At 46.9% G+C, this 72089-nt stretch overlaps 2 protein-coding genes across 3 annotated transcripts; both read right to left on the reverse strand.

Moving 5' to 3' along the window:
- Nucleotides 1-24457: 24457 nt before the first annotated feature.
- On the reverse strand, nt 24458-31022 carry LOC136466725 (chaperone protein ClpB3, mitochondrial). The gene is made up of 10 exons (XM_066465233.1): nt 30081-31022; nt 28699-28917; nt 28358-28595; nt 27956-28151; nt 27802-27856; nt 27159-27309; nt 26574-26882; nt 26213-26478; nt 25181-26110; nt 24458-25040 (listed from the first exon to the last, which is right to left on the reverse strand). The coding sequence occupies exons 1-10, from the start codon at nt 30381-30383 to the stop codon at nt 24735-24737; spliced, it is 2973 nt and encodes a 990-aa protein (XP_066321330.1). The 5' UTR covers nt 30384-31022; the 3' UTR covers nt 24458-24734.
- A 128-nt stretch (nt 31023-31150) lies between these two features.
- On the reverse strand, nt 31151-35594 carry LOC136466726 (two-component response regulator ORR24-like). Of its 2 annotated transcripts, XM_066465235.1 has the most exons (7): nt 35120-35594; nt 34311-34463; nt 33429-33824; nt 33241-33317; nt 32308-32683; nt 31601-32193; nt 31151-31506 (listed from the first exon to the last, which is right to left on the reverse strand). In XM_066465235.1, the coding sequence occupies exons 1-7, from the start codon at nt 35274-35276 to the stop codon at nt 31453-31455; spliced, it is 1806 nt and encodes a 601-aa protein (XP_066321332.1). In that variant the 5' UTR covers nt 35277-35594; the 3' UTR covers nt 31151-31452. The 2 variants fall into 2 exon arrangements, with proteins under 2 accessions (XP_066321332.1, XP_066321331.1); XM_066465234.1 differs by having other exon boundaries at nt 31601-32683; nt 35120-35593.
- Between the last annotated feature and the right edge of the window lie 36495 nt (nt 35595-72089).

Genomic DNA, 72089 nt, shown 5'->3' on the forward strand with positions numbered 1-72089 from the left:
TATATATTTTGTCATTGGATACAACGAACACAGACACATGGAGAGAGGAATACATCTTCGAACACAGACATGTAGAGAGAGGAATACATCTTCATCACTCTAAAAGAAAGCAATACAGAGAAGGGAATACATAAGCTTCAGTACTAGCAATCCATAAGCTTAACCGCTATACTTACATAGTTTTCCTTCTGAAGCAATTAACTAGGACGACCAACTCATACTTGCCTCGGCCGCGTCAAGAGATCCACAGCAGCAAGGGCCTTCTCCGCGTTGGTGATCCCAGTATGAGTTTTCAAATCACCACTTTCATTGTTGTCAAACCATATTACCTCTCTGTCCCATCTCCATAAGAGGTCGGATATTTTTACTCAATAGTTCACATATGGTGAGGTATTTCTCCGTCTCTCATCGCTCCCCACTAAATTGTTCATGAAACACTCGGAATCTTAAGGCTTCAGGAAGAGACACTCATAGTCCTTAGTCCCTAAGTAAAGATGGCCTTTACATTCAGTTTTGGAAAGGTGGCCGCTAATGCTGTTGTACGTACGACGCGGAATATTTCCGCATGCGTACGGGTAGTCAGGTCGAACTTTTCGGTCGTAACCACAAATCTATATCAGTTTTCTCTAACATCCCAACGGTGATATTTTGCACAGAACTAACATTATATGTCTAGCATACTAACGATGATATTTAGCATACCCCAAACTGAACAATATGAAACAAGCAAAGGCGCGAGATCACAAGCGTATACTACAACATATTTAAGCTCTGGGCTGGCTGTGGGTGAATCGTATGTGATGCACCATGCAGACCTTGTTGTCACTAGTTTTTTTCTTAGAGCATCGTGACCAATTAGTTTTGTCACGGTGACTTCGTGCTATTAGGACCATGCCGCACCAACGCAAACGGTGTGAGCATTCTCTCACGCATTTAGGGACACGACCGACAGTCAGCTAATCGAAACCGTGTGAGTCAAGACTCGAGTGCCCCTATCATCGAGTTGAAGTCCTGTGCATGGAATTGTAAAAAATTAGGTCATCGCCGAGCTGGTCAGATGGCCTTTTATTTTTTTTCTTTTCCTCCATGACACCCAATCCGTAGCTCCAGAGTCGTCAAACAGAGTCACATTGTCATAGCAGCTAACTTGCATAGTTATACATGTATGCTACTTATGGCGAAATGTATGTTTGACTTGACACTTGCAATGGCCATGAGTTATCAAAAGAACCCGAACTCTCCCACGTGTTTATTTGCCAACTCTGATATTGCTATAGAACTCTTGGATAGTGTATACGCTAGCTATCCCCTATGTAGCGAAACTTTAAAAAATTCTGGTCCATATCCAAGAATCACAATTTGATGTACTTGAGGTAGGTACCGGACTAGGCACTACTACCTGTAACAGAACCGACCAAATCATAAGAACGTAAGTACAAAAACAATCACCGAAGTGATCAAATTCCTGTACTTAAGCTCCCATAATCCCGATAGTCCGGAAATCACGAAGGATTTCAACCAACTCTCGACATACAAACCAAGACCGTAGTGATTCAACACAACACATCATTCGTTACAACATTTCACAAGTAGCATTCGGATTACATTCATCAGAGTTCGAATAAAAATATTACAAACCAAGTTCAAGTTCGCGGAAGCAACAAGTTTAGTACATAACTTCATAGTTTCAAATACATTGCCAAATCTGAGTCATGTCCCACAAAAGCGTCATCAGGTATGAGAACTACGAGAGACTGCGTCCAACGGTCTAGTCTTCATCCCCAGCTAGGAGAAGGCAGTACTTGCAGCAACCAAAGTAGAACTGGTCATCTACAACAGGTGGGAGATAAACCCTGAGTACGAGAAGGTACTTAGCTAGACTTACCCGTCAAAACCAAAAATAAAGACACCAAGGGTTATGCAAGGCTTATGAGGTGGGCTAGCTTGATACAGTTGCATAAAAGAGCTTATGATTATAGTAATCAATTTAAATTTAGCATCAAGCTTATCATCATTTACCTGTCCACTAGATTAGCACCTGTCCTAGAGCACTCACTTATTAGGAGCAAACAATATTAACCATAGCAGGTATAATAAGACTGTCATCATCATATCATCATTTCCGAACCATTATGTTATTTAGTTTATCTACATTGGAGATAAGCTCGTCAAGTTCTCACTAACCGGGAGAGACGGCGACTCAAATCGAATTACAACTCAGCTGAGGGGGTATTCCTAACTCTCACCCTGGCATACTTTGCAAGGGTAGCCGTGGGTCACCTTTGGGACAACTCAAGAACCAAATTCACGGGTTCGATCAGCGCCAGCACTCTCAGGGATTACCCTTCTGTCAGGACGATCAGGACTTTTAAATCACCTGCCCTTGGACTCACGCCTACGGCTCCCTTCCAAGGCGTACTTTATACTTATCGACTCCCGGCCTGAGTTGAGCTACTCGGCTTCGCGGTCGGTCTTTGGACATGGCCAACTAAGAGAGAGGCATGCGTTCAACATGAACAGGAAAGGCTCCAAGATCCAGTCCTTAAGCGACACAGACGGAGTCACTGCAAACCAGCAAGCCTCCGCCCGGTCTTCATTTCAAATTAAGACTGGTTCTTTTCCACGATAGCAAATATAGCCAACCGTGCCATATGTATCTTCCTATATCTCGCAAGTGACAGGGAATCACCTGACTTCTACCATGTTTAAGCAGAGCTAAGCACTACATGAGCCTAAGCTACATAGGATTCAGGGTATCAATATCTGGACAAGGATTGGATAATCAATGCAGCAAGTGTTTGCATCCAACACCTAAACTTAATGCAACAATATATATATATATATATATGTAACAATAATACTTTAACTGCATTTCAGAAATTAGGAGGCTTAATATGCTCCGGGGCTTGCCTTTCACAAAGTTGCATGGACGGTGATCCGGGCACTCAACGGCAACCTCGTCTGGCACCTCTCCTAAAGGCTGCACCTCCTAAACCTCCGGTGTCGGCTGCTGCTGCTCGCTCGGTTCCTCGAATTCTAGCAGGGTCACTCCTTCTGGTACACCTATTGCATGCCGATGCACAAGATAAATATCATGGATGCATAAGGAATGACATGATGCTCATAATGAATGAATCACAGTAAGTGTTTAACGAAAACATCACTGGACACTCGTTTACCGATTAAAAATAGCTCTATTCAAATCACTTTAAAGCGTGTGTCTAACTTAACTTGAAGAACGAGATCAACTTACCTAACTTGCATAACCTAAGATAAAGATGCTCATCTTCAGTTAAAGGCCTAACACCTAGGAACATTACCACAAACTTAGAAATAGTAAAGGCATACTTAAAACAACAGTTAAAGTTTCATATGCACACGGATAGTTCCTTAATTCAATCATAACCAGAGTTCTATAAATTCAAATGACTTGCAAGAGGACATTCTGGAAAGCTTATGAAATTCTCTACAAATCATTTGTAAACATCAAAGCATGATTCTTATGTTAACCAAATCGAATTCCAGTAAACCTAGAATCTGTCCAGAAATGACAGGTCTACTAATTTAAATATTTAGCGATGATGCAAAAGCATAATTGGACCAAACCAAGTTTACCAACTTATTGCACATATCAGAGAAACATCAGAAAGTATAGTGCCAACTTCTAAATAATTTATTTAATGCCTTTTCTAATCTATTTAGTTAATTAGGTGATTAAAGCAATATATAGTAAAACTATTCAGAAAAATCTACAAAAATTACAGTAGCTATCTCATGCTTCACATAGACTACCATAAAAATTTCAAAGCCATAGGGTAAGCAGAACTTGTTGTATCCAAAATAACAGATGGCATGTCTATTTTGAGCATAATTAGGAAACCCTATTGAAAAGTGTCAAGCAACAGATTTCTTATTTTTTCTAGTATCATTCTAGCATAAGAATAGCACTCACCAATTTTTACCCTAACTGGATCTATAGAAAAATTATGAAAATTCACACAAGATCCATCCATGCAAACAAGATAATTTTCTATCTCCTACATACAGTGTCCAAAATATATAAAAATTTAACTACAAGCTATTCATGATATGAGTAGTACACCATAAAAATTTCATGCCATTTGAAGCTACATAGAAAAAGATATAATTACCCCTATTTCTTTCATGATTAAAAGGGATAATTAGTAACTCTATTTTTCATAACAAAACCTAGCATAAATTATATTTTTAATAAAAACTAGACATTATCATGAACTCAGCAAAATTGGAACCACATCATTTGAATCTACCAACTAGGAGATACATATTTTTGAATATATACACAAATCTGTGAAAAGAATAAAACCAAAACAATTTTGAAACCCTAGTCTACTGCTGGGCCGGCCCGGTCAGACTCGGTGGCCCACAGTGCTTGCGCAAACGAACGCCAGCGTAGCCCAGAATGGCATGGCCTAGGCTGGCTCCCGCCTCTGCAGCAGCGACTGACAAAGGGGACCCGCGTGACAGTGACACAGGCAGGGGAAGGGAGGAAGACGACGGCGTAGCTCGTTGCCGATGGCCTCTCCGGCGAGTCCAGCGGTACTACGATGTTCTCCTCGCCCATGCGCATCTAGCGGTGCCCTCAATTGAAGCTATTGCTGCAGTTAAAGGGGGTGGTGACGACCATGGCGGCGCACGGCCACGGCATGGTCGGCTCTGGCGAGACGACGGCGTCTCGGCCCTAGTGGTCTACTCAACGAGCTTTAGCATCACACATAGTAGCTAGCGCAAGGGAGAGAAGAGATGGAAAGGTCGCGGTGGCAGTTGGCCGAGTGGAGCGCCAACTCCGGCGAGGTCCCGCCATGGCGGCGGTGAAACAAACGGCGATTACGCCCTTACCAAGGCTCAAATGGACCGATTGAAAGGTGGAGGTGGTAGAGGGGATCACGGCGAAGCTGTTGACGAACTAGGCAATGCGTTTTTGTAGTGGTGAGCGCGCACGACGACGGTGACACTCGATCGGAAATGGGGAAGCTGCTGCGGCTCGGCGCTGCGCACGGTGGAGGCGAGAGAGAGGCAAATGGAGCAGGCGAGTGCGTCGGGCAGGCGCTGGCCTTCTTCTGGAGCTCGGATGCGTGACGTGGAGACTTCGGCCGAGCATGCACGCCACGCGGCGAGCAGCTCCTGCGCCGGTCGGCCACGGCGAGCTCTGACCGTTTTCTGAAAATTGCGATTCAGTGTTCACGATGATGACTGACAGCGCGACTTCAACGTCTGAGTACGGCTAAACCGTTGATCCATTGCAAAAATAGTGTACATGAAAATTGTAGGTCTACCATCCATCTACAATTTCTTTTCAAGGACCGTCATCTAATTCGCCATGGATCCAAAGTTACATCAAGCCAAAGTGGGCTTGATCCAACTAAAAATGCAGTTATGACTTAGAATATTTTTCAGTGTTGAATCCACCATCAAGAATGACTTGTGGGCCATGTTTGAGGCTGTTCCACACATTTTCATGAGTTGATCATAAAACAACTTTTGTTCCTTGATAAATTAGCTACAACTTTGGTAAAGAGTGCATAGCCATGCAAAGTCTCTAAGTTGGTCTTTTGAATCAGTCAAATAGTGGCACTCTAAGGGTCAATCCAAGTCAAACCTCCACTTGAGGGCATTTTTGTCATTTTGATCTACATGAACAATGTTCCAACAATTACCCTAAGTGTAGTTAAGGTGTATTAGACCATAATCAACCACTTTACACAAATGCTATACCAATTTCTAATGATCACATGTGATGAAAGCCACAAAACAAGCAATTCACTCAAATGTTGCAATTTCATGTTTCACATGTTTCATGGCCTTGTTGTTATTTTATACTTGTCATATTACTACCATGTTGCCATGTTTCAAGGTATGAGAAACTCATATTGCATTCACATGTTTTACTACTACCATTCATAAGCAATCCAGTATGAAACAATCAGAATTTGCGAATGTTGCATATGTATGTTTCAGTGACAATGGCATGATGACATAGATGATGCATATGTTTATGAAATGAAATACACTTTTGTAGAAGCCAAACACCTAGGGTGTTACACTACCTAAAGGATTTGTATGGAGGTTTATGTTTGTCTCTACACATAAATGATTTGTAGTGATCGAATCCAGGGAGTGCCCTTAGAAACCGTTTTTCTAGAAATTACAAACCGGGCCCCGAAAATTGCTCGAAATCTAAGAGGCGCCCATAGAATTCATGCGATTTTTCGCTTGAAATCCAGCAGCCCCCCAAATCATTTTTTTTCAAAAATAAAAAATCGAGCCAATAGCAAAAGCATATTTTTTTTCATGTTCACATGCAGGCAGGCAAGATTCGAACCTACAATCTTACGTTCTTTTTGTATTCACTTTACTAGATTTTAAAATAAATATTTGGAACTTTAACCGAATTCAAATAAAATATATTTCAACTGGAAAGTTATAGATATCACCGAGTACAACAACTTTAGTTTTGGTTGTCTCTCCATCTTAGGTCGTTTAAAAATTTTGAATTTCAAAATATGAGAAATTCAAATAGAATTTATCTTGGATAAATGGTTTTAAATGAACAAGTTATCAACTATAAAGTTGTATAACTCTTCGTGATCTACAACTTTGTTTTTGTCATTTCTCCATTTGAAATCTTTTGCAAAATTTGAATTTTAAAATGTGAGGACTTCAAACTAAATTTTAAAATCATAGATTATTTCAAATGAAAAAGTTATCAACAACAATATTTAGATCTTTCGAGATCTATTACTTTGGTTTTGGTTATTTCTCCATCCGAGATCGTTTTAAAATTCAAAAAAAATTGAATTTCAAAATGTGAGAACTTCAAGCAAAATTTGCAGGATCTAAATGATTTCAAATGTTGTGAACCGTAAAGTTGTAGATATCTTCAAGATATATAACTTTGGTATAAAGTTTGTCTTCATGCAACTTTCTTTAAAAAAAGTTAAGAATTTTACTACGATGTTCCTATTTTAAGAGACGGCTTCAGGTTCAGTCGCCTCTACGAATCTATTTTTAGAGAAGTAGCTCTAGATCCAACCACTTCTAAAGATAAGACATTTTTAGAGGTCGCTAAAAATAACATCCGCCTCTAAAAATAGATTTATAGAGAAAGCTCCCTTCATAAACGATTTTTAAATGTGGATTTTGATTAAGCCGCGTCTGCCATAAATGCCTCCCTTGCTAAAAAAAGTTTTTGTAACAGTGGTGGCAGATATAGAGTCAGTACTTTTGTGCTTCTAAAATTTTTACATCCACACAGATTTTGAAATTTGAACTAAAAATCATGCATTTGACAAATGCAATCTTTAGAATTATACGCTGCACAACATTAACTTATGTATTTGGGTTACCCAAAATTTAATCCTTTTTTTTTGAAACGGTCAGCAGGAGCTCTGCCGAACTTGTATTGATATAGAAGGGAAGCAAGATTTAATCCTAGTAAAGTGACTGCAGCATCGAGCTACAATTTAAAACTAGCCAATCAACATTAGATCAAATTAAAGCAAGTTATTATACAAAACCGTCTGGAAATAAAAAAAGTTTATATGAACCCATATATGGCATCTCGACATGCATACTTTTCATGTCCCAAATTCTCCAAGAGAAACAGAATTAATCGTCATATATTGACGTGCTAATAAAAGTACCGTCATGATCATTATTCCTACATCTTCCTCTCTGTTTTTTTTTTTGAACATCTCGTGGCAGGTCTTTCATCGGAGTTTCACAAACATACAAAAGATTATGTTCAGTAATCAAGCAGCACGCGACCACCATCCCGGCGATCAACTGAACACCCCACACCCACTTCTTGGGCGACTATATAAGCAAATCTGAGCAGACTAACGGACCTACGCAGGTCACGTTTTCAGCCATGGAACAGTACTTTTCTTTCACAATATTTCAGCATAAGCATCAGCATAAACTAAATTTCAGTATAAACAAACAGGGTGGAGTACCCGGTCTGGAGGGAAGTGCTATCTTCGGTCGACACCAGATCGGAGAGCACAACCGGCTGCCTAGAAATCCCTTGACACGCTATGATTTCTGTCTTTCAAGATCAGCCAAGAGACGAGGATCACAATAGAATCAAAGTTTTTTTTTTACTCCCATTGAAGTTGCACTGTGCCCGCAAGCGTCCAATCCACAAGCACATTGTTGCCGTTGGGCACCAGCCTGGTAGAGAACCCTGAACCATACACCTCACGAGTGAACACCCTACGTTTTCTCTTCACAGATCATATCCCCGTGACCGTGAGAGAAAGCAGCATTTGTGAAACACGCTGCATTGTCTAGATTTTGACTGATCGCCCGCCAGACTGTATTTAGGGGCAAGTTTTTCGCCCGTCAGACTGTCTAGCATTCGTAAATGTAAGAAGAGCATGACTACTCGCCCGTCAGACTGTATTTAAGGTAAGCCTGTCGTTGAGGAGGGCATGAACAAACCCGTTCTTACCCATGCCCAAATTCATTTCTAAAATACCCGTTTTATACCCTCCCCATAATTCCCCATACCCAATGGATAATCGGATTCAACTACTCATGAGTATGTGCTTTGCACAGTCCAAGCCGCTCCTCGTCTACCTTCTTCGCTATGACCCGGAGGTGTCAGAAGTTGCACCTTGCTTTGGTTGCGGTCTTCCTCTGAGTAGTTCGTGATCATGCCGCTCGTCGTCATTCTCGCTCTTGGAATTGACCACGCACGTCGGCATCACCCACGCGACCACGCATCCAGTGCAACAAAGCCGTTTCCTGCATGCTCAATCCATGGTCGCTCATCGCGTCGCTCGTCGTCTTCTTCTCGCTCCTGCCGCTGGCCGCGCACATCAGCATCATCCGTGCCTTCGTCAACGTCGATGTCCTTGGTGGAACAGGTGACACGGGTTCTCCTGGCCATCGCCGCCGATACCCATCCGCTTCTTTTTTCATCCGAAACCGTGTTTTTCTCCCACAAATTTCTCCAGCATTCCTCCAAACCATCCAAATTCCTCCATAATTCCTCGAAGCGGACAGACCCAGAGTTCCCGCTGCCGCAAGGCGCAAACACACACACACACACATGTGGATGTCGCCACAATTGCAGCACGCCTCGTCGGCGCCGCCGCCGTCGCCGGCCAGCGCAGCTCCCACGGCTGACAGACATAGCGACAGTACACCTATATATAGCAGGCCCTCCCCGCCTTGCAAGCTCGTGCTTTCTATATGATACAGTATCTTAGAAACAGCCATGGAGAAAGAGCGCAAGGTGGGAGATGAGGTTACGGATAGAAACGGGGATACCCGTACCCTACCCTTAATCTAACGGGTAGCAAGCTACTTACCCATATCCTACCCAAAGCACACGGGTGTGGATTTGGGGAATGGATTAGAAATTTAGAATATCCAACAACCGGTGTAATTTAAGGGGCGCCTGTGCCCCGTGGCCGTGTTGTACATTCTTCGCTTTGGTCATGACAATTTTGTTTCCCAACAAAGTAACGTGAGTCTGTGCGATCGCATATTGGGTTCATGCTAGTTTGTGCCATGTCCTACGAGGTGGAAGTGGGAACAGACCGGAACAGTATGGGGCTGTTAAATGCAAGTACTGTGACCCATATCATATCGACGTATTACATCTATCTCGAGCAACTCCAATAGGCCCTACTCAAGTCTCCATAGGTAAACATGGGTGCCCAGACAAAAAAAAACAGCTCCAGTAGGACTCCTACTTCGAGCCCTCAATTTGGGGTGTGCACCCAAATCCACTCTTCAGACAAACCCGTTCCTACGGGAGAATCCCCATCCCTATACTTGGCCATCGGGCTGGCCCGGCTCGGCACGACACGAGCCCGTGCCAGGCACGGCCCGGAGGATGTCGGGCCGGCACGGCACGCGGGCCTCCCGGGCCGTGCCTAGGCGGGCGTCGTGCCTGACCAAGGGCCCAGGCACGGCCTGCTGGGCCATTTTTCGGGCCGGGCCGCCCCGAGAAGGCACGGCCTACCAAGCGTGCCAGGCTGGCCCGAGGCCCACAGAGAGAGGGAAGGGGAGTGCAGGAGGCAAGGGCAGCCACGGGGAGCAACAGCCGCCGTCGACGCGCTCGCCTAGGTGGGGAGGGGGCTGCGCGGGCGGAGGGGAGGCAGCCAGGGCGCTTGACGCCGGATCCGTCGGGGTGAGCGGAGAAGGGAGCAGGGCGGAGCTTGGGGTCAGCGTTCCACGGCCCGCTCACTGGAGGTCGCCCGCTTGCTGGATCCGGTAGTTGCTCACCAGATCCGGCTGCCACCTCGCCAGATCTGGCCAGTCTCCACCGTCGTCTCGTGCGGGCGTCGCCGGATGGAGGAGAGGAGAGAGGGCGCCACCGGAGACCTCCCCGTGCCCGCCATAGCTGGATGCCTGGATCCGGCCTCTCCGCACAGCGACGTCGCCGGATCTGGCGTCCTCGCGCCTTTCTGGCACCGTAGGGAGGAGAAAGGGCGCACGCCGCCGAAGGGAGAGAGGCAGAGAGAGGGCGCACGTGGGCCGGCTGGGGCCAGCGCCGCCGTGCTCCTGGGACCACCACGCCGCTGGAGGGTGAAGGCCGGGCGCCACATCTCGGAGACGGAGAGGGAGAGGGCCCGAGAGCGAGAGGGTCGGGCGCCGCATCTCAGAGACCGAGAGGGAGAGGAGGGGTGCGGGTGCGGAGGGGGGGAGGAGGGGTGCGGGTGCGGGTGCGGGTGCGCGACGGCATGGGGCGGTGGGGGAGAGGACTGAGGAGGGGTGCGGACCGTGCGGTGCGGGTACGGTGTGGGGGAGAGCCGGAGAGGAGGGGTTTGGGGAAGGTGCGGGTGCGGCGTGGGGGAGTGCGCGAGTGCCGCGGGGAGAGGAAGTGGAGTGAGGACTGAGCAGGGTTGCCTGGAGGGGAAGGGAGGGGGTGGCCGGCCGGGCCATTGCCGGGCCGTCCGTTGAAGGCCGGACCGTGCCGTGCCAACCCACGGGCCTGAACAGCGGCCCAGGCACGGCCTGCTCCCTCGAGCCGGGCCAGCCCAAGCCCGCATGTCACCGGGCGGGGCCGTGCTCGTGTCGGGCTAAAAAAATAGACTTCGTGCCGCGCCCTTGTGCCTCGGCGGCCAACTATACCCATCCCACCGTTGGCGCAGTTTTCCCCGGCGTGCTCGCACGGAAGGGCTCAACCGCACTGTGCCCGCCACTGGCATCTGGAAGCTCCGGCGTCGCCCTCCATGCCTGAGCGCGTGGCCGGGGATGGAGGAGCCTCGACTGGATCCGGCGACTCCAGCCGCACAGCCCCTCCTCCGAGGACTAGGCGAGGTCACGACGGAGAGGGCGAGATCCGACGGCCGTGACCCCTTCCTCCGGCAGCCGTGACCCCTCATCCTCCGACATCACATCTTCCTCCGGCGGCCCCTCCCCTCGCCTTCCTCCGACAGGTGCCACGGCGGCGGATCTCCCTCCACAGCCTCCTCCGCGTATTCGGCGCGGTCTCCCTGGCGGGTGCGGCCCCAGCCGTGCGTCGGCCGCAGCTTCTCCCGCTGGCCCCACAGCAGCTCCTCCCCGCGGCGGCGCGAGCTCGTTTGGAGTCGCGGGGGCGAGAGATCCAGCAAGGCCGCTCCCGGTGGTGGCGCCCGCGCGGCTGCTCTGTCTGGAGGTGGCCGCGGTGCTGCTCTGTCTGGAGGGACTCGATGGAGAAGAGGAAGGAATAAAGAGGATGACGAGCGGGTCCCACATGTCAGTGTCTATCTAAAGTGTTTTGGGGCTCTGATTTGAGGGCTTCTACCGGGGTGGATGTAAAAAAAAAATGGCCCTAAAAAATAAGGGGAAGCCCAAATTAAAAGTAAAAAATAAGGGGAAGCCCAAATTAAAAGTAGGTGCCCTGAATTAGAAGCTATTGTTGAAGATGCTCGTAGGCCCTGGATTTTAAAAATATAGGGTCTCGTTCGCTGGTCTGAAACTTGGCTGAAATTGGCTGAAAAACACTGTTCCGGCTAAATTGTTGTAAGAGAAAAATATTGTTCCGGCTAAAAAAAGAAGCCGAACAAATCATTTTTAAGACAAGCGAACGGGGCCATAATAGATAAAAAAAATCTGATGTGTTTTATTGGATTCTGTGTCTGTGTTTTAGTAACATCTAGTAGAATCTAGTCCGTTTGAATGAAATTCTAGGATTATAAGATTTTTTATCTAGATTCTTAAAGATAATGTATTATCAGTATTTCCAGTGACAGACATGATCAGGGAGAAGCGCTTATTAACCTTATTCTGTGCGAGGGCCTTCTTTGGGTGGGTTAGTGGTGTCTGTTTCTCCTGAACTGTTACCCTTGTGTAAGCCACACCGGAGCAATTGATGTATATAGGTCTTGTTCGGCTTACTCCATATTTGACTTGTTTTTTCAGTCGGAACAGTATTTTTCTCTCACAAAAATTCAGCTAGAATAGTGTTTTTCAGCCAGTTTCAGCCAAGTTGGAAACCAGCGAACGGGGCCATAAAGCTATTCTTGTCCGCTAATGGATTTCTGCCAAGCTTGCATGTACATATTATCTCCTTAATTATACTAGTATAAACATGCTGTGTTACAATGATACATATAGCTTGTGCAATCACACGTGGATGGCGGACCACTTGTGGTTTGGAGCTTTATGCAACAATTGCATCATATGTTTTAATGTCTTTAAACCGGACTCCATACGGTGGTTAGATGCCCACAGTTGGAAACTTGGTCTTGTGTTAGGATTTGGATTATTCTGGATTTTGGTTGGAAACACTCTGTTCTAATGTCTTTGAACCATACTCCGTACCGTGTTTAGACATGCTATTGGAAACTTGGGTTTGTGTGGATTTGGATTGTTTTAGATTTCAATTGGAAGCACGTGGACTGAGGGTGTGAGGTGCGGTAGACGCGTGCTGTTGAATACTCGGTCTTGTGTGGATTTGATTTACCAGCCAATTCGGCTGATGCTGATATGATCGTGGATTATTACTGTTGGTTGGTTTGATGTGAGAAAAAAATTATTCTGATTGAAAATTTACGATCGTTTACGATTAAGCGAACATGCTGTATATTGTTTTAGATTTCGATTGGAAACACGTGTGACTGGGAGAGTGAGGTGAGGTGCAGTGGGATGATGGGTGTCAGACAAAGTTAGAAGAGATCTTAATATTGAATTTTACTACAGCACGGACGTGCAGTATTTGTGGGATCCGAATACACATTCAATATTTGGAAGCACATTAATTAGGTTTCCGTTTTTGAAAAAACGCGCGGGGGGCGCTTTTGGGTGCAAATGGCGCGCCAGTCTAACTCCCGTCGCTCGCTAGCTTTGGGCCCACAGCTTTTAGAAGCAATTGCCTTCTTCCTAGGGATGAAAACGGATCGAATACAGACGGATATCACCGATATTACATTTGTTTTCATATTTCTGTTCGGATTCGGATTCGAATACGGATAGTGTCAACTATGTCGGATAGGATACGATTGGATATCGACATCATAAATATGCGATTTGAGTATTCGGATACGGATACGGTATCGGATGTTGGATATCCGGACTCGGATACGGACAGATCTCAACCCCTCTAAATAGATTCGGTTTCGAATATGATCCAAAAATATCCGTACTGTTTTCATCCCTACTTCTTCCACACACAAAAGGCAAAACAGCACACGCAAAAGGCAAAACAGCACGTACCAGATCCAATCTCCCAAACAGGCAAACACACAGAATTTACACACAAGCCTAGTTCTCAGATGCACTCAAGTATAAGTAGGGATGAAAACGGTACGGATATTTTCCGACCGTATTCGAAACCGAATCCGTTTAGATGGGTTGAGATCTATCCGTATTCGAGTCCGGATATCCAACATCCAATACCGTATTCGTATCCGAATACTCAAATCACATATTTATAATGTCGATATCCAATCGTATCATATCCAACATAGTTGACACTATCCGTATTCGAATCTGAATCCGGACAGAAATATGAAAACAAATGTAATATCGGTGATATCCGTCCGTATCCGATCCGTTTTCATCCTTAAGTATAAGCAACCGAATCAACACCATTTGGTAAGGTAATTTTACATCAGATGGGTAGCAACGGGATTCTGGAACTTTTTCCCCCTTCTTATCTCCCTCTCGGTTCATCTTTACATGATGTTGTTATGTGAAAAACGAAATTACCAAATGTTTGTGAACGTAGTTCTGTCTCCTTACTACTGTCACCTGATTACTGCTGCATTCAGTTGGAATGAAGTTACGGATTGTTCCTATCTGAGCTGAGCTGTAATTAGGTACCATTTATCAACAAATTACTAATTGGCGGAGGGTGAATGGGGGAGGCGGCGAACAAGTGCTGAAGTGCAGCTATCATGTTGTTACGTGGTATGCATGATGTCCCTTCACTAGGCAGCTTACACACTTTAACACTCATGATCACTCGTACATCATCATTCAACCGCCTTTCTCATGCCCTTCTCGTTTCGTTCAATCGCTTGCTTAGTTACCATAATTTAGGCTCACACACTGGCAACACCCTTTCGTTTCTTTTAACCACGCACCTTGCATCTGTCCCTTTATATCCCTTGCATTCGGGCGTCGGCCGGAGCATAGGCAGGCGGCGCAAGTCTTCTTCTCGAGATGATAGGTGTGGTAACCAACAAATTCTCCGTCAAGAGGGCTGAGAAATCGTGCTCTAGCAGGAAGAGCAACCAGCCCACCATGAAGGATGCCATGACCCGTGAGAACCACTTGTGGAGATGTTCCTTATTCCAGCGCCGCACGGCAGCAGGCACCACCATCCTCCTCGTCATGGTATGGATGCTGGCGCTTGCTACCCTCATCCAATCTCGTTACCTGTGTGACGAGTTTACGACTAAAGAGTTCTAACATGACTACCGTACGCATGCGGAAATATTCCGCATCGTACGTGCAACAGCATTAGCGGTTGCCTTTCCAAAACTAGAATGCAAATGTAATCTTTACTTAGGGAAGGCCATCTTTAATTACTTAGGGACTACGGGCACAAGCGTCTTGAGAAAAAAAAAGGTGATGCCTCGCCGCCGGAGGTGAATAAGGGTCAGGGTACCACTAGGGAAGAAGTCGGAGTTGAAAGCTGTGCGAACGCTTGCCCGGTAGAGACAAAGTACTACTATATAAAAACTCTGAAATTAGGACAGCCATGGTTCAAAACATGATAATGTTTCCTGAAGCCTTAAGATTCCGAGTGACCCGTGAACAATTCAGTAGGGAGTGATGGGAGACGAAGATGGTCTAACAACAATGAAAGTGGTGATCTGAAAACTGATAATGCGATCGCCAACGTGGAGCAGGCCCTTGTTGTTGTGGATCTCTTGAGGCGGCCGAGGCAAGTACGAGTTGGTCGTCCTAGTTAGTTGCTTCAGAAGGAAAACTACGTAAGTATAGCAGTTAAGCTTATAAACTGCTAGTACTGAGGCTTATGTATTCCTTTCTCTTAAGTTCCATGGAGTGTGCGTGCAGTTATAACCATGTATTCCTTTCTTTTAGAGTGATGAGGATGTATTCCTCTCTCTAAGTGTCTGTGTTCGAAGATGTATTTCTCTCTAGGTGTCTGTATTCGTGAATCTACAAATGGTATCCTCTCGGTTCATCCGGTTCTCATTTTAGTTGGTATATATATATATGTCTTGTTGAATCTAAGAGATTGGATCAGTTTGCTCTAACATCTAAATGGTATCGAAAGAGTACTGCAATGTTTGTGTGTCTTTGACTGCTTATTAATGCATTGGAGTACATGAGCACACAAAAAAACAGTATCGTTGCTCTCACTCCATTTCAGAAAACAGCGCGACCGTCAGACTGTATGTATTTATGGGCAGCCCATGTCCCATGGCTACGCTTGGTTCTGGTCATGGCAACTTTGTTTCCGCAACACAAGTATTGTGACGATCGGTATTCGCCTCATGCTAGTTTTCGAGACGTCCTACCTCAGTCTACACGGAAAGGAACGAACTGGAATGATATGGGTGGGGCTGTTAACAAACGCAAATGCTGTGAGTGGCCGTGGTAAATGCAAGCACATCGGCAAAGAACTAATTGCCTCATGTTTGGTTCATCACACTCTCACCAGGATGTGAAAAACAGCAGTAGTGTTCTCCATTGTCCCATGAATGATGAATCCATGTTCGTTTGGTTGTGGCTTGTCGTAAACGATCGTAAATTTTCAGCCGGAACCGTATTTTTCTCTCACACAAACCAGCCAGCAGTACTTCTTCACGAACCAGCAACGATACGAACCAGCTAACCGAACAGGCTGGTAGCACATGACTATTTAAACTGCTAGTGCCGCACGCATGTAATGCCAAGTGAAGTGTGGAGAGTCAGGTAGACAAATATGTAATTTTTTTTGCAAATATTGAGCAATTCATAATAGACCAACTTGGCAAATAAAGTACTACGAAGGTCACAGCATTGACAACCCCAAAATTAGGCCGCCTGCAGTACATTATTTGTTAGATATGTGTCGAATATATATGTGTTAAAAGAAGTCACCATGTTTATTGAGAAGGTCTAAAAATTATGAATTAATCAAAATTAAGAAAATAACACACATGGTTGATTTTAATGATCATCCAAAGGTTTAAATTTAATGAAACATATAAAAAATACGGTTCAAATTGTAATTATTTAGATCCACCCATCTTAAAAATTGCTATGTAAAGAAGAGATACAATACTTCCATCGGATTATGTGTATCCATTTCTTCACGTCACTTAACATAGATGGTTAGCTACTACGGCCCTACATATATGGTCTGAAAGAAAAAAAACTTTTGCCGTCAAGCAATCTTGCTAGACCTGTGAGCGGAAGCACATGGTAGAAATTGAAACTTGTAGTACTTAAATTTTGAATAGAAAAATGCAGTATTCATATTTTCATTTTTAGTTAAAACCAAAATATATAAATAATAAGCAGTCCAAGCAAATATTAATCGATAGAAAAAATTGGAAAACCCACCAAGTTTGTCGTGAGGGCCTAATAATTACCATATTAACTGAATTTTAGGACATTATTACACCGTTGATTCTAATGATCATCTAAGGTCCTATATTTAATCGAGAGGTCCCTCTTGTTTATGAGTTTAGATATGGACCTCCTGATCGACCGCCATGATTATTGTGCCATGGAGGAGGAAGGTTATAGAGTAAGATTGTTATGCGCTATCTTTTTGATAGGAAATTTAAGGGAAATCAAAACCCCCTCTTGCTTAGCTTGATTTGAATGTGAAAAAAAGTGATATTCTAGGCATTCTACAATGGTGTATCCTTTATTCTAGATAGCTACGAGGCAAACATTTCATATATATAACTCATTTAATTAGTTTATTCCTTACAAGCAACTCAAACATCATGATGTTTGTTCCACTGGATTATGGGACCAGCTGTGTGTCGGGTATCAGTATTAGGGATACCTGGAAGAAGAAAGCTGATGGCCACGAACGCTAACTCGGCTAGATGGTCAAGAGCGTATTTTGGTCTCGCCCGACCCCGAAGGTACGGGCTCCGTCTCGCCCGACCCTGAGGGCGCGGGCTCCGTCACGCCTGACCCCGAGGGCGCGGGCTCCATCTCGCCAGACCCCTCGGGCGCAGGCTCCATCACGTCCGACCCCGAGGGCACGGGCTCCGTCTCGCCTGACCCCTCGCGCGTGAACTTTGCCTCGCTAGACCCCTCGAAGGGGGATTCCACCTCGCCCGACGGGGGTCCGTACCGCCTCCAACCACTATGGGTCTAAGAGTACGAACTCAGGGTCAAACTTCTGACACCAGAAAGGGAGTAGGCGTGTCTTGACGTGACCCACGGCCATGACAGGCCATACCTGAGGACTCATGTCACCAACAGTGTCAGGCGTACCGGCGCTATGCTACCTAATCCTCGTATGACTTCCGACGAGGGTATATGCTAACCATGCTGCCCGCTGGGACGAAATGGAGCGCCACGACCGGCTGACAACGTCTGCATATAGCGCCAGTATTGAACAGGGTCGCGACGTGGAGTCGTCCCCGTCATCATCTACAGGACCAGCGGGACCCGCGTAAAGGAGATGAAGGGCACCACGACCTCGGAGGCCTTCTTTCTCGTTTTCTCTCTCTCTCTCTCTCTCTCTCTCTCTCTCTCTCTCTCTCTCTCTCTCTCTCTCTCTCTCTCTCTCTCTCTCTCTCTCTTTCTCTCGTGTAACCCGCGCCTTCCTCTTCATCTATAAAAGGGGAAGCAGGACACTCCACAAAGGGCATGCTGAATGGCTGAACAAGCTCAACGAGACTCAACTCCATTCGACCCTTTCGCGGCCGTCCACGGCAGCGGCGCAGCTGCCCCGGTGATCCAGAGCACCTAAGAACCTAACTGCTGGCGATGGAGCATCAGTAGACTACTGTGGACCTAGCCGAGGTGACAGTTGGGGCGGAGGATGAAGGAGAAGGGCTGGCCACATGCGGCCTAGCCATGCTGCGGCGTACCGCGGTGGCACGATCGCATCAGCAATGACGGGGAGGCGGTAGCGGTTCCTCTGACATGCGCAAGATGGAGAGGGAGGCAAGGCGAAGCTAATGGTGCAAGTGAATTGGTTTGGGAGGGATGGTAGGAGGGTTGCTCGTCCATGACCAGACGCGGCCTTATCGGCATGGCAGTGGGAGAAAACTCCAAATTGGAGCTTAGCCTTGCACGATTCAAGACTGGGTAGGATCGGGCGGCGAGAGGATGTGATATTGAAACCGTGGATGCACTGAATTGAATGGAGATGATCATTCGCTGGGTAAATTGGATGGCGCGGCTCGTGGTGACAACAGAGGGAGAAAGAGAGAAAGAGAGAGATGGGGTGCGGTAGGTGGGCTCGGCTCGGCCTCGCCTTGGCGGGATGCGGTCGGCGCGATTGTGGAGGCCCATGCGCAAGCGCTAGCAGATAGGCGCGCACATTCGTGACCAGCGTGGCCCGCGCATCGCAGTGCCATCAATGACAAGGCGACAGCGAGCTCGGCCACGTGCGCGTGGCAGAGGTGGCATCGCGCTGGGCCAGCAGTGGCGTGGCGATGCAGAGGCAGGCACGGACATGACGGTGAGGCGACGGCACTAGCAACGGCTGCATCACAGCGTGGGGCGGTTGGCAGCGCGGCGGGGCTGGCGGCAGCACCGCTGGGCTGCGCAAGCAGCGGCAGCTGCGGCGGCCAGGCCACAGCTAGGCAAGAGCAGCCGTGGCCGGCCACACGCGGCAGCGCGCATGCGCGTGGGACAGCTGGCATGGCGACGCCGAGCGCCCGAGCGTGGTGACCGCGCCCACGCGGCCAACTAGCCCGAGACCGTATCGTGCACGAATTTTAAAGCGCCTATAAAAACTAAACGGTTGCTTCTAGACCTAAACCATCTTCACCATGCTCAAGATGGCATATGAGACTACCAAATCAAGCTATAACACTACACCACCCCTTAACCCAATCTCTCAAAATAATTTGCTAAACATAGCAATGTCTAGTTGTTGACAAACTTGAAATTTTTTTAAGTTTTTCAGCTGAACTTGATTTCAATTTGCAATTTCTAGGCTAGTAGAAATATTAGCATATTAGCTAGTAATATCATTTTTCAACAGCAAGTATTTCACTATGATCTACAAAGTTTGTACTTCAAAATTTATTTAAGTATCACACACATGTTCTATAATATTTTTGTTCAATAAAAATTAGTTTTAAACCCTAATTAGATCAACTTTCGTTTAATATTTTTATTAGTCATTTTAAGTTACAAGAAATTTATCTACATATTTTATCACATACATTAACACATAAACATGATGCGCATGACATATTTTAGTAAATTATTTAGGGTGTAACACCGAGGGTGTTACAGCGCGGCCCCTACCAAGTGTTAAGTTTTGTGAAAAAAAACTATTTATTTCTTGTACACCGTAGGGTTTCTTTATGGCCCCTACCAATTGTTATTAAGCTAAATACTTTGAAAAAAAGTTTCTATTTCTTGTAAACCGTAGGGTTCAAAAACTATGTAATTTCATAGTCATATCCCAGAGGATTAAATCCACTTTTAGCCCTTCAACTATTGTGTTGGTCTACTTTTAACTCTCAACTATAAAACCGTATAGTACCGGTACCCCAACTATCAAAACCATTCACTTTTAGCACCTGGACGGGGGGCATGGCTATTTTGACCGACGTTGAGCGGTTTTGACGAGCCAGCAGCCAGCAAGAAAGCGCCAGGCAAGCAGTGCCACTACACCAGGTATCAGCAACGCAGTGCATCCACTCATCATCGACTCATCGTCCAAACACCTTCGCCCGCGGGCGGCTACGCTCGCTCCACTGTCCTACCTCCTGCGCGCACAACACAAGCAACAGCAGCCCCGATGGCCGCCGCCGTCGTGTCCTCCGCCACAGCCTCCTTCCTCTACCCGCTCCTGTCGCCACGGCACCTCAAGCGCGCCGCGGCCACCAAGCCCACGCTCGCCTCCGCCTCCTTGCTCACCCTCCCCTCATCGTGGCCATGGGCGCGGCTACGGTGGCTCCGCGAGCTAGTCCCCACCGAGGTCATGGGGTGGCTGCTGTCATCGGTCGTGGGCTCCCTCATCGTGGCGCTCGCCTCCGCATCGCTGGTCCTCGGCGACGCCGGCGCGGCATCCGCGTTCGTGGTCTCCACGCCCCAGAAGCTACAGGCGAACGAGCTCACCACCGTGTGCCTCTTCCAAGAGAACACGCCCTCCATCGTCTACATCACCAACCTCGCTGTCAGGTGGGCCTCCCCGTCCCCGTCCCAAGGCTCGTCCACCATGGACGTGGCAGCTTGCTCGCGCTTGCCAAACAACAGCACGCGTCTCAATCGCGCGCGCTCGTCAGCCATGGCAGGCCGCCTACTCGTCCGATGGCCCCCACTCGTGAGCCCGATGGGGTCGTGGTTCCTTCACCGCCGAGCATCAAGGCGTGGGAGTTGCCGGGGGCCAGCGAGCCCAACAGCGGTAGCGGCGTGGGCGCAAAGCAGTGGGGGCATGTTTGCCCGCCTGGCAGTAGTGCAGCAGCTGCAGCAGCAACACAGCACAAGTGGCGCCGCCGCCGGTGCTGGCTACTTTGATCTCCCGCCTGTCGTCGACTCGTCCAGCAGCACCTACGCCCTGAAGCAGCTCCACGGACTCGACACGGGAGCCCAAGCGGATGCGAACTGGCGACGACAACACGTTCTCTTCCTCTTCCTCGTCGTCATCCATGGATGGCGGTCGCACTAGGAGCTCCGTGGTCGAAGCTGCCCCACCCGCGACGCAAGCGTCCGTGGTGGTAGCGCGGGAGGGAGGAGAGGGAGGTGATGAGTGGGTGACGTGTGGGCCCCATATGTCACTGAGATGGAGGTTGGCATCCTACGTGGCGGTCAACACCAGCGTGGTGTGGTCAGACCCTCTCCACGTAGGACAAAACAGCCCTGGGCGCGCTCAGGTGCTAAAAGTGAACGATTTTGACAGTTAGGGTATCACCGCTAGACGGTTTTGTAGTTGAGGGTTAAAATTAGACGAATCCTATAGTTGAGGGACCAAAAGTGGTCTTAGTCCTATTCCAAATAATCTCGAAAAAATATGAGTGATGGTCTCTTTTTTCAATAGCCATATCCCAGGTGATAACCCCGAAAGATAATCTCTTTTGCCATAAGAACACATTAAGAGTTTCAATTACTTTGAGAGAAATTCTGCTTAATTTATTTTGTGCCTTCGATTCTTCATGAAGGACGATAAAGGTTAGATCCATATGGCTATCTCATCTGTGTATCTATATAAGAGTATATGGTTAGGAAGCTAAAATGCAGTAGCAAGTTTGATGCATGTTTTATTAAAATGACTAGAACCCCGCGAGAATTGAGCCTAGTTCTTCACTATGCCGTAACAGGCACATGCCATGAAGGAGCGCTACTGAAGGCGCAGAAACCAACTGTCCCTCCCGTTGCGTGTTTGCAAAAGAATGGAGAGATGAACACAAGCGATCCACAAAATGGAAGGGGATAGAAAAACTAGAAAAGGCAGCACAATATATACAGTCAAGACCGGGGACGAATCTAGGGGGGGGGGGGGGGGGGGGGGGAGGGGGGCTCAAGCCCCTCTACCGCAATTGATCCCATAGAGCCCCTCCAAGAAGAAATAACATAAAAATAAAGAACAACAATAGGAAAAAGAAAACATAAAACCGCCCTCGCAATAGCAGCAACACAGTGAAGCATCCACCACTACAAGAAATGTGTGGTTTTTTTACATTCTATTTATGTCGAAATATATGAAATTAGTGTCACAACTTAAGATTTGTGACAAACAGTTGATGAATATTCGAACGAAAAAAAAAAACACTGACACAAATTGATTGTACGACGTTTGTATATTTAATATCACAAGCTTATGACAATGGATTTTAGTGTCATATAGGTTTATGACTTTGTTTTATTGTCACAAAATCCTAGGCCTTGCCACATGAGCAAATGCCACGTAGGATCAGAAGACAGGAAAAAAATGTCACAAAATGAATTTTGGCCTGCTACAGCCCATGTAGCAGGCAGCCTCTTCATGGGCCATGAACTTGTTTTGGGCTAATATTGGCTGGCCCATTATTTCATTTTTGTTTTTTTGGCCCATTTCTTTTTTAGATTGCAGCTCTCACAATTATTTCAGCCCACACAATTTTAGCCACCCCATATTTTTTCCGGCCCACACAAAATAGCCTATATATTTTTTTAGCCATAATTCAACCCATACATTTTTCTAGCCTACAGAATAATGATGGGCCAAAACCATTTCAAGATAAATATAAAGAATAGAGTTAAAAGCACATTTACATTGCTAATGATTTACAAAAAAAATATCCAACAGACCCAAAAAATGGCTGTCACCAACTAACAAAGAAATCACCAACTAAGGCCTCCTTGCAGGATTTTTTTCCCTGGGCTCTTACGTTTTTCCCTGTGAACTGATTCCTGTGAAATTCCCACGTAAATTTTGTAGAGTTCTTGCATTCCAAAGAGCCCTAAAAGTTTTTATGCTTCAGCTTGAAGTTTGTGCGGTCGTTTTGTATATAGGGATTATCCATATCATTCATCAATGTGAACTTTTCCATTATTTCAAGCCTTGTAAACTCTGTGTAAACCTACTGGAATCTACACTCAAGAGCAGCTTTCAGAAGAGCATCATTCCGGTATTCGTTCATTCATGACAAAATAAAACACTACTACTACATAATGAGCTATCACAACACCCTTATCACCGCCGGTTATGTTGCGGGTAAAATCTTTCGCGCTGGTTGGGGGGACGGCGGAGGATAGAGGCCAATCAAAGAACATTATTTAGGGGGGAGGTGGAGGGAATTTTGATAATACAACATTTATTTGAACCTGTACATGGTGTTAATATATTTTTTAAAAACCTTGGAAAATAGAGAAGTTTGAAACTAAACCAAAAGTGAACTACTAAAACGGAGGAAGTACTATATGATTTTTCTCGAACACAAGTACTATATGATTTTTACCATTATTTTGGATACCCCAGTTTGGTATTTAAGCAACAAAAAGGTGGCCACAAGAAGTATACTCTAAAAATGACGTACGGAGTATACTCTAAAAATGATGCTCATTTACTATTCATTATTATTGGTCCACCTTTGACATTAGCGAAAAAAGCAAATTAGTCCATCAAGTTCATGGATAAATTTGGGCCCGTAGCTAATCAAATACACATGCTTTGTAAACTTTATATCAAGAATCCACCGTTCGCAATTTCCCCAAATTCGCATCTATAAAGTTCCTTTGTTTTCGGTGAGATTCACTGTAGTTACACATGTAAGGGCTACTTTGGGAACATGGGCCAGATTTGCCCTGGGTAGTTAGCCCCTCACGGGGATTTATGCGGCTTGCCATTTCCCTAGACCCTGGGGCCATTCCCCCTCCCCGTTCCCTCTTCCCTGACGCCGTTTGGAAGCAATACCAAAAGTGGCCAGGGTGTGTTATGTACTTACGTCCGCCTGTCTGTGTCAATCTCAAGTCGCTTGTGCTTATGTGTCAGACTAACATAGTAGAACTATATTGATTTGAGTTTGCTTGTTGTACTTCTGTGTGTTGTTATACTTCAGTTCAAATCTCAGATTAAGCTAAGCCAACTATTATTACAGCTCATCTATCATGACTTCATTAATCTAAAGTGCTACCATCTAGGTATTGTTCTGATGTATAACATCTTTGTACGAACTTCTATTCTTCTTCTTAATTGAGCGGGCCGTCTTTTTCTTTATTAAAAAAACTTCATCAATCTACAATTTGGCTTCTAGATTTTCGCATTACCAGGTGGGATTTGTAAGGAAACTTTTTTTCCCTACGTATGTAATCTGAAACGCCACCACGTGACTATTCTTGTTGACAATGATTGAATAAAATTGATGGCTTTTTATGACGTCTGGTCTTGAAAGCTCAAAAGGTGTCTCTAATTAATAAAGCCATGAAAAAGAAAAGACCAAAGATAAAAGTTGCCTAAACGCCCTAAACAGATATTCACAGCTCATCAGACAGAAGCCCTCAAGATTATTATATTCACAGAAATTTGCACGTTGAGTTTTGTCACCGGAGACTGGACACGACTTCATATATAAGAACCTAAAAGGCCAAGCTGACGCGAAAACAGAGCTAACAGCTGCGTATCATCTCACTTGAACATTTCTCGCTAAAAGGTGAAACCCCCTGACCTAGTCATTGGCAACTAACTCTTCGTTTCTGTTTTCTACCCTCTTAAGGACAAGTTTCTTCTGAGGAGCAAGTCCTTTTGCGATTGCCGCAGAACTTACATCCACGAGGACAGTGTCATCTTCTTTGAAATCGCCCTTCAGGACACCAAGGGCAATCTCATTCTCCACCATCTGCTGAATCACTCTCTTGACAGGCCTCGCACCATAGTTCGGGTCAAAGCCAAGAGACCCCAGAAGCTCAACGGCTTCTGCAGTGTATTGGAGATGAATCTTCTGTTGTTTCAGCCGGTTCTTAACCCGATTAAACTGCAAGTAAGGAAATCATTTCAAATTAAAGAGCAGGCTACACAAACTATGAAAAATGTGGAGAAAATAACTTGAGGTTGATACTATGGTTTAAATATATCAATCAGGCATGCTTCTAAAATGAATTGTTAAATGTTTACCTGGATCTCCACAATGTGGTTGATCTCGCTTGTATCCAGTGGTTGGAACACTATGTACTCATCTATCCTGTTCAAGAATTCTGGTCGGAATGTTTGTCGGGCCATCTCAATCACCTGCTTCTTCATTATCTCATAAACGACCTCCTTGCTGTCTGTGGTGTTTCTAAGCGTGTCAAGGATCAATGGTGACCCAATGTTTGAGGTCATGATGATGACACAGTTAGTGAAGCTGACAGTCCTGCCTTGTGAATCAGTTATTCTTCCATCGTCCAACAGTTGCAACAAAATGTTAAAGACATCCTGGTGCGCTTTCTCAATTTCATCCAACAGAACAACTGAGTAAGGCCGCCGACGAACAGACTCAGTCAATTGGCCCCCTTCCTCATAACCAACATATCCAGGTGGGGCACCAACCAAACGGGAGACGGCATGCTTCTCCATGTACTCGCTCATATCAATTCGTATTAGGGCATTCTCAGTGTTGAAAAGGAATTCAGCCAGTGTCTTACCCAGCTCAGTCTTTCCTACACCTGTAGGTCCCATAAACATAAAGCTTGCTATCGGACGGTTAGGATCTGATAGGCCTGCCCTAGAACGGCGGATGGCGTTGGCCACTGATTTGACTGCAATGTCTTGGCCAATAACCCTCTTGTGAAGTACATCTTCCAGCAGCAACAGCTTTTCCCTTTCAGACTGCTGAAGGTTCGACACTGGAATACCAGTCCACTTGCTCACAATTTCAGCAATGTCCACATCAGTCACCTCTTCTCGAAGCATTGACTTCCCTGATTGCTGGAATTCAACAAGCTTATTCTCAGCCTCTTCCAGCTGTTTCTGAAGTGACAAAAGTGTTCCATACTTCAGTTCAGCAGCACGATTCAAATCATATTCTCTCTCAGCAGCTTCAATCTCCAGGTTCACTCTGTCAGTCTAAAACAAGATAAAGACAAGAATTAGAGCCTATATGACACCAAGGGGAAAAAATAAATATATATGGCAGGCAATACACAGAAGAGTAAAGAATGCATGTACCTCTTCTTTAATTGATCTTATTCGAGTCATCAAAGATTTCTCATATTCCCAATGTTCTGAAAGATTTTTCTGCTTCTGCTTGAGAGATTCCAGTTCATCTTCAAGCTTGCTCAGTCGTTCTTTGGAGGCTTTATCTGTATCATTCTTCAATGAGAGCTTTTCCATTTCAAGCCTTATGATTTCTCTGTCTACCTCATCCAATTCAATAGGCTTTGATGTTATCTCCATTTTGAGCTTAGCAGCTGCTTCATCAACTAGATCAATGGCTGGATGCACAAATAAAGAATATTATTATATTAGATAATGAATAGATCAGCTCGCTGTTCACTGTAACTTATCCACATTATAGCATACAAAGAACCTTTATCAGGCAAAAAACGTCCAGTGATGTATCGATCGGATAGAACTGCTGCAGCAACAAGAGCTCCATCTGATATCTTAACACCATGATGCAGTTCATATCGTTCTCGCAAACCGCGCAGTATGGAGATGGTATCCTCAACCGCTGGCTCACCACAATAAACCTGCTGGAACCTACGCTCAAGAGCAGCATCCTTCTCAATGTACTTCCGGTACTCATCCAATGTTGTTGCTCCAATGCAGCGGAGTTCTCCACGGCCTAGCATTGGCTTCAACAGGTTACCAGCATCCATTGCTCCACCAGCGGCTCCTATTAAGAGAATAAACAGTAAATATGACAATATTCAGAGCACTGACTCTCCTGGATTGTGGTATAATCATCAATTTGATAAAACAAAAGCATCAGTGATTTGAAAGCACAAGGCCAGCACAAACCAAATAAAAATTAAACGCACTTGTGTAGATCTGTCTAATCAGTAACAGAGAGCTTAGCTTCAACTAATATTTTCAAGTCTATCGATGTATGTTCACTGCCATAAAAATACTTGCAAATAGCCAAAACACAGAAGAAGTTAGAAGTACAAACCTGCACCAACAACAGTATGGATCTCATCAATGAACAAGATGATCTGTCCATTAGAAGCAGTGACCTCCTTTAGAACAGCCTTTAGTCTCTCCTCAAATTCACCACGGTATTTAGCTCCAGCAAGTAGTGCTCCCATATCCAATGAAATAAGCTGTAATTGCAGATGTACATAGCATCAGAACATACAGTCTATTGCATTCTTGACACTAATACAACTGTGTCTACTCTTCTGTTATTAGTGACATGTTATTCCACGTCTGACTGTAAGCTCTGAATTTTTATTAGTTGATAATCAAAATGCTTCAATGAACATCGGATATTCAGCCTGTTCGCTTGCTCGTAAACGATCGTAAATTTCCAGCCGGGAATAGTGTTTTTCTCTCACACCAAACTAGCCAGCAGTAAATAATCCACGATACGATACGGCCTCCATATATATATATATATATATATATATCAATCAAAAGTTTTTTTTAACAAGACTGGCACAAGGTGATGCCCATTTTATAGAGAAGGAATAATTACAGCCTGGGACGGCTGGGAAGCATGGAGGAGAGTTGTCTCTGCCATAGCACAGTCAGAAAATATGATTGCCCTAAAATTCAGTTAACTTGACTAGATATGAACAGAAACATTTCAATACCCTTCTATTCATTAGAGGTTCGGGAACATCTCCTCGTACAATACGCTGAGCCAGTCTGAAATAAGAGCAAGATGGTTCATTACTGCATGTTCAAAGAAGCAAAGCATAGGCATACAATGAAAAAACTACAAACAATAAATGAACAGGTAATCACCCTTCAGCAATAGCTGTTTTGCCAACTCCTGGCTCGCCAATGATTACAGGATTGTTTTTAGTTCTTCTACATAGGATCTGAATGCATCTGCGCACTTCATCATCACGGCCTATAACAGGATCAAGTTTTCCACGCCGAGCTGATTCTGTCAAGTCAATACCATACTTCTCTAGAGCCTGGTACTTTCCTTCTGGATCTGGAAACAGAAAAACAATATAGGCATATAAAAACAGGTTATCGGTTATTACATTGTTATCTCCTTATCAGGGTCAAGTTAACTTTCTGGACAATACAGGAAGCTATATGAATATGAATACAGTATAAATAAATACTAAAACCACAGAAGTACTCTGCCAAAAGAAAGAAATGAGTAAAGACAAAGAAAAATGTCACAAGACATACTCTGATCTGTGACTCGCTGGCTTCCCCGTACTGCTGAAATAGCTTCTTTAAGATCGTTCTCCACAATTTTCAGATCTTTGAAGAGCTGTTGTCCAAACCTTTTATCTGAAGTGAATGCTTGCAGGATGTGCTCAACTGACACAAACTCATCACCATATTCTTTTTTGTGCTTCTTCGCATTATCCAATATCGACACAAAACTTGATCCTATAATTGGCCCGGTTGTATCACCGACAACCTACCAATGCAAGGCCCAAATCTTAATAAATTTTACCACCTCAACAAACAGAACTTGTTTAGTTAGTTTAATCTATAAAATTATTAAGGCCCACCGCTAATACCTTTGGCTGTCTAGAAATAAAGTCATCTGTAGCTTGCAGGACTGATGTGTTGTCTATGCCCGCTTTTGAAAATATCCTGCGTGCTAGCCCATCCTTTTGCTCCAGAAGAGCTTTCATCAAGTGCTCCGACTCCACTATCTGTTGTTTTGACAATCTTGCTGCATCAACCGCACCAACAATCCCCTCCCAGGCCATCTCAGTGAATTCTGCTGGTGCTATCTGTTTTGATCAAAGAAAATTAAGGAAAAACATAGAGATTAGGACTCAAACCAACAGTAGTTTCCAAGCCCTACCCATTGCTGCATATACCACACCCTGCTGCTGGAACAGAGATATTTGGGTCTCCTGTTTTCAGGGAAATTAGTATGGTGGCTGTTTAGACTATTTGGTGTCATCAAAACAGTACAGTCTTCGAAGATGCGGTTCCATCAGTTCGCAGATGGAAGCAATCTTTCAAGTCTGAATTTGCTCTACTGTTTCTTAAGGCAAAATCAAATGGAGTTTGTTGTCCGATTGGTTGATCAATTTTACCATGATGTTAGTCTCCTCCTCTTTTGACTTATGAACCTTGTGACTCCCTCTAGTACATTATTTTTTTCCTTTCTGTATACATATAAAAAGATAGAGATTTTACTCTGGAGAAGACACCCCACGTTTTTGTCACCAAAAAAAAAATCACACTTGAAAACCTGCCTAGCGCACATACAAATACTGCAAACCAAGCAAAGAGCTAGATGCATGTGAAAGCTATAGTGATTCGTGGTTGGAGACACTCTATTCAAGTGGAAACCTATAGGCTATAGTTTTTGTATAGCACTCTGATATATTGTTTAATCACATCTACAAACGGATCAGCTGATTCTACACACTTTTGAAACAAGGTTGGAAACTGTTGACTCGTCTAGTTAATAAAGAACGAGAGAATGCAATCACCAACACAAGATGGAAATACAGCTACAGCAAGACAACAGTCCAACAACATCAACACAGAAAGCGCCTAAAATCATGATCTCACCATCACTTATGAAGTTTGCATTGTGGAATAGAACTATTAACTTTACAAATCTATCACCCCAACATTCCATACTTCTGAAGATCAAAGGATGAAATCAGTGACACCATACTACTACACGATCGTATCACACTTATCATTATATCATTCAAAGCTATCGTGACACCACCAATCTTTACGAATTTGTAGCAGAAGTGCAGAACAGCAAGCATTCAACGTTCCAGAGCTTTACAATCCAACTGTTTGGTTAGCCAAATCTCTACAGCACTGACCGAAATCGAATCGACACGAGTGGCAGCCAATCGGCGGCTCGGCGCATAAGAACAGAGACATGAACAGCGCTGCAGCGGTGTACATAGTGGGCACCAACCTGAGACGAGGACGAGGTGCCAGTGGCGCTGTAATGAGCGGGCGTCGTCGAGTGGAACAGCCGGCGCGGCGGCACCAGGAGCCCAGCTCCGCCGGCCCCGACGGGAAGCCGCCCCAAAGGCGCGGCCAACCACGCCGGCCTCCTCGTCGCGGCGGCGGCGAAGGCGGAGGAGGCATCACCCGCGAGCGGCGCGAGGGACTGCGGGAGGACTTCGCGGCTAACGGCGGGGGCCTGACGGCGGGTGGTGGCCGCCGCGGCCGCGCGGGCTGCGCGCGCTAGCCTGGACGCGTCGGAGCGCGCCATCGTGGCGGAGGGGTTTGGGTTTAGCGCTTTGCTGCTGCGGCGGCTGCGGACACTGGACTCGCCAAGCGGTTACGCCGCGAAGATGCCGGCTCGGTTATTTGTTGGGGGCGGTGGTGGTTGAGAGGGCGCAACGGAGAGGGGTGGCGATGCTTGGAGAAGGGGAAGCGAATGGAAGGTTGCAGAAGCTTCTGCTAGATGCGGTGCTCGTCGACCTCCGTGCACATCAACCGTCTGATCTAGTGCCGCTCTTTCCGTAACCGACGGATACCGTTCGTACCGGACTCTGCCACTCAGGGGCCCCACTCATCGGCGAGATAGAATGGAGAAAGGCGTTCGGCGCGAGTTCTTTCTTTCGTCGCATTCTCTGCTCGGCTGAGCCGCAGAAACAGCGGCAGAAGGCACCGCACAGTTCATGGACTGATTCAGAATTTCGTATCGTAATCTTTTGCAAATTGCAAACGCATAAACTGCAAAGCATTGATCACACGCTTCAGCTGAATTTCACCTGTAACTACAGACTTGGCAAGACTGCTTACCATGCTGGAAGCTTGATATCTAGAACAAATTCAGGTTATCCGCCTTTGATCTAACGATGCAAACCTGTCTCCCAGTGCCAGGCTACCAAGCAATCATGCAAATGACGAGTAAGATGAATAATTCCATGTTTCTCGAACAGCAATCTTGTGTGCTGTGATCTTTCTGGATTTCAACATATCGCCAATGACAATCAACAAATGAAACAGTACAAATATTTCCAAAGAGTAATAAACAGCAAAACATTCCTTGCTCATAACCATGCTATATATCACGATAGCCACAGTTAACACCTGACTTAAAACATAGCCATACGAGTTAAGGTGCAAATACCACATAGTTGATATAAGGACGTGACACTGGAACCTGGTTGCTAAACTGAAAAACCAAATGCAAAGGGCATTTGTGATGCAAACTTGCTACTATAAACAACTTTGAGCAGGCAAAATAGCATGGAGCCATCAAGCGCCGAACCCCACAAATGCGGAAAATCTCACACGAAGGCAGCAGACTTGATGTAGGGAACTGAAACCTGCTAGACCAGTTCCCAGTCCCCATCAATGAAGGGGACACCATTGTCTGCGTGGTCCTGCAATGGAAAAAAAATGACATGGTTTACATAAAAAGATGGGACCGTAATGCTGACTACTGTCGAAAATAAGAAAGATTTATTAGGAACTTACCAGCTTAAACATGTCGACGACTATGTCATCCAGACCACCACTGAGACCCCTCTGCAGCCTACTTGTCCCCATGAGTTCGTTGTTATAGTTTAGATGACTATTAACAGCTTGGTGATCAATCCGGCCATCTTGTAGAGGGGGAACACCACCACCACCTGAATTACTACCGTCCAGTGTCTGCCTCGTAACAACAGAACCATCTATGTTTCTTTCAAAAACAGAACCATCTATGTGAAGGTTCGGCAATGAAGAGTTGATGCCTGAATTACTAAGTGCAAGGTTGTTATTCAGCATCTCTCTTGAGTTCGTGCTGCTTCCATATGCGAAGGGCACCGCTTCCTGAGTGAACGGCATCGGAAGACCGTTGCTGGCTAGTGATGCTACTTGGCTCTGCATTTCATTTCCCAGCAAGGGAATCTGACTGGATGCTTCTGTAAAGCTTGAGAGAGGCTCAAGCTTGGGCCCATTCACAATTCTGTCCTTCTGACCAAGCTCCTGAACATTGGACGATGAGACCGCAGTTGACCAGGTGGTGTTGCATCTTCCAAGATCTGGAAACTGGGGAGACTCACCAACAAATGAGTTGAATGGGCCTGCAGAAGAATGCAGCCAACCAAGATGTTGGTTGCTTGGCTCAAGAGACTGTAATGGCAAGTTATTTGTCGTAACCAATTGTGTGCTGTTTGATATGTTCGCGAATGAATTACCAGAAGGGCCAGTAGGAAAGCATTTGCTAGTATCCTGCAGTGGCATATGCGCACCCCTGATCAGGTTACCGTTGTTCACCCCCCCGACATTGCCTAGGGAAGTGCTCAGATTGTTCTGGGTGTGTCCAATCTGAAGCGGCTGCGAAGGCAGCAAACCATGCATACCAAATGCAGGAGAATTCATCCTTGCAAGGAGGTTGTTTGGCTGTGAATGGTTAGTGGTTGGAACTGGCCGGTATCTCCCATATGCATTGTATTGCCTGAAGGCATCTAGTCCCATGTTGACATAAGCAGGGTTTCTTCCTCCAAATGCAGCAGTTAGGTTAGCCTGCCTGCTTGCATCTACACTGAGTCTTTTCAGATAAAGGCGATACTTCTGCAAACCAACAAAGAAGGATTTTATTAAATGTGTTTCTAATTTTTTCTGAACGTAATAGAATGTGTTTCTAATTGCAACAAAGGGGGAAAAAAGATGCTGAAGAGATCAATGAATTTGCTGTCTTTACAGGGTCATGAACTGCAAAATGTGACCAATATGCTTGCAGATATAACAAGCATGTGAAGAAATGCTGATAGGTTTGAGAATTTCCTAGATATGGTGAAAAATATATATAGTTCATGTGCTTTTTTTTAAGAAAATGGCAGGAGCTCTGTCTTGCATTAAAGTAAGGAAAAGAAGAACACAAAGTTTTGCCTCAACGACAGAGATGACTCAGTACTACAAAACATCCCCAACCCCTTATAAAGGACAAGCCGCAAAGAAATAGAAACTGCAACAAAAATCCTGTTTCAAGATATATAGTATGAAGCTTACAGTTCATAGATAGATAATCATAAGTTCCAAAGATATCACATAATAAACATGCGATGAACATTATATATACAAATATAAATATGAGGCTATACATAACTACGTAAGGAAGGAAATCAAACCTGCAGATGACTTGCCACATTCTCCCTTGTGATGTTCTCAACATTCATGAGATCCAATATTTTCTTTGGAACAGCCTCTGCATTTATAGTCACGAATACATGATATTATGATTCATGAATAACATAAACAATAAGGGAAATTATTAGTCAACATTCTGACAACTAAGTTACATAGTTAGAGCTCTTACTGTCAATGCCAAGCTGGTTGACAGAAGCCACAAACTTTCTGTGTAATTCAACAGACCACACAACCCTTGGCTTCTTCTGGGTCGATGAGTCTCCATTCTCATTACTGTTCTCATCAGAATCATCACCGTCGTCTCCATTATCATCCCTAACCCTGCGGGAAGTTCTCTTGTTGCGATTACCACCACCATTGTCACCTTCAGCGCTCGCCACCTGCAACTTTTTGCTGGAATCATCGTTATCATTACCATTGTTCCTGGCATCACAACTCCTCCGCCTAACCACATGCTGCCATATGGTCCTCAACTGCTCAATCCGCACTGGCTTCAGCAGGTAGTCACATGCTCCGTGGGTAATACCCTTCATGACTGTTTGTGTCTCCCCATTTGCAGACAGCACTGCATGATGATTCATGGTCAGTTTTCAGATCAAAGACAAATGCAAACCTGTGCTCATTGTACATTGAATTGAACCAGCAGAAATAATTGAACTTCCTGCAGGAAACTAATTGGCGTTCATTATGCCAGCAGACCTTTGTCCTTCCTAACTCTTTTTCTTAGTGGTCACATGTAGGGCACACAGAAGTTTTCATGAGGCTTGTCATTCCACCAAAATTAATAAATTCAATGACCCATTGAACAAGACAAATTCTTTACGAATTGCCTGAGTCGATGAAGATGAATTTCCTAAAATTAATATAAATGGGGCCTGGTTTCCTCAATTCCACAGCTCAGCTGTCTAATGGAGGTAAAAACCAAAGTAACCAGATGAGTAGTACTATACCAGATCTATTCATTCCACAATGATTTTTCAAGCAATGCCAATTTTTCCAGATCATTGGCCGCAATAAAGGCACGAATACGAGTGGGCAAGCGAAGACTTACTAATGACCGGGAGGTCCATCTCGAGGCCCACAAGCTCGAGGAGCTTGAAGCCGTCCATGTCCGGCATGTGGACATCGCTGATCACAAGGTCAAACTGGTCCTTCTTCTCCCTCAGCAGCTTCAGGGCTGTGGCTGCCTGTCCAGTTGTTGTCACTGCGGCATCACAAATCCGGACAGGTTAGCGCATATATACAAGTCAAAAGCCCGGAGGAACACATTACACATGTGGGAGTCAAATCTTCGTAAGAATCACTCGACTTCGAGGAAAGTTGAATAGAAGAACATTCCTTCCATTGAAGAAAAGTGAACCACGTAAAACGGAAATAGACAGCCAAAAATTTGCAGAACACAAGATTTACAGAAATTACACAGCCGGAGGTTGAAAACTTTTGGAGAGTTTCCTCAAAAAAAAAACTTTTGGAGAGAGAGGATTAGTCGAGTGCCAACGCATCATAAAAATTCAAAAAAAAATCTTTAGAGCACGAGCAGAGACAAACCTGATTATTTTCAGAAGAAAGAAAAAGAAACTCAGCCTGACATGACATTACATGACAAAAATATTTCACCGCGAAACCAACAGGGGGGAAAGTGAGGCATAAAGTCGGGGTTGCTATTTATGTGATGATGAAGAATGCAAAACCAGCGAAAAACTAAATAAATCAAGCAAAGAGCCGAATCGTGGGTAATAAAGGTAAAAAAGAACGGCAGTTAATAAGGATATACATGATCCGATCAGAATAGCAATAGTAGTAGGGAACCAAGCGCACGGGGAAGAGAGGAAACAGAGGAGCGAGAGGAACATGGCATACCATGGTACTGGCAGTGCTGCAAGAGCTTCTCGAGGAGCTTGAGGCAGGTGGGGTCGTCGTCGACGGCGAGCACGCGCATGCCGATGGGGAACTGGTCCTTGGCCCCATGGCCGCCGTTCGCCTTCGCCGCCTGCAGCTTCACCTCCTCGACGGTCATCTCCTCCGGCTCCGCGAATCCAACAGCACCAAAGCTGAGGAATCAAGAAACCCACCCAAGATCACCCAAGGTCCCTGTATGCAGGCAGGCAGGCAGGCTCACAGGGGAGTTTCTTTGGATCCTAGAAATCCAAGAAACGGCGGGGAAAGGCGGATAAAGCCAGGGAGGTCAAAGCAGGGGAGGAGAGCAGCACCAGCACCGGAGCAGAGAGAGAGAGAGGAGAGAGAGAAGGGTGTGTGGTACGGTGAAGAACCCAATAATAAGAGGGGAGGAGTAGGGTGAGCTGAATGGGAAGGGAGAATGGGGAGCTCAATCAGCTCATGCGGTGCAAAGATGGTAACCTTTTTTTTCGGCCCCCTTTCGTTTCCTTTTACGCTTCCATATTTCTTGCCATTTATTCAGGAGCAACTCCAAAAAAAACTTGATAAAATTATATACTAAATTATGAGATTTAGCCGTTCTGTAAAATAGAAAGTTCATAAAAAAATATAGAGTTTTACAATAGTCTAGCTAAATTAAAAAACATAGATAGCAAGCAGGACTCGCTAGGAAAATATGACCAACGACAGTGGTGAGATAGCTGGCTGGAAAAAAATAGAAAATAATATAGAAAGTTGTTGAAATATTTTTTTAGAGGACAATAACTATAAATAGCTTCACGATTACATTTATTTGGAGCTGTTGTTGTATGCTGTGCTATGCTATCGGTGTTGGGGTGGGGTTGGGTGGCCGTTTGTTTCTTGCCCTGGTGTATTCCGCGTGTGCACGCGCCACCCTCTTTTTAGGGTTTGTTTGGAGTCGCCTTTTTGTTTTTCCCATTTTGCATTCGTGGACAACATACAACTGTAATTATATATATATATATATATATATATATATATATATATATATATATATAACTACTATCCTGTAGCTGGCTACAGAATAACTTATTCTGTAGCCACTTTGAGTTATGATAATTACTATGTTATTTTACAAGATTATAATAACTCCTTACTAAGTGGTTTAATATAACGTTATGGTAAATATCCCCATGTGTTATAGTAACCCAACTATCGTAAATATGTATTTATATTATGGTAAATTAGTATATAAAATTATAGTAAATGGAGGTGGCTACAGAATAACTTATTTTGTAGCCGGCTACTGAATAGCCTCTCCCATATATATATATATATATAGTTTGAACAGTATATAACTGTGCCTCAGTTTTGATTCGTCTTGAAATGTTCAATTTTTTTCTTTTGCTTTCTGTAGTAGACTTAAATAATTAATTAATTCATATTATAGCTGCACTAGTCATTTTCCACGCGGTCTAACCAAATACAATGACGTATGGATATTCAAATGTGTGCTTGGGATGTAGTGGATGTGTAACACATTTTCATGTAAGCGAGAAGGAAAGAATTGCGGCGTGAAAAGCTCTGATTTCTCAAGTATTTATCTCTTCTTGGACTTGACGATTGCGGCGACAGACTTCGCTGGTCTGAATCTTGGCTGAAACTAGCTGAAAGACACCGTTCTGGCTAAATTGTTATGAGAGAAAAACATTATTCCAACTAAAAAAACAAGTCGAACAAGCTGAATATGGGTAAGCCGAACGGGGCCTCAGCAAACGAAGATAGCTATGGTTTTGGATCTACCCGAACAAAAGTAATCAGAAGACAGGCATTTCTTTTTCGGCGATGGTTGATGCTGACGTGGGTCGAGCAGCAGCTGCTGGCCAGCCCAAGCTCGCTGTGGTTGGTTTATGGGGCTTGATTAAACAAAGCTCGCGATAAGATTGATTAGTGATGCACGACAACTCGGCGTCATCTCTGGGATTAGCCGGCTTCCACTTCCCCGGGATCGCAGATCCATTCGTAGACAGACAACTCTCCAGTGTCCACGCACACCCACTGCAATATAGGGAAAAAAAACAATATATATAATATAAAATACAGACCTTTAATTAATTAATTTAGAATATTAAATCTCTAGCTCTGTGGAAGGAAAGTGCTTCGCTTTTTTAATCTCTAGTGTTTTTTCCCCATACATGATGCACCATCCATTTATTTCCTTTTTTCACTCTAAGGAATTTCCTAAATCAGGGCACACAATAATGCCTTTTTCTAGAAGGTTTTGCGTCCCAGAATTTGAGCATATTTGTTCTTACGTGCTTTGCTAATCTGCCGTCCAAGACGCTTAATCAAACATCCGCATGAAAATGACTGCTGGTTTTAAGATGCGAGCGCTGCTGTCCTTGCATTGAACCGTGTATATACTATGCTGCTCAAAGTACGTGAGGCACCACGCACCAGTGCTTACATTATTGGCTAATACACCCTGAGCTCGTACTTGCGACAATAATTATTCTTTTCCTGCCAAGTGCCAATTTTCTAATAAGTATTCCCTGACAATTTTTCTAATGAGTATTCCCCTGCCAATATTCTGAGGGTATCAACACGTCAGCTTGCCGTCACGCACGGAATCTCGTGGTCACAAGTGCTCCATCACGATTTTTCAATTAATCTTGTAGTAAAGTTAAAATTAATTATATATATAGCTTGTAATGGTGCAGTATACGGATGTCAATGTCATGCAAAACAAGGCCAGATCACAGAGTTATTGAGATTCAAATGGCCTAGTCTGTCTCCAACAAGTGACCTACAAGGGCACCTAAATCTAAATACAAAATGGGTCTCCGATAGTACTGTATCGGTCTCCAACAGAGTATTTATACATGAAACCATTTTGAGTGCCAGGGGAGGTACAACATAAATCTGAGTATCCTCTCTCCTAGAGACCCATTTGCAGAAAGAGTTCTCTTTTGGGTTTTTTTTGTTGGAGAAGACCAAAAATAGTATTGAAACATTTGCCTGTAGCGCTACCCAAACATGAAATAGGTCTTGTATTTGGGTTCTCATTGTTGGAGATAGTCAAGTAGCTAGCTAGGGGTATATGTAGGAAGTGAACCTTGCAAAGTGAAAAAGTGAACTTGTAGGCCATATAATTCTACCAAAACAGAGTTATGTATTATGATCCCCGTCTCGGCTACGCGGTTGATCACGATATACAATTTACGATAGATGTTTTAATACTAATTAATCAGTTTGCTTTGAGAGAAAACACCCCCACAAAGGCCAAACAATTCAAATTCTCATTATTCAAATTACCAAAAAAAGGTTAGTTGATTATATTTCATTTGCTGACTTAGATAAACACAAAATAACTAGTGTGCACATTATTACGGACTTATTGAGATTCAAATGACCTAACAAGTAGCTAGCTAGGGGTATGTAGGAAGTGAACCTTGCAAGTAAAAAAGCGAACTCGTAGGCCATATAATTCTGCCAAAAAAGAGTATGTATGATGATTCGCCTCACGCCGGTGCCGTCGATTGAATATATGATACATAATTTTGTGATAGATGTTTCAATAATACTAATTAATCAGTTTTCTTTAACAGAAATCCCCCCTCCCCGGGCCTCTCCAAGGCCACACAATTTAATTTTCAGTACTCAAATTACCAGAAAGAGGTTATTAATTAGTTTATGAGTATTTCATTTGCTGTTTTAGATAAACACAAAATAGCTAGGGTGCACATTATTGCCTGCAGCGGGCTATGCTATACATGATGCTCCGAGGTATATTTTGAGGAACCCCACTAACCGAACATATCCAGCCTTACATGCCAACAGGCAACAGAAAAGGCCTCACAGGCTAGTGTGGCAAACAAAGTGCCAATTTTTCTTTTTGTGTGTTGTTGTGTTCCTTTGCTCCTGCTTCACATGGACCACACCTTGATCTGCCCTTTTGCTGAATCATAGAGACCAAACCACAAACTCCATCCACCCCTTGCAGCAGCAACAACCTATGCCTATGTGATGTGTGCATGCAGGCAATCTACCACTAAGTAGCCCAATGTCACGTCTAATAGCCCATATATTTGTCCTCTCGTCTTTTGCACTGCACTTGATGGGGATAGATCCATGGGTGGGGGTCCCTCCCACGTTACAAGTGGCATGAAAAGTAGTCTCCCCGTTGTGCCCCCTGCTGTCTGCTCCCAGCATCAGCATGAGTAGGGCGATGAGAAAGATTTGGTGATAAAATGATGGTCATTCGCAATTTCGCATGGACGCATTAATTTCCTACTGTTGCAACGTCGCTGTCACAGACAAAAAGTTGTCTTTAATTACTTTGCTATTATAATAACCAGCTGGAACATATAGTGATATAAACATCGGAAATTAACAAATTAACAATTGGTCTGTTCCAACATTTTGTTTTCATAATAAAAAGGAAAACTCTCCCGTCCGTGTAGAAAAATCTCTAGATTGCATATTCCACATAGTACGCGGATGAAATTGTGGGAAATGCATGTGGCTACTTGTTTGTTTCAGATCCAGTGGCAAGGTTGGGGCGTTGTTTGTTGGGCAGCAACCCAACCAATCACATCAGTGGATCCCCTCGACGCCTGCAAATTAAATACAAATTGCCTTGCCGTGGTAGATCTCATCGTGTTTATGTATAGCATAATATATACTGCTCCACTTGTCAGTACTCTCGCGAATAAGTGCTCCTATTGGTAGGTAATTACCCTGGGAAGCCCCTTAATCTAATCTAGTCGGTGGTGGAGCTAGAGACAGTGACATCGCAATTATGCCTCGTCATCTCCCTCGTCCCCGTCCTAATTTAGTGCCGTGGATACCACTCTAATGGCGGTCATTATAACTTGTTTTCACCGCGAATCAACAGGCCGCCGGATGGTCAAATCGCAACCTGCTACTAGCGCTCACTTGACGTTGACGAAACGGCGTGGCCAATAATGCAAGCTCCTGAACCGTTTTTTTTTTTACTACCCCGTGTGTCGTGCCCGTTCGGGTTTGACGCTGTCGCGGTCGTCGTTCGCCAACACCCACGCAGCGCCGGCGCCCGTGAAGAAAACAAGAATGAGGAATCAGAATCGCAACGGCGGCACAAAGCAACGGCCGTACGTACCGCACGCACGCACGCCGAGCACGTACCACGGTTACAGGCGCCCGCGACCGCGAGTCGCGACGCGCGTGGGCCAGGACCAGTACGTACATGTACACATACCAGTACATCGCGTCGCGGTATTTTCTTTTTTTTCCGTCCCTTTTCGTATACGAAGGCGTGCGGTCAATACGTACGGTACGGTGCATCAGCGGGGTACACAAGTACGTACAGTACTAGTACTCCGTGCACAACAGAAGAGAGCAGCGTGACCATGAGGGCAGTGACTTTGCCGGCACGGAGCAGGGTGTGTGTGGACTGTGGAGTTAACTTTGCTGCTCGCAGTCACTCTCGAGCCACTTTAGCCTGTCTCTCTGTGCGTGGTACTGTAATTAATAAACTGCGCGGTGCTTTTAAGTGTATATAAATATAATAATTACTGTACCTGGCTTTTCTACAGTATTACAGTAACTGCGGTTTAAGGCAGGGGAGTTAATGTGGGTCAGAGAGCGTGAGGGTCAAAAAGGGAGGGGAGGGTCGCTGTCGCTGTCACATAGGCAGTGGCCCTCCTCATTTGAAAAACGGATGAAAGTATTGTTTACGGATTGGTTGTAAAAAAAAAAATGTATTTGCTAAAATAGTATGAGAAGGGCCGGTATCCAACCAATGCGTGCTGTGAATGAACACGCACGAACGAATTGATGATAGGCCTGCATGCATGCATTGCCTGCCCGGCTGCCCTGTGCCCTTCTTTCTCCATCATCACTCGCTGTAGCTTCCAGGCCCTGCAGGTCCTATGCATGCGTGCGCAGCTGCTTCTTTCTTTCTGCTTCTTCGTTGATCTGCAGCGGCGGTGCTGGCCTTGGACCCACCACTCTAATTGGAGCATTTGCTTCAGCCTCCAGCCGCCTCTAGACGCTCACTCTGATTGGAAGCCCTGGCCCAAAGCGTTATTTTCGACTGTGATCCCGCGTCTCTCCGATCGAGGCTCGTAGGAACTCTGTTCATCGCTCTTCTCCGACTGGCGCACTCAGAACCGACTGGAGCCATCCGACCGAGGACGCCCGCTCGGTAGAAACCAGAAGACGTGCGGAGAAAGGTAAGGCAAGGCTCACAAGTCAAAACTACTGTACCAGGGACCATACCCTGTACGGAACAGTACTCTGCAGCCACCTGACGCAAACAGTATTGTAGGCGCCGACATCTCTCTCTACAGTATTGTAGGGGCCGCTAAAACTCTCATACGGTAAAGCCCTCCACGCGCCTCTGGGCATCAATAGCGGTATGGGCGCCAGGATTTACCGTACCGGGTGAACATAGCGAGACTCCTCACATACCTCTAGGCATCAAACAGTATTTGCAGGTACCGACGTCTATCATCCCTAAAAAAGGCAGCACGACCTTCCGTATGCATCTGACATTCTATAGTGACATCAACAGTATTGTAGGCGCCTACCATTATCTGGTACTCGTCGGTGTGGGCAACAAGGCTCGCTAGGCGTGAACAACAAGGCTCGGTAGCATACGCACCATTTTCCTCTCACTTGTAAAGCCGTCCCCTTCATCTATAAAAGGGGGTGCGCTTTCTCCAATAAAGAAGACCGATTCCAATAGGTCAGAGTTCCTTAGATCGATAGCTCATAATCATAGAACAACCAGGTTCGGACCTCAAGCACCCGCTTGAACACTTAGCTCATAGCGAAGTTCCTATTGCTCTCGGCCCTTCCGACCGGAGCCGACCGGACCTTTTGTACACCCTATCTTTCTCCTTCTCGTTTGTAACCCCACTACAAATTTCGAGCACCTGGGCTCAGGAATAAAGTCACTGACCGACCCCGACTGGACGTAGGGCACGTTGCCCGAACCAGTATAAATCCTGTGTCATTGAGTGCTAGGCCATCTCCGATCACAACGTACAACAAAACTACAAATATTCATAGTTGGTTTGTTTCTGCACCGACAGTTGGCGCCGTCCGTGGGGAGGACGTTGTACGTTAAACACTTTTTGATCATCGGATGGCCCACTTTTCCGCCACCCTTGTCGTGGCGGGCTCGGGCGATACGATTCGCTTCGGCTCGCTGGAGTTTCCCGCACTCTCACCCACTGGGATGCGGGTTCCACCCGTTTTCGAGACATCCCAGGCCTTCCTCTTTGGAAGCCTAGAATTTGTCGTTGACCGGCTCGGCGTACTCTACCTCTGCGAGGAGACTCGTGACCCGGCACCCGTCGAAGAGACGTCCTCCATCGACTCCGGGACGCACGACTTCAACGGCGCGACATCTGCGCTTTATTCCGAGCAAACTCTCTGCTCAAACCCCATTGTGAGTAATATTCATGTTGTTATTCACTTACTACGTTCTATCCTCCGCCAAATACCCAGTGGAACCCCGTTGTCCCCAACACAACCGTCGTACGGCCGGTTCCCCTACGACCTCGCGTCTTCCGCGGATGCATACGGCCGGGGGCTCCGAAGGATGCCTACGCCGCCTCCTCTCGCATCCGAATTCGTGGGAATGGTGAGCTATGCTCCCACCTGTTTCCTTGACCTCTTCGATGACAATGGCGAGAGTGACGGCTCCAGCATCGACGACATGGCTCCTAGCCACCGTCCGTCTCGGGAGTACGCCATGGTGGATCCTCCGGGACACCCACTGGTGGAAGCAGAGTCCTCATGGACTCACACCTCTCCGGACCCTCATACGGAGACTCCTGAGCTTACACGTGAGCACGGGGAGGATCTACGACGACAGTGGCCGCATCAGCCACCGACCACACCAGTGTGCTCGGCGCACCCCACTGCGCTTCGTGCGCATAGACCAGCGAACGACGCTCGAGGTCGCGCCCACTAGGTCTAGCGCAACACCCCGGTTAGGTGGACCGATCCCCCGCAGTTTGCTCGGGCCAGTCAGAACATTGCCGCCGTGGTAATGCTTCTGCGTGGCCTGTCCGAGCCAAACGACCCTCGCGAATGGGCGATCCACCAAAACCTCTGGGCACTGCTGGAGACCGCCGTTGTTCAACAAGTGGAGTGCTCCGTATCATGACGCCGACTCATGACCACGCTCCCTATCTAGGGAATAGGGACGCAGCAGATGGGGCACTACACCCTATCACCGCAACAACCACAGAGTGCGGCCCAGGAAGCCGCAATGGCACCTCACCTTGACTTGACGACCGCTCCATGCCAACCGCCTGTCCACGTGCGGCTCGGGCCAAACCGAGATACGCGTAGCGTCAACCGGAGTCCTAGCCCTGACAGCCTAGGACCACGGACCTTTGTCCAACACCTCCAGCAAGCGTTGTTTCCACCATGCTTCAACGGAGGCCGCGGCAATGGTAAGGCCAAGCACCAGGATCAAGACGAGGGCCCTCCACATAGAAGGGAAAAAAGAACAGAAAGGATCGCCGCCGACCGACCAACTTCGCATCGGTCGCTGGAGCCAATCACGTGGGCACGCAGCCCCAGCAAGACCCTCTAGGCCAGTTCCACGATCTCATGGAGCCCCCATGACAGCAGATCCGATCTCGGAACCACCTTCGAGGTCGTCTTCACCAACAACTCACCACCCATCAGGTGCTCGCTGTCAACGCCGACCAGATAACGCCATACGCCGCCGACCAGATGCTCCGTCCAAAGCTAAGTCACGCTTTAATATTTTTCTAAATATTTTCCAATCTTCGTATATTGCCATAATGTTTCTTCGAACTGTTGTCTCCATGTTTACTCTCCAAATAATTTTTTGAACCCCCAAACAGTCATGTTGATGCTCAGACGCCTCTAGAGACGGCCTTGTCTCTGGCTCCTTCCTACACGTGCTATGGGCTCCGCGCTCTACGTTATGGGTGGTCGGCAGTGGCTCCTTGGTCATGCCTATTCCTCCTACATGTGCACAGGCTCCGCGCTCGACGTTATGGACTATGGGCTAGCTAGGGCTAGAGACTCAGCTACACACTAACTGTTCGGGCGGTTTATATTAAAACATAAATATATTTTTATGCCAACCGATCGTCAAGCTACATATGCTATTTCATCACCATTGCTGATTTTTCTTCGGAGTTCATATATTTTTACATCATATACTACCCATTCTATATATTTGTATTGTAGGATCATCGTCCAGGTGATCGGATCACCTGGTGCTCAGACTTCTCCACCGATCAACTGGTTAGACCGCTTGGTTCATGGACTCCATCGCCAACCAGTTGATCAGACTGTTTGTCAGTTGCTTCTACTCAATGCTCACTTCACCGCCGAGTAGTTGACCAAACTATTCGCCGCTCGTGCTTCATCACCAGCTAGCCCGTTACTCCTCAATGCTTGGATTTTTTGTGCTCAAGGACTAAGTGGGCACGCTTCACCATACGAACGTCGCTAGCTACACCAGGGGCTCCTTGGTGGTCGAACATCACCGCCTACATCGGGGACTCCTCGGTGCTCGATCATCGCCAGCGACGCCGGGGACTCCTCACTCCTCGGTGCTCAGACATCGCCGCCTACGCCAGGGACTCCTCGCTCCTCAGAGCTCTATCATCACCAGCGATGTCGGGGACTCCTCGCTCCTTCGTGCTCGGTAATCACCAGTGACACCTGGGACTCCTCGCTCCTCGGTGCTCGATCATCACCAGCGACGCCAGGGACTCCTTGCTCCTTGGTGCCCGGACATTGTCAGCGACGCCGGGGGCTCCTCGCTCCTCGGTGCTCAGAAATCGCTAGCGACGCCGGGGACTCTCGCTCCTCGGTGCTCGGACATCGCCGCCTACGCCGGGGACTCCTCACTCCTCGGTGCTCGGACATCGCCAGCGATGCCGGGGACTCCTCGCTCCTCAGTGCTCGGTCATTGTCAGTGACACTGGGGACTCCTCAATGCTCGGTCATCACCAGCGACACTGAGGACTCCTCGCTCCTCGGTGCTTGATCATCGCCAGCGACACCAAGGACTCCTTGCTCCTCGGTGCTTGGTCATCACCAGCGACGCTGGGGACTCCTCGCTCCTCGGTGCTAGGTCATCGCCAGTGACGTCGAGGACTCCTTGCTCCTCAGTGCTCAGACATCGCCAGCGACGCTGGGGGCTCCTCGCTCCTCGGTGCTCAGACATTGCCAGTGATGCTAGGGCCTCCTCGCTCCTCGGTGCTCGGACATCACCAGCGACACCGGGGACTCCTCGCTCCTTGGTGCTCGGACATCACTAGCGACACTGGGGACTCCTTGCTCCTCGGTGCTCGGTCATCGCCGACGATGCCGGGGACTCCTTGCTCCTTGATGCTCAGACATCGCCAGCGACGCTGGGGACTCCTCGGTGTTCGGTCATCGCCAGTGATGCCGGGGACTCCTCGCTCCTCGGTGCTTGGTCATCGCCAGTGACACCGAGGACTCCTCGCTCCTCGGTGCTTAGACATCGCCAGCGACGCCGGGGACTCCTCGCTCCTCGGTGCTCGGTCATCGCCAGCGACGCCGGGGACTCCTTGCTCCTCGGCGCTCAGTCATCGCCAATGATGTCAGGGACTCCTCGCTCCTCGACGCTCAGTCATCGCCAACGACACTGGGGACTCCTCGCTCCTCGGTACTCGGTCATTGCCAGCGACGCTAGGGACTCCTCGCTCCTTGGTCATCGCCAGCGACGCTGGGGACTCCTTGGTGCTCTGTTGGTGGTCAGATCTTGCTACGCCTCATCGATGTGCTATCAAGTTGCTCCATGTTGTTCGGATTAGGGTGCTGATCTTGGGCAGCACGTCTAGGGTCTTGATACGTGCATGTCAGACGACATCGGCAAGCTTTTAGACATCTTTTCCTTTGACCTTGCTATAAGATTCATTCTTCATCTTTCAGCAGGCTCGGGGACTAAGTGGGCACACTTTATCTTATGGTGAATGTGCTTGTTCTCATCTCGAGGCTACGCCCGAGGACTGGCTGCCTGCTCAGCTAGTCTTCTACTTTCTGACCCTGGCACCACGCGACTACGTCACCTACTGTTAGGCTTGGGGACTAGCTGTGGGGGTATGCCCCCGGTATCCTCAAGACAAGACATGGGCCACACCATTAGAGGTGGCCTAGCCCACAAGATTAGGGCGTGCACGGCACTGCTCGATGTGCACCGCAAGACATTGTATAGTACCAAATAAGATACTTTACTTATAACCCTATCCCTCCAGACTATATAAGGAGAGGCAGGGGTCCCCTAGCAGACAAGATACATATATCTACACAACGATCCATCTAGATCTATCTACTACATCTTAATATAATACACCAAAGATACAGGACGTAGGGTATTACGTCGATCAGATAGCCCAAACCTATCTAAATCGCTGTCTCTGCGCCTTGTGTCACCATCCGGTTCCTGATTACGTGCACCCCCACCGACAAATCTACCATCGCAGGATACCCCTCAGTGGACTACCGATGATATTCTATCAACAACCGTATTGCCCATGCCACGAACACCTTACGATCGGTTCTCCTACGGCCTCGCGTACGCTCAGGGGCTCCGAAGGAAGCTGGCGCCATCCCCCCTCATATTTGAATTTGTGGGAATGATGAGCCATGCTCCTGCCACTTTCCACGCACTCCTGGATGATGAGGGTAAGAGCGACGGCTCCAGCATCGGTGACATGGCACCTCGTCACCGTCCATCCTAGGAGTGCGCTATGGCGGACGCTCTAGGACAGCCATCGGTGGTTGTGGAATCTATGTAGACTCACACCCCTCCGGACCTATGTGTGGGGGCCCTCATGTCTATGCAAGCACACGCCAAGGAATTACGACAATGGCGGTAGAACCAGCCGCCACCTGCGCTGGCGTGCTCGGTACAACACGTTGCGCCCCATGCGCATGGCCCAGCGGGTGGCGCCTAGGGTCATGCCCGCTAGGTCCAACATGACATCATGAACAAGAGGAACGATCTCCCATAGTTTGCTCGGGATGGCCAGAACATCGCTGCTGCAGCAATGCTTCTGCGCGGCATTCCTGAGCCCGTCGACCCCTAGGAGCGGGTAGTTTACCGAAACCTCTGGGTTCTAGTACAAGCCGCTGCTGTTCAACAAGCGGAAAGCACCATGTTGTGACTCCGACATGCACCCTCTCTCCCCACCAGGGGAACGGGGATGCGCCAGATGGATCTCTCCATCTGATCGTCGCTACAGCCACCAGGTGTGGCTCAGGAGGCAGCAGTCGCATCTAGGTCTAACCTGGCGCCGGCTCCACACCGATCACCGATACACAAGTGGCCCAGTCCGCACCAGGATGCTCGTAGCATCGTCAGTAACCAGCATCAGGCCTGGCACGATGATGATGTCCATCGGGCGGTGGCAAAATCAGGCGACATGAATCCTAGCAGAACTATCAAGGGGAGCGATGAAATGTTCCCTAGGCACGGCCGCCGGCCGAACGACCGGAGTCCCAGCCCTAAGGGCCCGAGGCCATGGGCCTTTGATCGGCGTATCTGGAGAGCATCATTCCCACAATGCTTCCAACCACCCACCAACATTACCAAGTACACCGGGGAGACAAATCTTGGTATTTGGCTTAAAGATTTCCGGCTCGCCTGCTGAGCCAGAGGGGTGGATGATGACTTTTTCATCATTTAGTATCTCCCCATCTGTGTGGGGGAACATGTTCAGGCATGGCTTGAATTCTTCCCACTTGACAACATCCACGACTAGGCGGACCTCAAGAGGGTCTTTATCAGGAATTTCTAGGGGACATATGTCCACCGTGGAAACTCCTAGGACCTCAAGAGTTGCCAGCAGGAGCCTAGCGAGTCTGTCGATGTTTCACCACCGATAGCCTGCCACGGGGGTACCCGGGGCAGTATGTTCGGGCTTCAGCGTATGCTGAACTCGATGGTTAATGCAAGAGACAGTCGATTTATCCTAGTTCGGGCCCTCGATCGTAGATCGAGTAATAACCTTATGTCCAGTCGGCGTTAGCCTTTGCGTTGGATTGATTGTGATGTGTTGTGTTGTGTTGTACAATTGTTGTCCTCTCTTAGGATCCCTGCCCTCATTTATATAGTCAGGAAGCCAGAGTCCTAGTCGGTTTATAATAAGATTTCCTAGTAGGATTACTTAATAGTTCTACTACTAAGATTACATGGGAAGAATCCTAGTTGGATTAGATCTTCTCTCTCCCATGCGGAGTATCCTATGGGTTCCGCATCGACAAGCCCTCGAGCACTTCATGGTTGAGCTCTAAAAGTCTCGCTTTGCTCCTTCAAGTCTCGTTGAGTAGGAACAAAATGTCATCCGAGTGCTTTCTGGAGTGAAACCTTGTAGCGCTTCTTGGGATCTTCGAGTGGTGAGTGCTTTCTGAAGAAAAAGTACATCCATCTGGTTGTAGCCCCCGAGCCCCTTGCTATTTAGAACAAGGAGCTGGAGGATCTTGTCTTGAAGTTGCTTTGATTGTTCGTTGCATTTTTATCGAAAAGAACTCAAATATGGCTCGTTCTGGGTTCTTTTTGTCGTAATGTCTTGGAGTGGTCTGCGTTGAGGAAGTCTTTTGGCAACGTGCGCTTTTTTGAAGAAAAAGTGCACTCACTGAGTGTAGCCCCCGAGCCTCTTGCTATATGGAACAAAAAGTTGGAGGGTCTTGATCTTTTATGTTGTTTAAAAATTTATGTCCTGAAGTAGTCCCCGAGACTTGGATTATGTCATCATCCGAGTAGTTTTGTGGCATCTTTCCGAAGCGGCCCTTTAGTCTTAGATTAAACCATCATCCGAGTAGTTTCACAGCATGCAGCCTCTAAGCTTATGTCTGGGTTCTTTTTGGGTGGGTGCAATTTTTCATAAAAATTGCACTTACTGAGTGTAGCCCCCGAGCCTCTTGCTTTTGCTTGCAACAGTTATGTGTCCCGCAGCCCCATGCTTTGTCTGAGTTCTTCCCTTTAGAAAAGAAGTCGGATGAAGAGTCTTGATGTGTCGTCGTCGTTGTCAGATGTAGTTGTATGGTGGTGGTTGAGTGTAAATGCCTTTTGTTCATGGGTTATACTGTGCTGGTATATTCTTCCGAATATGTCTGTCTTCGAGTACTGCTTCCTCTCGCCTGAGTCATCCATTATTAAGTCCTGTCTTTTCACTGTGTCTTTTGTTAGGCTTATTTCATTGGTACTCCTAGTCCATGTGCGCCGCTCCTTTGGTCTATAAATACTATCCTGGAGTGCTTGTTTTCATCCATTGGACATTCTGTTGAAACCTTCGTGGTTATGAGCATGGTAGTTTGTGAATTAGAGCAGCCCCCGGGCATATTTTGTAGTTCTTGTGTGTCTTGTCGTAGCTGGAGGAAGTCTTGTGATAGGGATTAGAGGTAGGCTAATCCCGCGACAGCATTATGCCAGGGTGTACGTGGTGGTAGTTGGGGGAAGTCTTGTGATGTGGGCTTTGTTCCTTCATCCGGCAGTTCTGGGTTGATCCTCATCGCCTGTCTTGAGACTGTCCGATGCAGATCAACACCATATCTAGCATCACATCAGTCTTGGGTAGACAGATGCCCGTCGGCCTTCTCTGCTCCATGTTGCCCTTCCTTGCTACCGATTTCCGCCTTGGATGCACTGCGTCCGTCCTTTGAAGAAAATAGTGTAGCTGATGGCGGTTTGTCCTTCTGAGTAGCAATTTAGGATACGTAGTCATTCCAAAGCCTGGCCATGTCCGTGTTTCTCTTTGCTACTTTGCTTTTCGTGGTGCCAAGTTCGTTGGGTCTTGTAAGATTTGTAATCTTCTATTTTTGAAGTTGCTTGTAATGTAACGAATCTTGTCTTCTGAGTTGTCTTTTACTTTTTTGCTGTGATCCCTGTCGTTCATGAGATTACCGAGTTCTTTCTTAAATAACCGGGTACCTTTGTTCCTTGCGAGGTAGCCCTTTCTTTCTTCTTGGTTTGACGAGTTGTTCTTGTAGCTATCTGATAAACCTGTCGTGGTGCTGGACGGATAAGTCTGAAATCTGCCCATTGGTTTGTACTGTTGTGTGGATTCGTGCCCTCCGTCGTTTTAGCTACGTCGGTAAATGGACCATTGCGTTCTCACACTGTGTTTTAACGGGCCTCGTGGGCCATTTTCATCACTGAAAAATCTATTTAAAGACCTTTTATCTTCCTTTCCTTTGCTGCCCAGCTCTTGCCTTTAAACCCTAGCCTTCAGAAATCTGCCGCCATCATCGTCGTCGTCACCCGAGCACCACCATCCTAGCTTCATCTTCCCTAGTGCCTTTTTGCTTCCGCTAGTTCCTGGGAAAGAAGAAAACCGCAAGCAAGTCTTAGGCGATCTTCATGGACAAGGAGTCATCCCTTTCCTTGATCGAAAATCAAGAGTTCGTAGCCATGAGGGCTGCTCAGAAGGTTTGGCCGGCTCCAACAACAAGTGAAGACCAGCTGCGCGAGCTCGTTAGCGACGGCTTGATCCAAAGCAAAGTCATCGCTGAATGGAGAGTTCCGAGCGAGCATCGGGTTCCGGCTTCGGGTCCTAGTGAGATTGTCCTCTTTGTTTCCTTTGTCCATGCCGGACTTTGTCTTCCTACTTCCGCCTTCCTTCATCAATTTCTTGGTTATTTCGGGGTTAGTCTGAACCATCTAACCCCCAATGCCGTTCTCCATCTTTCTGTTTTCGTTCATCTTTGTGAAGCTTTCCTTGGGATCCCTCCTTCTCTATCTCCTTTTCGCTTTTTCTTTCGTCTGAAACCTCAACCCCGCCGTGAAGAAACCAGCATTCTTGGCGGTTGCGGGATTCAGTTTTGTCAGGGTCTCAAGATTAAGTTTTTTGATTATGACTTGGTCGACTCCGTAAAAGATTGGCGTGCCGAGTGGTTTTACGCTGCCAATTTGATCCCTTCCCTCGTCGTCCACTCTAGATCTGGTCCTATGGTGAACGACCGGTGGGACAAGAAGCTTGAGTCACCTGCTGAGATTCAAGCGATCCAGCCGCTCCTTGATAGGATTAGCTTGCTGAAACAGCAGGGTTTGACCGGCTTCGGTATCGTTTCGAGCTTTCTTCGTCGCCGAGTTCAGCCTTTAAAGGAGCAGGAACATCTTGGCTTTGAGTATTCTGGGGCCAAGGATCCCTCACGCATGGTCCTAGCTCTTGAGCTGACCGGTGAGGAGGTACTCGAGCGCCTCCAGAAAATGCTAAAGGGAGTGAGCGTCATTCCTCCTGCCGTCTCTAAGTTCTTAGCCAACAACCCACCCCCAGCTGTGAGTTGTCTATTCTTCTTGTTTGAGTACTTTATGTACCCTTGCTGCATCCGTTCTTGCTTAGCATTTCTTTGTCTCGGTGTTTTATTCTTTTTTACAGGAGCTTGGGTGGAACTTTGTCGATTCGATCCCCCTTGATGCTCTCCCTGCCGTGGCGGAGACTGGGGATCGTCTAGCTAGAACTTCTGCAATTAGTAAGTCCCAAACCTCGACAGCCCTTCCTAGGGTTTCTTCTGGATTTGTTGATGTATATGAAGAATATGTTCCTCGTCTAGTCCCTCACGGTCCTCGCAGTGTCCCGAAGAGGGGGCGAACAGATGGGTCTTCATCTGGCCTGCCTGTCTCCAAGAAGCCTCGCAAACCAAGTACTCTCTCAAGTACTCCAGTCGTTGCTAGCATGCTCTTAGGTGAGCACATTTAATACTCTTTGTTCCTTTATTTTCCTGTTTCTCTCTTGAACCAAGTAGTTTTTATCCTCTTTTCAGCAGGTGCTCTGGTTTCCTTGGCTGAGGAAGAAGAGGATGATGAAGTACCCCTCATCATGCGGCGGTGAGTTGTTTTTCATATTCCTGTTGTATTGAATTTCTCTTCTTTGTCTTGACTTTTAGTTTTGAACTTTTTGAAGTAATCGGAGGTCGGGTGTGAGTTCTTCCGAGGCTCCCGCGCCGACTTCTTCTGAAGCTCTGGTGTCGAGTTCTTTGGTTGCCTCTGTCCCGAGCTCTACCACTCCTCCAGTGCGGAGTTCTTTCATGGTTCCAGTCCCGGCTTCTTCCGCGGCTCTGTTGTCGGCTATCCCGCTTCCTTCGCTGGGTGGCGGGGATGTTTTCGCCGTCGTGGTTCCCCCTACGAGGCCTTCTTTTGGCTTCATGAAGAAGAAAGTAGTCGGGTGAGTAGATCCTGGCTTTTATCTTTTTGGCTTCTTTCTTCCTTCTTCTGGTTCTTATCGGTGCTTCCTTTTATCACTTTTCAGTGTTTCGTCTTCTCTCGTTTCTTCATCGACTTCTTCTCTGCCTTCCACCGTGCCGACGAGTTCTGAGCCTCAGGACTCACAACATTCTGTTGATGAAGTTGCTGCGGGGGCTTCGGAGCTTCCTGGCGAAGTTGCGGATTTGGCCGCTCCGGAGGTGACTGTGGCCATCGTGCCGGGTCCTTCTGAGGGTTTGGCTCCGGCTTCCCTAGAGGTTGCTTTGGTTGCTCCTTCTTCGCCCCAGCCGGCTTCTCCTTCCCCTTCTCTTGCTTTCGGCGGTCCCTCTTTTTACGGTGACGTGGTGCAACAATTCGATGCCACCCATCGGCTATCGGAGTTGACCATAGCCTGGGGGAGCTTGTTGACCCTCGCGACTTCTTTTGGTGAAAAGCTCTAGGTATGTTTTACTGCCACTCCTTTTTTGCGTGCTTGTTTTTCTTCTGTTCTTACGCCTTGTTTCTCTTTGCCCCTTTTTGCTTAGTCTTTCTCTCGTGATCATTCTGGCTTCTTTTTCTCATTTGAGAATGAGAGAAAGTTGTCTTCTGAGGTGGACGCTCTAAAAGCCAATCTCGGCCTTCTCCGGGCTGAGTTGGAGACAGAGCGTCAATTGTACCAAAAGGAGGAGAAGACCCTTCGTGCCCGGGTCGTGGAGACGGAGAAGAAGAGGGACGCCGCGGTGGAGTCTACGAAGAACGAATGCAAAGGTGCTGCGGGTTCTGCCTGTCTCTTTTTGTATTTTTGACTTCTTTTTTCGCTGACTTGTTCTTGGGTGTCTTGTCTAGCTCTCCGAGTTGAGAAGCAAAAGCTCTCGGAGAGTATCGATGAAATGAAGGCTCTTGTCCGCTCCAGTCATAATAAAGCTGAGGAGGTAATTACTCATGCTGAGGAAGAACTCGCCCTTGCTAAGCTGATTAGGCGCGGAGCTAACAGAGATCTTGTGCAGGCCCAAAAAACTATTGAAAGCTTGTCTGGGAAGCTGGCGATGGCTACTGAAAATTGGAACGTTTTGTGGAAATCTTTTCGCTCAGTAGCCGATGTTCTCCGGACTCCAGCGGATGATGGGCTATCTTGGGCACAGTTCATTCCCCGGATTCCGAGTTGTTTCCAAGAGTTCACGAAGAAGTGTGCTCAAGTATGTACCAAGAATGTGCTGGCCCAGGTCCAGGTCCTTGCTCCAGAGGCACCTCTATCCAAGATAGCAGAACAAGCTGAAAGCCAAGAATACCTTGACGCCGTTGAGAGGATGGAGCCTGAAGTCGAAGGTTTAGCCAGTAGGGTTGTAGATAGTCTAAATATTGACATTTCTCTTTCTGATGACAATGCCTGATTCGACTGAGCATCCCCTTGTAATATTACACTCCTCTTTAAGTGAAGATTCTTTATTTTTGTTGATATATTCTTTGCCTGAGTGTGGTTGAAGTTACTTGACTTGCTGAGTACTTTGTCCTATTTTCGTCTCTGCTCCGCAAAACAACTCTGTGCGTTATTCTGACGAGACCCCTCGATTTGTCGAGTACTTTTCTTTTCTTCCCCTTTTGTGATCCGTCGAGTGCTTTGTCCACGCTATGATTTGTTAGATGTAAATCTTTGTGTTTATAACCTTTCGTCCGCGCTATGTAAAAATGACTCAGCATAGAATGTTGCCTTGACGAACTTGGCGCTTGTGCTTTTCTGAGGAAAAAGTGTTCCTATCTGGATGTAGCCCCCGAGCCTCTTGCTTTTCAGAACGAAGAGCTGGAGGGTCTTTTGAAGTTCAATTTCGGTTGACTAGTTTTTAGCTTTTAGCTACCCTCATCGGTGGGCTCAAGCGTCTTTTCAGCTATTTTGCTCTCGGCCGGGATGCTCAGGCATGTTTTTAGCCATTTTGCTTTTTGTTTCGGGTGTTAGCTTTTAGCTACCCTCATCGGCGGGCTCAAGCGTCTTTTCAGCTATTTTGCTCTCGGCCGGGATGCTCAGGCATGTTTTCAGCCATTTTGCTTTTTGTTTCGGGTGTTAGCTTTTAGCTACCCTCATCGGCGGGCTCAAGCGTCTTTTCAGCTATTTTGCTCTCGGTCGGGATGCTCAGGCATGTTTTCAGCCATTTTGCTTTTTGTTTCGGGTGTTAGCTTTTAGCTACCCTCATCAGCGGGCTCAAGCGTCTTTTCAGCTATTTTGCTCTCGGCCGGGATGCTCAGGCAAGTTTTCAGCCATTTTGCTTTTTGTTTCGGGTGTTAGCTTTTAGCTACCCTCATCGGCGGGCTCAAGCGTCTTTTCAGCTATTTTGCTCTCGACCGGGATGCTCAGGCATGTTTTCAGCCATTTTGCTTTTTGTTTCGTGAAAACAACTCGTTGGAAGTCATGACAAGACATGCTGTGGATGAATATCATCTTTATTGATCTTGAATATAAACTAATACATATGTTGTTGTAGAATATTGTCCTTCGTCGATTGTGAACGTTGGTCCCTTGTGGCTTGCATATCTGCTTTTTCTTGAGTTGTTTTTACGCGTAGAATCTTCTTAGCTGGCTGATGTGCCATGTATTGCTGACTTCTTTTCCATCTTGGGTTATTAACTTGTATGTGCCTGGTCTGGTGACTTTTGTTACAATGAATGGACCTTCCCATGGACTGAGTAGCTTATGTCGTCCGTCAGCCTTTTGTATCCTTCTTAGCACTAAGTCTCCGACTTGTAGTGATTGAGGTTGGGTACTCTTATTGTAGTGTCTTCTTAAACCTTGTAGGTATCTGGCTGATTGGAGGGTAGCGTTTACTCTAACTTCTTCTGAGCTGTCGAGTTCTAATCTTCTTGTGTGTTCTGCTTCTCCTTCATCATATTGTTCTATCTTTGGGGATGTCCAGATCAAGTCGGCGGGCAGTACGGCCTCTGACCCGTAAACTAGGAAGAAGGGTGAGTAGCCTGTTGCTCTGCTTATTTGAGTTCGTAGCCCCCATACTACTTTCGGTAATTCTTCAATTCATTTGGACCCATAGTCCACTAGTTCTTTGTATAACCTTGGTTTTAATCCAGCTAGTATGAGTCCATTAGCCCTTTCTACTTGTCCGTTGGCTTCTGGATGTGCAACAGACACATAGTCTATACTGAAATCACAGTCTTGTGCCCAGCTCTTGAATTCTGTAGCTATGAAGGGGGAGCCTAGATCTGTGATGATTTGATTGGGCATGCCGAAGCAGTGCATGATGTCTTGGATGAACTCTACTGCTTTGGTTGCGCTGTATTTCGTGAGTGGTTTGTATTCAATCCACTTGGTGAACTTGTCGATTGCAACAAAGATGTACTCGAAGCCGCCTTTTGCTTTCTTCAGGGGTCCTACTTGATCCAGCCCCCATCAGGAAAAAGGCCAAGCGGGTGGGATGCAGATAAGATTGTGAGCTAGCACATGGGCTTGTCTTGCAAACATTTGGCAACCTTTGCATTTTCTAACAAGTTCTTCTACGTCTTTCAAAGCGGTTGGCCAGTAGAATCCGGTGCGAAATGCTTTGCCAACTAGTGTTCTTGAAGCGGCATGATTTCCATAGCAACCTGAGTGTATTTCGTCTAGGATCTCTTTACCTTCTTCAAATGAGACACATTTTAGGAGTACTCCTGATGCTGCTACTCTTCTATAAAGTTTATCTCCTACTAGAACGTAGTTTTTGCTTCTGCGAACAACTTGGGTGGCTTCTGCCTTATCTGCTGGCAATTTGTTTTCTTTGATATAGTTGATGAAAACTTGGCTCCATAAAGTGTTGATTACCAAGATCTGAACGCTTTTAGCCTGAACTTCATGTGTTGTTTCACCGGGTTGTTTGATAGAGGGTACTGATAGCTCTTCTATGAATACACCGGGTGGAACCTTCGCTCTGTCTGATCCGAGCTTGGCAAGGACATTTGCTGCAATGTTGAAATCGTGTAGGACGTGTAAAATTTCTAATCCTTGGAAATGTTTTTCAAGTTTCCGTATTTCAGCACAGTAAGCACTCATGTTTTCTTTGGTGCAATCCCAATCTTTGTTGACTTGGTTGATGACTACTGCTGAATCGCCGTATACGAGTAATCTTTTTATTCCGAGGGTAATTGCCACTCGTAGCCCGTGGATGAGGGCTTCATATTCTGCTTCGTTATTGGTAGCTTGCCATAATATCTAAAGGACATACTTGAGTTGTTTTCCTTCTAGAGAAATGAGGAGAACGCCTGCACTAGCCCTGCCTAGTTTGAGTGATCCGTCAAAGTACATCTTCGAGTGGTCAAGGATTGTATCTGATAAAGGATGTTGAATCTCTGTCCATTCGGCCACAAAATCGGCGAGGGCTTGAGATTTGATTGCTTTCTGTGGGGTGAAATCGATGTCAAGAGCTCCGATTTCAACTGCCCACTTGGATATGCGCCCCGTGGCATCTTTATTGTGTAGGCTGTCTCCGAGTGGAAAATCTATCACCACGGTAATCTTGTGGCTTTCAAAATAGTGGCGAAGCTTGCGTGAGGTGATGAGTAGAGCGTAGAGTAGTTTTTGTACATGCGGGTACCGAATTTTGGATTCTGACAGTACTTTGCTGATGTAGTATACAGGACATTGCACTTTATACACGCGCCCTTGTTCTTCTCTTTCTATGACTATTGCCATGCTGATTACGGTAGGAGTCGCCGCAATATATAGCATCATATCTTCATCTTTCTTTGGAGGTGTCAGGACAGGCGACGAGGTGAGGTATTCTTTAAGTTTCTTGAAAGCTTCGTCGGCCTCTATTGTCCACTCGAACTTGTCTGTCTTCTTTAGTAGTTTAAAGAAAGGTAACCCCTTTTCGCCGAGTCTTGATATGAAGCGATTGAGGGCCGCCATGCATCCTGTTAGTTTCTGCACATCTTTAACACTTCTAGGTGGGCCCATTTCTGTTATAGCTCAAATTTGCTTGGTACTGGCTTCGATCCAGCGCTGACTGACCAAAAATCTGAGTAGTTGTCCTGAGGGAACTCCAAATACGCATTTGTTTGGGTTCAATTTTCATCTCCATCTCTTCAAGTTTTCGAAGGTTTGCTTTAAATCTTCAATCAGGGTGTCTGGGTTCTTTGTTTTTATCACTACATCGTCCACGTATGCCTCCATATTTTCACCAATTTGATTCCCAAGGCAAGTTTGGATAGCTCTTTGGTACGTGGCGCGAGCGTTCTTTAGTCCAAACGACATGGTCTTGTAGCAGTAGGCACCAAACGGGATGATGAAAGATGTCTTGCTCTGGTCTTGTTCTTTTAGTGCGATCTGGTGATACCCTAAATAGCAATCGAGAAAAGATAATAATGCAGATCCTGCTGTTGAGTCAACTATCTGGTCAATGCGTGGTAGCCCGAACGGATCTTTTGGTCAATGTTTGTTGAGATCTGTGTAGTCGACGCACATGCGCCACTCATCCATGTTTTTCTTCTACACAAGGACCGGGTTTGCCAGCCGGTCTGGATGAAGGATTTCCCTGATGAATTCGGCTGCCATCAGTTTTGTTATTTCCTTTTTAATTGCTGCCTTTTTGTCGGGTGAGAATCGTCGTAGCCGTTGCTTTACAGGCTTGGAGCTTTCATTAACATCAATTCTGTGCTCAGCCAACTCCCTTGGGACTCTTGGCATGACGACCGGCTTCCAAGCGAAAATATCTTTGTTGTCCCAAAGAAAGTTGGTGAGCGCGAGTTCCTATTTTGCCGAGAGGTGAGCACTGATAGTTGCTGTCTTGGAGGTATCGCCTGTGCCTAAGTCGATTTGTTTGACGTCGACTTCTTTTGGTGGTGCGATGATGCTGGGCTTTTTAGCCGGTATTTCTAATTCTTCTTGGCTTGTCTCTACAGCGATTGCGGCTATTTCTTTTCTTCCATTGTCGGCTTGTGCCTTAGCTACAATTTGGATCGCCTGAACGTCGCAGTCAAAAGCACGCTTCAAATCGCTTCGAAGAGAAAGGATACCGTTGGGTCCTGGCATCTTAAGCAGTAAGTACGGATAATGTGGTATTGCCATGAATTTGGCCAGTGCTGGACGTCCGAGGATTGCATGATATGATGAATCGAAGTCAGCGACCTCAAATTTGATAAACTATGTTCGGTAGTTTGAAGGAGTTCCAAAAGTAACGGGTAAGGTAATTTGTCCGAGTGGCATGGCTGCTTTGCCGGGTACTATTCTATAAAAAGGTGTGCTTGTTGGCGTGATCATCCCGGCGAGTTGTAGTCCCATTTTCCTTAGAGTTTCTGAAAAGATGATGTTGAGTCCAGCTCCTCCATCGATTAGTACTTTGGTGACGGTCATACCAGCAATAGTTGGATCTAGAACCAGTGGATAATGGCCTGCGTTTCCCACGCTAGTCCATTGGTCTTCTCTGGTAAATTGGATAGGATACTATGACCAATTGAGGTATCTTGGTGTAGCCGGTTCTGCTGTCATAATGGTCTGTAGTGCTAGTTTTTCTTGATGTTTGCTTCTGCAATCCGGAGCCCCTGAGAAGATTATTGCTACCATTCCCCTGGGTTTTTGGAATCCTTTGTCCTCGTGGTTGTCTTCCTTTCTTTTCTGATTATCCTCTTTGGTGTTTTTCTTACTATCTTTTCTTGTGTATCGATCATTGAAACTGTAGCAATTTTCGATGGTGGGCCTCCCATTAGGGTGCAATGGGCAACGTATGTTTTCAATGTCATCATATCTTCTGGGTTTGGAAAACTTCTTTGATTTGTCGGCCGTTGCCACAGTATTGTCTAGTCTACGTTTTCTTTCTTGATGTCTGCTATTTCGGTGATTTTGCCTGTCCGAGCTGTCCTGGTTGTTTCTGTCCGGGAACCTCTCTCGTGTTTTTTCTTCTGCAGTAATCATCTTTTCTACTGTTCGTCTGAATTCTTCGTTGTTTCTCAGATTTTCTTTGCAGAAGTCTTGAAACTGCCACCTAGCCATGATTCCGTGAGAGAAAGCTTCAATTACTTCTTGTTCGGTTATGTCATGCACTTGAGCTCGTAGTTCACCGAATCATCGATAGTAATTTCTGAGGCTTTCACCTCCCTTTTGCTTGAGTCCTTTTAGTTTTGCATGAGTGATTAGGTGTGTAATGATTCCTGCGAAATTCTCACAAAAAGCTCTTTGCAAATCCTCCCAATTTCTGATAGATCCTGGATTCAGTTTGTCGAACCATTGGAGGGGCATGGCTTCCAGTGCCATGGGAAAGAACAGGGTTTTGATATCGTTGTCTCCTCCGGCTAGTTCAATTGATTGTGAATATATTCTGAGCCATTGCCTTAGTTCAGTTTTGCCATCATACTTGGAGTGGTTAGACGGTTTGAATTTATGAGGTAATCATACCAATGCAAGCCTGTTTGCGAAACAGGGGAATCTGTCGTGTGTCCTAGTTTCTTTGAATTCGGATTCGGCACCTTCTTTTGGCCAACTGTCGTTTTGATGGGAATAATATTGCGAGGTTGTCTGGGTAGGCACCCTACTCCTAGTCTTCCTTGGTTGTTCAAATTGGTGGCCTTGATTATGTTCCTTCCTACTTCCTCCATCATGGCTTCCACCCAGCCCAAGTCTTTCGAAAGCAGATTTCCTTTGATTTTGATCTTCTTGCCGGCGGGTGGTTGATCTGGCGGGTAGTCTTGATCGAGTTCTCTCTTCATGTGTTTTTGGGATCGCCGATCGGAGCAAGTCCTGGAGCTGTTCATACTTCTCACCGGGATGTGAAGTTGCTCCGAGTTCTTCTAATGCTTCTCGAATCTTATCGTAAGGCGTATTTGCCGTGCGTCTTCCTTCGCCTTCTCGTTGCGATTTTCTTTTGTCGTACTCAGCCAATTCTGACTCATATCTGATCCAAGCTTCCCTGCGCTGCCTAGCACGGTGTTGGCGCCCTTGCTTCAACTTGTTTTTTCTTTCTCTAGCTTGTTTCTGACTTTCGGTTTCTCCATCGTAGCCCGAGGCAAAGGGTGATATGTTGGATTCTGATTCATCTGATGATCTGACATCGGGTGCTTCCGGGGGATTTAATGGTGACCGAGGACGTCGAACCATGAGCACTTCTCGTATGTGAGTCATTCTGTTTTTGGCGTTAGCTTTCATGCTATCGGAGTCGCTGATAACTTTAGTAGATGCCTCGGTGTCATAGATCGAGTCTCCTTCTTGGTAAGGTAGAATAGCTATTGTTGTTGTGCCGACTAGTTGGGTTCCGCTACCTTTAGGAACAGAACCTGGCCAGTGGATGATATAGTCTTGCGATGTTATCGTTAGCATGAGACCCTCCTGAGCTCCTGTCAGTGGTATCCCAAATCTTGGATTGAAAGATCTTTCGAACTGTCCCTGATAGGATTTTGCCATGTTGTCGAGCCCAAATGGAAAAGAACTCGACTTCTTGAAAGAACTCTGAGGGCAATCCAAGTTGTTTTGGGTTGTGCTCTAGAATCTTGCCAAAAAAGAACTTGGTTTCTTGAAAGCACTTGGATAAAACTTCGCCTTGGAGCTTGAATTCGAATCGGATATGAGTGGCCGTGAAATCTGATTTGAATCGGACACTATGAGTTGCGTGAATCTTCTGGTGAGCTGATCCGTTGTAATTGTTAAAATAGGAATTTCGTTATGATGACCTGGATCTTTGAGGAGATGGCCCTGAAGCTTGCCGTTGTTGTCTACCTCGCAGATCCATGAGCCGAAGATGAAAGTTGATCCTGTCGGGAAGATTATGTTGTCGAGGTCCATTGAGCTCTCGGATGCAAAATCGTCGAAAGCCCCTACCTGGCGCGCCAGCTGTCGATGTTTCACCACCGATAGCCTGCCACGGGGGTACCCGGGGCAGTATGTTCGAGCTTCAGCGTATGCTGAACTTGATGGTTAACGCAAGAGATAGTCAATTTATCCTGGTTCAGGCCCTCGATCGTAGATCGAGTAATAACCTTGTGTCCAGTCGGCGTTAGCCTTTGCGTTGGATTGATTGTGATGTGTTGTGTTGTGTTGTGTTGTGTTGTACAATTATTGTCCTCTCTCAGGATCCCTGCCCTTCTTTATATAGTCAGGAAGCCAGAGTCCTAGTCGGTTTACAATGAGATTTTCTAGTAGGATTACTTAATAGTTCTACTACTAAGATTACATGGGAAGAATCCTAGTTGGATTAGATCTTCTCTCTCTCATGCGGGGTATCTTGTGGGTCCCGCATCGACAGAGTCCCTACGGGACTACATCCACAGGTTCTCCCAATGATGCAACTCCCTCTCTGATGTCGTCGATGTGGACGTCATCAGCGCGTTCCTCTCCGGGATGACCTATGAGTCCCTGATCCACAAGCTTGGATGCCTAAAGCCCCGTACCACCCATGACTTGCTCCACATTGCCACTAACCACGCCTCTGGCGAGGAAGCGGTCAGAGCGGTCTTCAATGAAGGCTGGGACAAAGGCAAGACCAAATGCATAGACCAAGACAAGGGCCCCTCCACATAGAGGGGCAAGAAAAACAAGAAGGACCGGCGCTGACCGAACAACACCGCATTGGTCGCCGCAACTGACCGCACGGGCAAGCAGCCCCAACAGGGCCTGCCTAACCACTTCAACAAACTCACGGATAGCCCATGCACCAACCATGCCTACCCCATCAAACACCTCTACAAGGACTATGAGCTCCTCAAACGTTTCCTATGATAGGCTGGTGGGCCAAAAGAAGGGGACGACAAAGAGGCGGTAGCCAAGAAAGGAGGCGCGGTAGGCAAGGACGGAGATGGTTTTCCTAACGCTGATGAATGCATCATGATCTTTGGTAGATCCGACATCATCTAGTCCAAGCGCCAGCATAAGGTACGCTATAGGGAGGCATAGCCGCCGAGACGGCCGTCCCCTCCTTTCTCAGCTAGTTGGAATCTTAGATCACCTTCGATCAGAGGGACCATCCCTCCCACGTCATGAGACCGGGATACAACCCGCTCATCGTCAATCCCATTGTCCATAAGAAGCGCTTCACCTAGGTACTGATGGACGGAGGCAGCAGCCTCAACATCCTCTATATCGACACCCTCGATGCCATGTGCATCCCCCGATCAGAGCTCTGCCTTGTAGTCTCTCCCTTCCATGGGGTGATCCTAGGAGTGCAAGCATACCCGCTCAGGCAGATCGACCTACCTATCACGTTCGGCAACCAAGCCAACTTCCGCTCGGAGGTCCTCACCTTCGAAGTGGTGGACTTTCTAGGGTCCTACCATGCCATCTTGGGGCGGCCATGCTACGCCAAATTCATGGTAATCCCCAACTATACCTACCTCAAGCTAAAGATGCTAGGACCGAATGGCGTCATCACCATGAGCAGCGCCTTCTCACACGCCTTCATGTGCGACCGCGAGCACTATGAGCTCGCCACTACGGTCGTCAATTCGGTGGAACTCCCATGGCTCGAGGAATCATCAATACCGGTAGTCCTAGACTGCAACAAACCAACCTCCTCAACGGCCTTCCGTCAGCTTGAGGAAACCAAGACGGTGGGGGTTGACCCCACCAACCTGGCCAAGACGGTGCGGATCAGGACCCAGCTCCTGGCAAAATAGGAATGTAAGCTCATCGACTTTCTGTGTGACAACCGTAATGTCTTTGCATGGTAGCCTTCTAACATGCCAAGCATACCATGGGAGCTCACCGAGCATGCACTATGCCTCATCCTGGGCTCGAAACCCACCAAGCAGTGCCTGCGCCGCTTCGACGACGAGAGACATAGGGCCATAGGCGAAGAAATTGCCAAACTCCTAGCAGCCGGATTCATCAAAGAGGTATTCTACTCTGACTGCCTTGCCAATCCCATTCTTGTTAAAAAGACGACCGGGAAGTGGAGAATATGCGTTGATTATACTGGCCTCAACAAAGCATGTCCAAAGGAACAGTTTCCTTTGCCACGCATAGACCAGATAGTCGACTCCACCTTGGGTTGTGAGATCCTCTCCTTTCTAGATACCTACTCAGGCTATCACCATATCGCAATGAAAGAGTCTGATTAGCTTGCGACCTTGTTCACCACCCTGTATGGTTTGTACTGCTACGTAACCATGCCATTCGGTTTGAAGAATGCTGGCGCCACCTACCAAAGGTGCATGCAGCAATGCTTCACTGACCAAATCAACCCGCTCGATCAGCCTGACCAGACCGAGCGGCCAAGGCTAATGATCACCGTCTATGTTGATGATATAGTGGTCAAAACAACTCAAGCCTATGACCTGATCACAAACTTGGCCACAATGTTCACGAACCTCTAAAGATTCAACATAAGGCTGGATCCCAAAAAATGTGTTTTTGGGGTTCCAAAGGGGAAGCTGCTAGGATACATTATATCCGAGCGCGGCATTGAGGCCAACCCTAAAAAAATCATGACCATCTCCAATATGGGTCCCATACGCAACGTCAAGGGCATGCAAAGGCTCACCAGTTGTCTGGCTGCCCTAAGTCAATTCATCTCTCAGCTTGGCGAACGGAGGATGCCACTCTACAAGCTCCTCAAAAAGACGGACACTTTCATCTGGATTGATGAAGCCCAGTAGGCCCTAGAGAGCCTCAAAGCATCCCTAACATTAGCCCCAATCCTCGTCGCTCCCGAATGGGGAGAACCCCTTCTCTACATCACGGCCAGTAACCATGTGGTAAGTGCCATGCTGGTTGTCAAAATGGAGGAGTCAGGACACCAACTTAAGGTCTAGCGGCCCGTATACTTCATCAGGGAAGTACTCACCGACCCCAAGGTCCAGTGCCCCTAGGTGCAGAAACTCCTATATGCCGTGCTGACGGTGACCCGAAAGCTTCTACACTACTTCACCGACCATGAAGTCATGGTCATCACTTCATACCCACTCGAGGAAATCATCCGCAACCGCGATGCCACATGATGAATCTCTAAGTGGGCACTCGAACTCATGGGCCATGACATGAGGTACATCCCCCGTACCACCATTAAATCTTAGGCACTCGTGGATTTTGTCACCAAATGGATAGAGGTACAACTACCGACCCTGAATGTCACCCATGAGTACTGGACAATGTACATCGACGGGTCCATAATGGTGCCCAACTCGGGGGCAGGAGTGGTTCTGATCTCCCTAGACTGGTGTAGGCTCCGCTATGCCATCCGCCTCCACTTTTTAGCCTCAAACAACACCATAGAGTACGAGGCCCTCATCAATGGACTATGTAACACCTCGGTGTTAAGCATGCATTAACATTCCATCCCATGAGCATAATCATCATCACCTCATGCATAAGCATCATTCATGCATTTCATTTCGAAACAAATGAAGTATCATTTCATGTGGTGCTTAAACTGATTGAAATTCATTATGTTTAAAATAATGTAAAATGCCATGCTCATGTTTGGATGCCATGATTACTTGTTTTGATCACTAAATTAACTTGGAAATATTTAGGATGCAATTTGGAGCAAAGTTTATATTCAAAGTTTTGCCAAATTATGCTTTTAAAATAATTCTTCAAAATTAGGGTTTTGGGATTTAATTTACTTTAAATCTATAGTTCGAAATCTATTTGGAATTTGACTTTAGTCATAAAAGCAAAGTTGTAGAGAATAAATTTTTGAGCAACTTTTATTTTTGGGCCAAAGTTTGAAACTGCTTTGAAATTGCTCAAAATTTACATTGAATGAAATATGAATAGAAAATAATTTGAAACATGTTTTTTTTCTTCCTTAGTGGGCCTCACGCCTCGCTTCTCGGCTCAGTCCGCAAGCCGGCCCGACCTACCTCCGTGCGCGCTCCTACTCCCGCGCGCCACGCTTGACCGGTGCCAGATCGTGCACGCCGCATGGCGGCCATGCGCTGGCGAGTTCGCCGCGCGGCACCGCCGGCCTACCCCGCGCCCCTCCTGTCGTGCCTACACCCACCGCACCACGTCTACCACCCCCACCTCCATCTCATTTGCTTCCTCTCTTCCACCAGCGCAAGCAGCAGCACACACATCCGCCACCGCCCACACAAGCGCCATCGCCGGCGTTGGCCATTTCAGCCGCTCCCGTTCGCCAGGGCTAGCTCCGTCTTGCCCTGAGCACCGCCTCCACCTCGCGCACCTCGTGCTCACATCGCTTTGCCATGGTAAGCTCCCCTTCCTCGAGAATCGCACGCCGGAGCACGACCGAGCTCACCGGAGAGCTCCGCTCCCGTGGACACCCCCTCTTCGCTCCACCTCTCTCCTTCCTTTCATGCGCATGAGTACCGCCTTGCCCTCACGAATCTCATGCGTGCCTCCCCGTGCCCTACCGTGGTCGGAGTCGGCGTACCACCGATGAGCCACGCCACCGCTCCACCATGCGTGCCGTCGAGCTCACTTCCGAGCTCCTCTAGTGCCTTCTCTTGGTGCACCGTGTTTGCCTCGTTGTGGGTGAGCTGCTGGTGGTGACCGCACCACCGGCTAGCTCACCGTCGGCGAGAGCCGGCCGGTCAGCTCCGCCCGTGTTTCGGTCTGACCGACAGGTGGGGGCCGTTGACCCATGGGGGCCCGCTCGTCAGTGCCCTGACTCGGGTCTGGGTGCACAGCACCGGGTGCACCCAGCGTTTTCATCGGCTGGTTTTTAAAAGGATTTAGAAAATGATTTTCTAGAAAATGTTAAATGTTTCCAAAAAGTCATAACTTGCTCAAAATAGCTCCAAATTTGTTGAAACAAATTTTGCTAGGTTTCTGGTGACTAGATCTATCTGTTAAAAATATTGCATGTCAAATTTATGATACTTTTCTGTGTAGCTTTATTTAAATTGAATAAATGATGATTTCTTGAAAAATGTATAGTAAATAGAATATAGGTCAGAAAAATATGGTGCTAATTTTGTTGATCTATTTAGGTGATGTACTTTCTGTTAAAAATATATAACATACATGTTATGTGGAAAGATATGGCTAGGTATGCTAAGTGTATTAATTGCTAATTTCTTGTAAAAATTTCTAGGGCTAAAAATATGAATAATACAGGTAGGTGAAACTTTTTGTATAGTGATTTTATACTATGTAGATCATGGGAAAAATACCAAATCTGTTGTTTGACACTTTTCGTAGTACAAAGTATTTTCATGCTCAATTATCCACCATAGCTTGTCATTTTTGTGTATGCTGTTATAATTATCTAAATGCCATGAAAATTTTATGGTAGCCTACTTAGAGTAGTACTATGCTACTATAATTTTCTTAGATTTTTATGAGCACCAGAGATATATGTTGCTGTTGTAGCCCTAGTTTAAAATGCAATAAACAAATCTTCTTTAATGCATGATTAGTTAATAATGTTTGCTTTGGTGTATCTTTGAAGCATCTTAGATTGCCGTGGTGACTTGGCATGTTATTACAGTGGTTGTAGTAGTAGTATAGTGGTACATGTTCTTGGATGATGTTGGCTACCTTGTAGCAGGACTTTACTTCTACTTTGCCCAATAAAGTTAAACATGTTCATCTACATTTCATGCATCATGATCATTACATGTCATCTCTTCGATGCACCTATGCATTAGCACTCATACATCAACATCATATAGGATCGCAGGAGGAGTTGCTAGCAGTAGTTCAGGAAGAGCAGACCGGGACAGATCCACAAGAAGTCCAGGCACAGGAGGTGCCAGAGGAAGAGGAGCCAAGAGAGGACTTGCCCGAGTGCGTGGATCATCAACCTAGTTCGTTCAAACGAGGCAAGCCCCGGAGCATTCTAAGTCTCCTACTTTATAAAAGCAATTCTTTCTATATATATGAGTTTATATATTGTTGCATTAAGTGGTAGGAGTTGATTGAAACCATTGATGCATTTATTACTATCCTCGCCTACCTTACTACCTTGTTACCCTATTAGGTCAGGATCGAATAACTGCTTAGCCTTGCTTAGACCGGTAGCGATCGGTGATAATCCGATCACCTACATTATAGGTGGTTACTGGAAGAATTTAGCTATGGAAAGAATGATATCCTGGAATTAACCATGTGTGATGGATAATTGGAGATTGGACAAAAAAAGTTGGAGGCAACCAGACAGGGTTCTGGGGTGCTGTTAGTTTCCATCTATGTCAATTAAGGACCGATCGTTGCTCGTCCCTCTTGTCATGTTGAACGCATGCCTCACATTTAGCTGGCTGAATAAAGTACCTTTCGACCGCGAAGCTAGTGACACTATTCAAGCCGGGATAAACCCAGATTGGCAGACTGGTGCTGAAGGGGGTATGACGGGGACGCGAAGAATGAGCCCAAGGTGCGTCCTAGCAGTCGGGCGGTCCCTGGGTAGTGCGGTCCCGGCTGTTATTCCGCGGCTACTTGGAAAGTGTCATTAGTGATCTAAGCGACCCTGATAGGGGAAGCGTGGTTTGTGTGAGAAATAAATCACCAACTGGTTAGGAATCGATTCGAATCACCATCGCTCCTAGATAGTGAGCACTTGACTCGAGCTACGGCATCGTAGTAATTATTATGGAACAATGATAGTTATCTGGATGGTATGGGATATGCTAAATCTAAGTTGGTAACTGGATGTTTTTGGTTAATCAAGTGATTGTCATAGTACAGGTGCTTACCTAGATGTATAGGTCATAATAAAGATGATGCAAAGTACTTAAAATGGTTTCTTCATGATAGCTTATGCTTTTTGCAAACAAGTCAGACAGCCCACTAAAGAAAGCCTTGCATAATTCTTAGTGTCGCTTTATTTTGGTTTGAGACGAGTAAGTCGAGCTGAGTACCTTCTCGTACTCAGGGCATTGTTCCTATTGTTGTTGCAGATGGTCAAATGTACTACGGCTATTGCATTAACTGCTTGTACCCGGTGATGGGTGACAACTAGGACCAAGGGCAATGGTCACTCCGTATCTCTCCTCTAATGCTTTTGTTGGAAATGACTACCTACTCGCACTGTATTGGAACTAAAAGTGTGTGTGTGACTTGAAAACTATTTGCTTCCGCTATTTCAGATTGAACCTAGTTTGTAATAACTTTATATTCTAAACTCTGATGTATCCTACTGTCATTGCGAACTTTATGTAACATATGACGGTACTTGCTAAACTTGTACAATCTTGGTTTGTATGTCGACTGGTTTGAAATCCTTCGTGGTTTCATGGACTACCGGGTTATACGGGCTTAAGTTTGCTAAATTATCTGCTTCGGCGGAAGATTTCCTTACTTAATCTCATATAATTGGTTGGTTTTGTTACAGACTACACATCACCATCGAGCTCGGTGCTATGTGACTCTATGTTCACAGTGACTCAGAGCTAGTCGTTGATCAGGTCATGAAGGAGTCCTCCTGCAAAAGCCCCCTCGTGGTAGCATACTTCCAAGAGGTGCTCAAGCTTGAGGACAAATTCTAGGGGATCGAGCTACATCATATCCCTCGAAGGGACAATGATGCCATCAATTTTCTTATGAAGTTGGCCGCCAGGCAGGATCCATCCCCAAATAGGGTCTTCATCAATGATGTCCATGAGTCGTTCGCCCGCATCATGGAAGGTCCGATCTGGACACACCTCGATGCCTGGCCAGCGCTCGAGGGCTCTGACCCCGATGCCAAGCCAGCACCTAGGGGCTCCAACCCTAACGCTAAGCCGGCGCTCGGGGACTCCGATCCCTGTACCTCCACGATGACGTCACCCACAAACGTCACCGTATTGGCACTCGATCAAACTGACTGGCAAGCATCGCTACTCACCTACCTCCTCGAAGAGGTTCTCTTACCCGCAAGGACTGAAGCTCGATGGATTGCTCGATGCGCCAAGACCTTCATCACGCTCGGTGATGAGCTCTACAAACAGAGTCCATCAGAGGTACTCATGAAGTGCATCCCCACTAACCAGGGGAAGCAGCTCCTCCTCAAGGTCCATGCCAGGATTTGTGGACATCATGTGGCCCCAAGGTCGTTGGTCAAAAAAGCCTTTCGCCAAGGTTTTTACTGGCCCACCGCTCTATGAGACACTGAGGTTGTCGTCCGTAGGTGTGAAGGATGTCAGTTCTACGCTCGGCAAACACATTTGTCGGCAAAGGAGCTCCGAACCATCCCCATCACCTGGCCATTCATGGTCTAGGGCCTCGACATGGTGAGACCCCTAAAAAAGGGCCCAGGCGACTTCACTCACCTACTCGTAGCAGTCAACAAGTTCACCAAGTAGATAGAGGCCAAGCCCATCACCAACATCCATTCAGAAGAGGCAGTCAAATTCTTCCTCAACATCATGTACTGGTTCGGCATTCCGAACTATATCATCACCGACCATGGGTGATTGAGTGCTAGGCCACCTCCGATCACAACGTACGGCAAAACTACAAATATTTACTTGTTGGTCACTTTCTGCACCGACATTGCTGTCGTAGCGTCCACCACGATGAGGGTGTTAGCCATGGCTAGCCTTCTCCCTCTCATCACCGCGGGCATGCCTATAGGCATCTAGGGTGTTGCGCGCATCACGATGGAGGCCAAGACGCTCATGCACTGGGGCGGCGACGCGCGGCCTACCACCTCGCTACGCCTATTGGACTAACACGTCCCTGTCGGGTTACTCTGAGGGCGCACGCTGGCTGACGTCGAGCTCGCGTCATCAGGACAGCGAGCTCTCGGCCTGTTGCACTGCCGCACGCTCGAATAGCGTGCGAATCACGCGATGGGCCTGGCAATCCTCGGGTGTCACAGGCTTCAAAAGCCCCCAGAGCAAGGCCACCATGGCAGTGATGTTCTAGCTTATCCGAGTGAAGTGTGGGATGACTTCATCGTCCTCGATGATCCTCTGGTTCATGTCGTGGGCCACGGCACGCACACGACCACCTTCTCCATGGCGCTCGATCTCTCGCTCGAGCTCCGCGCATTGCTACTCGAGCTGGAGTCGTGCTTCTTCGAGCTCTTGGTGCCGTGCCCTCAGCTGCTCTACCCACAGGTGAGGTGGGGCCCCTGCATCCCCCTTGCCCTCATCATCGAGATCGTCTGTTGGGGTAGCCTCTCCCTCGTGGATGCTTTCGATGTATCCCTCGAGGGTACCTGCCATGAAACATTCTCGCGAGGGGTAATGACTCCCCCTGCTGGAGTCAGAGTTGGAGGGCGACTCTGATTCTCCCGTGAGAAGGTCGTGGAAAGATTTCACGACGTATTCGGTCATCTCCACAAACTCGTCGTTCGTAGAGGATAGGGGCATGCGCTGCGCCAAAAGGTGGCCAACGGTCTCTGTGGCATTGCGTAGACCAAATGACAGCGCTGTCGGGGCACTCCGAATGAGGTATTCTAGGAAGAGCGGCTCTCCTCCGGCAAGCTGCATCATGACATTGACAAACAAGAAGGTGAGGTGATGCAGGTCCTCCTGGGACGGTCGGGGTCCTAGAAAGGCATCGAGCTGGCGCTCTAGCCTCCTGTAATCGAAGCCGAGGAGCTGGTCGCTCCCGGGGGCGCGGGCCTCCGGTGCGTGTAGCTGCAGCTCTTCAAGCGTCTCGGCGATCGCGTCAAGGCCGGCGGAGTGGAGAGGTTGGACGACGACGGGAACCTGCGCCAACTCTCCCTCCATCGTAACGATGAAGTACATGTTCCCAAAGCACACGTGCATGTCCGGGACCCAGCTGACGCCGTGACTAGACATCCGATGCTTGATGTGGACATCAAGACGCACAAAAAGCCCCTACCTAGCATGCTAACTGTCGGTGTTTTTGAACCACCGATGTGTAAATTTGTATTTGCGCGTGGTGAACTGACGCGTCTGTCAGCGTCAGTATGAGGATTAGGCAGAACAACACTGACACGTCCGACACTGTTATTGATGTGAATCCCCAGGTATGGATCGTCATGGTCACGGGTTACATCAAGGCGTGTCAGCCTCTTTCCTGGCGTCAGAGTTTTGACCCAGGCTCATACGCTTAGACCTAGAATGGTTGGCGGCTATATGGGTCTCCGTCGGACGAGACGGAACCCGCGTCCTCGAGGTCGGGCTAGACGGAGCCTGCGACCTTGGACGAGACGGAAACCACGTCCTTGGTGTCGGGCGAGACAGAGCCCGCACCTAAGAGGTCGGGTGAGACGGAGCCCGCGGCCTCGAGGTCGGGCGAGACGGAGCCCGTGGTATTGGACAAGATGGAACCTACGTCCTTAGAGTCGAGCGAGACGAAGCCCACACCTAAGAGATCAGGCGAGACGAAGCCCACGATTTTAAATCAGACGAAACCTTTTAATATGTGTCGAGTTATTCGAGAAAATCAACCTGAGCGCTAACTTACCGCTAGCCAACAAATATACTCCACAGCTACTGAGCTACACGCCCGCAAGAGTGGTGGTGGAGCTGGACTGCGCGGCCCGCGCGGGTACGCGACAGCGTGGGGGGCTGAATGGGTGAGATTCCGGCGGGGAAGATTCCGCACTCAACACCGCGTGTACTTTGGCGCGCGGGTCCCGACCCCATGTAGGCATACCCCGTAGCCTTTTTTCTTCCTTCCCCTCGTCTCCTCTGTGCTACTCCGTAGCTCTCTGACTGCTCGTCCCGTCGTCCGGCCGCGCCAACGTTTCCACCAACTATTGGCCCGGAACTGTTCCGCTGCTAACGTACACGGTTGCACACCGCAAAAGCTCCATATCTGCCTGCATAGACATCATCGCCTGGATATATTCCTATTGAGGGCTCGTTCGGTTACGGTTTTAGTGAAAGCTTATATAAATTAAAGTAACAATCCAATCAAAAATTCTTTCTGAAGCTCATTTCTAGTGAAACGAACGTGGCCTAAAAGATCAATGAAATAATCAAATGTAAAAATAGGTACTGAGTATATGCACGTTGGAC

Source organism: Miscanthus floridulus, chromosome 7, assembly GCF_019320115.1.
Source record: "Miscanthus floridulus cultivar M001 chromosome 7, ASM1932011v1, whole genome shotgun sequence".
Lineage (NCBI taxonomy): Eukaryota > Viridiplantae > Streptophyta > Magnoliopsida > Poales > Poaceae > Miscanthus > Miscanthus floridulus.

Excerpts from the sequence above, each read along its gene's own strand:
- LOC136466725 (XM_066465233.1), bottom strand. The coding sequence starts at position 30,383 with ATGGCGCGCTCCGACGCGTCCAGGCTAGCGCGCGCAGCCCGCGCGGCC. Across the intron at positions 28,596-28,698 it reads TTATTTCTAGACAGCCAAAG|GTTGTCGGTGATACAACCGG; the intron begins GTATTAGCGGTG and ends TTGCATTGGTAG. Across the intron at positions 26,111-26,212 it reads TAAGATCAATTAAAGAAGAG|ACTGACAGAGTGAACCTGGA; the intron begins GTACATGCATTC and ends ATCTTGTTTTAG.
- LOC136466726 (XM_066465234.1), bottom strand. The coding sequence starts at position 35,276 with ATGACCGTCGAGGAGGTGAAGCTGCAGGCGGCGAAGGCGAACGGCGGC. Across the intron at positions 34,464-35,119 it reads GCAGCACTGCCAGTACCATG|TGACAACAACTGGACAGGCA; the intron begins GTATGCCATGTT and ends GTGATGCCGCAG. Across the intron at positions 32,684-33,240 it reads ATGTGGCAAGTCATCTGCAG|AAGTATCGCCTTTATCTGAA; the intron begins GTTTGATTTCCT and ends GTTGGTTTGCAG.